Source organism: Apostichopus japonicus, chromosome 15 (genome assembly GCF_037975245.1).
Source record: "Apostichopus japonicus isolate 1M-3 chromosome 15, ASM3797524v1, whole genome shotgun sequence".
In the NCBI taxonomy this organism is placed as follows: domain Eukaryota; kingdom Metazoa; phylum Echinodermata; class Holothuroidea; order Aspidochirotida; family Stichopodidae; genus Apostichopus; species Apostichopus japonicus.
Genome location: NC_092575.1, coordinates 13,640,299 through 13,712,387, shown reverse-complemented (window position 1 = coordinate 13,712,387; position 72,089 = coordinate 13,640,299). Strand labels below are relative to the sequence as shown.

Genomic DNA, 72,089 nt, shown 5'->3' with positions numbered 1-72,089 from the left:
TATATAATATAAGATATGGATGAGGACAGTTGTGATATGGGTACTGACCAAGGAAGACACGGAATAAATGGTTAATGTATACATTCGTTTCTTGTGTACTTTATTCAGGTTTATTACATTCTCCTACTTACAATATACGCGTGCGACATAACATTTGGCGACGAGGATAAAGATTTTATTCCTGTTCTGCCTTGGATTACTTTACTGTCTGTGGTTATTACTTCCCATTTGAGTGTGTCTGCCAAGATATTTACTTTCTACTGTACACTGCTGTTAACTTTACTTTGTCCTTACTAGTGCTACTGAGATATTTTACGTATTATTACAGTACTGTTATAGGCTACTTCAAGTTCAAGATGCAGGCTATTCCTCCTCCAATTCAATTTTTACCTACACCCGGTACACCATCCACGCCATGGGCGCAGTGGAAGCAACTGTTTATGAATTATTTACTGGCGTCGGATTTATTAACGGCTACACCTGAACGGAAGCAGGCTCTACTTTTGCATTCTTTGGGCGCAGAGGGTCAGAGAATTTTTTACACGTTACCACAGCCTGTTCCTCCACCTACCACTACCCCTGCTACCCCTACTTCATCTGCTCCAGATACAGCCGATATTTTCGAACAAACCCTACAAATTCTACAAAGCCATTTCCAGCCAATGGTGAACGTTGTCGCAGAACGTTTTCGATTCAGAAAAAGAGCACAACTGCCAGGGGAGTCGGTCGATAATTATATTGCTTCGTTACGCCAGCTGACCAAATACTGTGAATTTAACGTCTTCACGGATGAGATGATCCGTGATCAGCTGGTGGAAAAGACGACGTCTAGTCGCATACAGGAAAGGTTATTACTAGAAAAAGACCTGACCCTGGGGAAAGCGATCGACATTGCCCGCCACGTCGAGAGAGCTGTACGTGAGGCCAGAGAGCTCAACACTACAACGCACCAGGCAGCCGCTGTTCGCGCTGATTTCCGTCGAGCCAACCCCATTCGTGATTCGCAACCTAGGACTCCCCCGCGCCAACCGCCGTCCGCCCAACCAGGACTGTCCAATACCACAAGGACTACACGACATTGCTACCGATGCGGTTCTACGAGCCATATTGCTAATTTTTCTTCATGTCCTGCTGTTGGGAAATCCTGCAAGAAATGCGGTAAAACGGGACATTTTGCCAAGGTATGTCGACAAAGGCAAAATGTTAGTGAAATTCAAACCTACGACAACGAGTACGAGGAGTCGTCACATACTAGTACTATTGCTGATCGAGACACGCCCTCTACAACTACTACTACCTATGCTGAGATTCAAGTCCTGTCCACCGAGGGGACTACACAGACGACACCGAACACGGTAAAACCGAACATATTTTGCGAAGTTTCCGTTAACAATGTACCTGTCACATTACAAGTTGACACGGCTAGTGACATTACAATTTTTAATGCTGCATTATTTGATAAATACTTTGTACGTGATGCATTAACACCCAGTACAATTAAAGTACTTGCATACAATCAGTCTGAAATCAAGGTTTTGGGTTGTTTCAATGCAAAATTCACTACTAAAGATGCTAAATGTGTTACAGATGTGTATGTTGTCCAAGCAGGTAAATGTTTACTTGGAAAAGACCTTATCCAAGGTTTAGGCCTGATAATTGATGGTGCAAAGCTATCATGTTACTCTACTGAGAACACGCCTTCTGCTACTTCGACTTCTACTACTAACACTCCTACTAACACCCCTAATCCAATTATTGGTAATCCAATTGCATCTAAATTTCAGGATTTGTTTACAGATGATCTTGGGGTTATTAAGGGTTTCCAACATAAGATTAAGCTTAGCGCTGATGCGAAACCAGTGCAGCAATCTTTGCGCCGCATTCCATTTGCCGTTCGTGACATGGTCACACAGGAGTTAGCAAATTTAGAAGCGCAAGGGGTCATCGAGAAAGTTCATGGCGCCACGGATTGGGTGTCCCCTATCGTGGTTGCGTGGAAGAAAAACGGCAAAATTCGCATTTGCGTAGATCTGCGAAAACTTAATGAGAATATGGTATTGGAAAAACACCCATTACCACATATTGAGGAATTACTTACTGAATTACAAGGAGCTAGCTACTTTTCAAAGCTCGATCTTAAATCAGCATACCACCAGTTACAATTACACGAGGAAAGTCGAGACCTCACTACATTTATTACGCATGCAGGTATTTACAGGTACAAGCGTGTTTGTTTTGGCCTTGCTTCGGCACCATCATGTTTTCAAAAGGTCATGCATTCAATTCTTACTGGCTTACAAGGTGTTCAGTGCTATTTAGATGATGTTGTTGTTTACGGCAAGACGCAAGCCGAGCATGATCAAAATTTGCAACGCGTTCTCACTAAAATACGAGATTCAGGCATGAAACTAAATTCAAAGTGTGAATTTAATGCCACTACAATCCAATTACTGGGGCATGTTGTTTCAAAGGAAGGCATTCGCCCTGCGCCTGACCTTGTGAAAGCAATCACAGATGCGCCAGCGCCGCAGTCCGTTGACGAAATTCGGTCATTTTTGGGCTTAGCGGGCTACTATGCTAAGTTCGTCCCTAACTTTGCAATGAAAGTGCAGCCCATTCGGGATATACAGATTTCAAAGAAGCCTTTCGTATGGACGAAAGAGGCAAATGATGCGTTTGAACAAATCAAAGCGTCAATTACTACTGACGGGGACGCACTTGCATTATTTGACCCAACTAGAGAAGTATTTATTACCACGGATGCTTCGAATCGGGGCATTGCCGCAATCATGACTCAGCTTCACACTGGTGAAGAGCGCCTAGTCATGTGCGCGTCACGCAAATTAACAGAGTGTGAACAAAAATATTCGACCGGGGAAAAAGAGGCTCTTGCTTGCCTATGGGCCGTTGAAAAGTGGCACACGTATCTGTGGGGCCGTCGTTTCACACTCCGTACGGACCACAAAGCACTTACTACTCTATTGTGTACATCTGGTACAGGTCATAAACCTCTGCGTATTTCTAGATGGGCAACTAGACTTATGAATTATAATTACTCCGTTGAATACAAACCGGGTAGATTAAACATTGTTGCAGACGCCCTTTCCCGATTGCCCCTCCCTACAACTTCAGATGTTTATCCTAATTACGAAGAGGATACTGAGTCTATCTGCCAACTTACTGTTGCTTGTCAGAGTGTTAGCGAAGTCAAGTTACGTAATGCTATAATGCATGATGATGTTTATACTAAAGTGTCTAAGTATGTTGTGCATGGATGGCCACATGACAAGAGCAAAATTTCGAAAGATTTACTGCCTTACTTTCAAATTCAAACTGAGCTATCATGTATGGAGATTTCCTATTCAGAGGGGAACGGATGGTTGTACCATCATCCCTTACAAGTGTGTTAATCGACAATGCACACGAGGGGCACCAAGGTGTGGTCCGCACCAAACAAAGAACTAGGCAGCTCTACTGGTGGCCACTGATGGACAAGCAAATTGAAATCATGATTAAGAACTGCACTGTTTGCCAATTACATGATAAGACTGCTCAGGTCAGATCCAGCCCTATGCAGCCTGTACAATTTCCGGCTAAACCCTGGTCAAAGCTGGCAATGGACATTGTTGGACCGAATTACACTATGCCCCAAAACGCCAGATTTGCCATTACCCTTATTGATTACCACAGTAAATGGCCAGAGGTTGGCTTTACTTCCAATGTTACTTCAGCTAGTGTTATTGATTTTCTTAAAACTATTTTCAGCAGAGAAGGGTTTCCTGAGGAAATTGTGACAGACAATGGATCACAATTTGTATCACATGAGTTTAAACAATTTTTGTGTGAACGTAACATAAAGCAAACTAATTCTGCATTATACCACCCTCAGGGAAACGGGGAGATTGAAAGATTTAACAAAGTATTAAATGATTTTGTAATGACTGCTTCACTTCAAGCTACCCCAATACTGAAAGCAATCAGGGAATTCCTGGGAGTTTACAGATCTACTCCACACGCTACTACCGGTGTGGAACCATCCCTTTTACTCCATAATAGACACCTTAAAACAAAATTGGACATCCAGGGAATTACTAAAGGTCCTCTGCCTGTGAAATCAGATTCCATTCGAGATCATGTGCGTGACCAACAAATGAAGAGTAAAGTTCATACAGACCATAGCCGCCATGCTGTCACTCGTACTTTTAAAGTGGGTGACTTTGTCCGTATTCGGAAGCCAGGTCATGTATTAAAGGGCCATAGTAAATATACACCCCCAATTAAAATAACTAAGGTTGTCGGTCCTAGTACTTATGTAACTTCAGATGGTAGGACATGGAATGTAGATCGTATGACACCTTTTTCAGGGAATGTACCTAGTACTACTGATGATGAAGTGTCTGATCTGTTACATGATGTACAAAGTCCTGCTAGACTAGGTCTACCCTTTAACCAGCCACATGCTCCTCAGTCTGTCATTCCTGAGAGACCTTCCCGGGTTAGACAACCACCTGTGTGGGCAAGGGATTATATGTTTTACAAATAGATATTTTCCTGTCATACTTGTTAATACTTTTCATATACTTTTCATTTTAAAACCAGGGGGAAAATGTGATATATTAGTTATTATCTAATCGACCATCCATTATTACCAATGTGATATATTAGCTATTATCTAATCGACCATTATTACTCACTGTATAATATCACCTGCCATATGCCTGCAACCTACATACCAATAGGGTCAGTTTGTGACCCTACCGGACTCCTGCTGAGTCTGCCTTATTTATATTATTATATAATATAAGATATGGATGAGGACAGTTGTGATATGGGTACTGACCAAGGAAGACACGGAATAAATGGTTAATGTATACATTCGTTTCCTGTGTACTTATTTATTCAGGTTTATTACATTCTCCTACTTACAATATACGCGTGCGACATAACAGTGTGTCCCATACATCTACTTTGAGATTTGTCTCCAGACTATTTCATTCTTACTCCCTTAGTGTAATGTTCATACTAACAAATGGTGTACTGTAAGGCCTAGACTAGTAAAGAAGTAGTATAGACTAGTTATCCAATGTAGCCTAAGCAATAGTATGGCTAGGCTAGAGCTCTGCCAGTGACGGCAAACTTACAGATTTGTGTAACTTCTCATCTTGCGAATACGAGCGCCTTGACGTAAACATATTTCGCCTGCAAATGAAGCAAGCTAAAGTGGTCGAGACCCTCTGACACTGCATTACATAATCCTAGAGCTTAACTGCAAGTTGTGCATGGGCAAGCAAATCTTCTGCTAAGTCGATTTCGTTTCATCCTAACTGTATGTAGACTCAAAGAGACGCTGTCATAGACGAAAGATTTATCTGGTATTTTTTCAAGGATAGTTTTTAAATTTTTGGCAGTAATTCAGATACAAAGCAATGGAAAATATTTAATAAATGATTTAAGTTTCTTTCTCTGTGTCAGTTTGTTTATTACAGAATATTAATCAAGAGCTGATTTTACTGACGACTGTTTATATTCCAAACAAGTTATTGTATTGCGCAATTGTTTTTATGTCATATCCCACATTATAACCTGCAGCATGTTCTAGTCATATCTAGGCTTCAGCATTACGTAAGCGAGTTGTAATCTTCTTCCGGACACTCAAGTTCACCAACACTTTAAGCAAACTACAATTAGAAGCTTTAAACTTGCGGTTACTATAAAAAATTTCCAAAAAATGAATAGTTTGTCGGAGGAATGTACACCCTTGAAACAAGAGTATGACGCATGTTTCAACTCTTGGTTCAGTGATAAGTATTTGAAAGGAGTTACAACAGATCACTGTGGACCTCTGTTTCAGAAGTACCAGGAATGTGTAAAGGTGACACTTTGTATTGAGGATTTGCAAACCATTTAAACTAAGAATCATTGTGAAGTATGTTTTTGTATTTTTATTGTTTTTAGCCTGACAAGGCTACCAGTGCCACTATCAACAGATCAACAAGAACAAATAACATGTAGGCCAACTGTATCATGTTTGTTTAGTATTGACATTTTATTTAGCCTACATGCAGGTAGGCTATTTCACAATTGTGTGATATGGATCAAATGCATGTGGTGTGTTTTTATAGATGAAAGTTGGGTATTTGAGGAACTCCAGGTCACCTTTGAAAGTGTCCTTTGGTTGGACCCATATTTCAATTATATTTTGTTTCATTTGAAACTCCTTTTCAAGATTATGTTAAATACTATTGTCATTTGGGGACTATATTTATATGCTCATGTGCTGGCACTGCAAATGACTCTTTTCAATATGTTCTTTCAAGAACCATACAAGACATGTACACAAGAACAGCTTGCCTTGAAAATTTAGCGAAGTGAACATTGGTAGCAAACTCGAACTCAAATGTTAATCATATATTATCATCACTTTATAGTACACCTCTTACTGTATGTGTTTCTAATTCATTTGTTGTCACAGAGTTCGCTAGTCACAGAGATCGACACTTCTGTTCACATAATTTATGATCCTATTTTTAATTGAATCTCTTTCCTCAGAAAGCAATCAAGGACAAGGCCATTGACTTGGAACAATTGGAGAAGCGAATTCTAGGCACCGCAAATGAAAAGCAAATACCAGAGTCATGACAAGTACGGCAAGGGATGGCGCACATGATTCATAACTATAGCACTATCTTCACTGACGTGACTGGCTATGGCTGGACCATCATTATTCAACATCTGCAGATATCCTAGGCATGCCATGATACTTTGAATTACAAACTTCTGTTTTGCCATGCAGCTGGCTGTGCAGGATAACTCACAAAGTATTTGAGTCAGAAGTTAGATTTTGTTATCGCAGCTTGTCTGGGAATTTCAAGTCGGTGAACAAACTGATCTGTATACCCAAAATTTAAGTAACTTACGTATTGTTAGCGTTATAGGTAGCCAAGCAAATGTAGTAGTCTATTTGATGTCATTCAGCTCTATACTTCTAGCTAATTCATGGTTTTGCAGGGTATACATCAAATATAAACATATGGAGCCTTTGAGGCGAGATATCTTTTCTTTTACTGTAATCCAAGTTAGAAGTAAGCTGAATTAAGTAACCACACAATACATTGCCATCCTAACTAGTAAAGATCTAGTAACGATTAATATCAAGGATCTAGTGCAGGATTTAGTTTCATCTAACTTGTACACTGTATGACCATCTGTATTTTCAAATATTTTCAGTCCTTCAGAATTGAGTATTTCCAAGAATCCAAAAGTTGTACAGTTGTTTAGTTGTAAGAGAGACATATATCTTTAGAAGCCAGTAAAATGTTATTTCATTGCACAAGGTTTCTTTGGTTCAATAGCATTTCTTCTTTGAAAATTGACAAATTTTTATTATTGTTCATAGAAGCTATAACAGTTGTAAGTTTGGTGCTCAATTAAACAACGTTACCAAATTTAATATTTCACTTCTGCTTGTTTCAAGAAAACATTTTATGTTCTCAAAGGTATACTGCACCTACAGTAATCCTGCTGAAGTTGATTGATATTGGCTCCAAATTTAAAATGCAAATGATTTGTTAAAAAGTTCCTTGCTGTAGGTTATGACCCGTCAAATTATTCTCTGTCTAAAGAGTTTTCAAAGAGAGGACGTAAATGTTAACATGTAGAAATGTGTTTTGATGATAGCAGTTAACTTTTTGTGGAAATGTGGGTATGAGTGACCATTAATTACATCACATTCTAGCATATTTAGGGGTCAGTATTGATGACCCTTACAAGGTCATGTGTGTTAACCAAATGCTAAATTATAACACATTTAAAGCAAAACGTCACTACGGTGAAGGAGCTTATGGAAGTGACTTTGATAAATTTGTCATTGTAGTTTGATACTGAAATCCCATAAGAAGTAGAAGTTTAATATGAATAAAAAGTCAAGCATTGTGAAACTTTCAATTAAATTGCTTGTAAACCTGGTTTTTCTACTGTTTTGAGGTGACTCAAGGTGAGGAATTGTTAAAGATAGTATCTTAGTTTAGCATGTTGGAAAAATTTAGCAATGGTAGTACCAGTCTGTACCGTTCCCTCATGTCACATTTCAAAGGAATCCTACTGACATTATGAACAATTGCGGTGCCTTTATAACAGAAAAGGAACAATCATACTGCTCATACTATCAGTGAAAAGTGCTTCAAAGTGTGGCATGAAAGTCCACTTCGTAAGAAAATGTCCCCCAACTCTGTGTTTAGATTGGTCTACAGAAAATTTAGTTTAAGTACTGTTAAAACTTACAGTAGGCTACCAGCTAAAGACAATATGCTTGAAATGAGACACAAACCCACCCTACCAACATTATGGGTCTATGTGATAAAGATAACTGACATATAACAATTTTCAAAACAGCTATGAAAAATTGTTTTCCTTTTTGGAGGATATTACAGATTTAATGCTTCTTGACACAGAAGGCTGAAGACTTGATCAAGTCTAAATATGACATCGAAACCACAGGTGCTGCAAGTCCCAGACACAAGTTTTAGAACTAGGATATGTATGTATGTATGTATTTTAGATCCTCCTGCAAGCATGAACTCGCGAAGAAGCCATTATTGGCTTATCAAAGCCGCAAGCTGACCAAAGTCAGTCTCTAAGATTCATAACATCCATTATTATGAATTGTCAACCACTCTGTAACTGGACGACATACATTGATCTTGGAGTGACTCGAACTCGGGACCTTATTATTGAAAGGCACCGGTGTTAACCACAGAGCTAACACCCCTATATATCTCCCAAAATATCTCCCAAACAGAAAAAGATTTTACATAGAAATTTGCAGCATTTGTTTTGCACAAAGATCTCTGTCATACAAGCGGAAGATGATGTTTGAGTTTGTGTCCCTGTTAAGATGGCGCAGAGTTAAGGACAGTTTTGTGGAATAGAATCGTAGAGCAGAATCCTTTCAGCAGGACCAAAGTTGTATACATCAGTGCATATGTAGATAATCTATTCTGGAACATTGGATAATAAGGCAGGATCGAGAGCTAATGTCATAATTACATAAACATGACTTAATGAAAGAGAAGGAATAAACATGGAATTGATATTTGTAAATTTATTTTTCTTTTTACACTGATGGTCAAATAAAATGGACGTCAATCAAGTTATCATTTAGAAAATACTTCCATTTCTGGTCACTGATAAAATATGCTATTACATTTTAAGATAACTTTATTAAAATGAGATATCCTCATACAGAGACTTGGTCAATCATTGATTTTCACAAGGCAATACTAAATCAATTCATCGACCGTGCCTTGCCAACTTGGTTTTTGTTACTGTTCATGCGATTCCTCGCATAAACAGGAAATAATAAGGTACAGGGAATAATGGAGGTCTGGTGTGGCAAATAAAATCGTACTCGCACTGTTCAAATACAATGATTTCTACAAAACCAATCAGTATTTTTGATACATTTAAAGGCATTGAAGACTCGCCCCAAACCGTGTGTGGCCATCTTAAAAGGTAACTTTCTGTTGCTTGCAAGTGACGTTTTGTTTGTGTCGCTACAAAATGCAGACAGTAATGAAACGTGATACCTTAATTGTTATCTTAAGCTGGACCTGAGATGTCCATCGCTGTATCGTTTGTATACTGTGCTGTGGGTATTGACTGCAGCTGTATGTACTGACTGTACACTAGTGTCTAATTACCGACGGTAGCAAGCTGTGTGTGTATTTTCTGGGCTCGATGGTGGTGTTTAACACTGCTGCTACACCTCATTCGAAACTAGGTCAAGTTACCGGTATTAGACGTATCTTTTTGCGCGAGTCTTCACACCCTTTAAGATAAAAACAAAATTCTTGAACTTTGACATTTTCTTGTTGGCCCATCTCAGGGTACATGTGGAAGGGTCTTTTTTCTACCATTATAAAGTACACAGTTGCTACTTTTAATACACAGAGTAATTTACGATATGAAATAAATATTGTCAGTAAAATTGGTAAGAATTAAGTGATAATAAATAGGAAGAAGCCAAAGGCCTTTGTGCCTTTTCAAAAGTGGATCAGAATGTGCCAGATCCCACCAATTTCAGGGATAAATCTGCTCATTCTAAGGATAACTGAGCCAAAACACTACCTAGTATGTCAGAAAACAAGTAGTAATTTAAAGATTCCTACATCTAAACATATCTGACTTTATCAATCATGACAAAGTCATAAATATATCCTCTTAACCTCACTTCTACAAAACAAAAAGGGAATATTTGTTTTTGCTTTGAAAATGCCTGAAAATCATCAACATGCAAATGTCACTGAGATAACTGTAAGCTACTGTAACACAGCACCAACAACTTTTTTTTAAGAAGAAACATTTTATCACGCAACTCATTTGCTCTCAAATACATTTTTTATTAAATAAAATTGCACCTGATTTGTTAATAGTTTGTTTCGGGGTTATTTCACAGTAGTTTTGGAACATGTTTATCATGTTATACTATTTAAAGCTGAGTTTTGGTTTTAAAGTGAATGCCAAAATATAATTCCCCCCCCCCCCCCCTTATTGTTTGACTTACAAGATCAATGGCTGAATATCAAATTTAGGGTGACCGTAAAGTAACCCTTAAGACTGTCAGATATGCTAAAATGGCCACACAGCTTTAGACAATTGATAGTTATTTTGTAACTTCATGATATTAACGGCAAAATGACCAAAGATATCTTTCGATGACTTGACATTCAATCAGTGACAGTTTGCCCCACTGTGTGTTCCATTTTAAGCACCTTTGTTATAGTACAAAACCATTTGCTAACAATGCTAAATGAACAGTGCCACATAATCATATTTTTGAAAGTAATGACACACATGACAGTTAACTAAGATTGAAATTCTGTATGCATGGCCATATCGTATTCACAATTTGAGCTATTTAAATGACAGTGTTTGACTCTTGACATAAAGAAGGTCCAACTTGATATATGTATATTCTCACTGAAACAGTTAACAACATGATCTGCACACAAAGTAAGTTGGTAATTTTCTTCTTGGTTAAAGGGATAAACCAATACATTAATGTTTGGTAAATATAGTTAAATAATTAAGATAGGATAAGATGGAAGGAAAATGAAAGCAATATGAAAACCAACACGAGAATGTAAGAGGACTATTGTGTTTAAAAAATAAAATGTTTAATGTTATGATGTCATGTATTATTCAGGATACAGTTTATGATATGATAAATTGAGACAGAATGGAAGACCTGGTTGAGATCAGGCGCGTAGCCAGGAATTTGCCAAGGGAGGGGCGAAACTGTAGATTCGGCATTGCAAACTATCTAAGCGTAGCGCCACCATGGGTGGCGCGAAGCGTACAAGAAAATTTTGGCTGTAAATGCCTCCCAGATCGCCGGAAATGGCACTTCCCATGCCTTGTTAGTTGCATCTTAGCATTTCCTCTTTTGAAAATAATAGCCATATCATAAAAACCTTAAAAAAATTTGTAAAAAATATGCTCAAGGGGGGGGGCGGCTGCCCCCTTCGCCCCCCCCTTGGCTACGTGCCTGGTTGAGATTAGGGGATGGGTGCAGAGAATGGGGGTGGGGAGGATCCCAGACCAGTGGGAAGGGAGAAATGAGTGCTTCCTGCTTTACCAAAAAATATTCTATGTCACAATGAATGAAATACCAATTATTTTACACCCCAAACAACTGCCCCAATGACAAAACAGAACCTTGAAACATTCATTTTTCAGAAAAAGGGCAGTTTCTTAGACATCAAATCCATATTGCCTATTGCTGGCAATTATTTCCTGAGATTTTTCCAGTGTTACCAGAAAGAGCACCTATCAAATCATAACTTAAAAAACAGAAGCCATCAATACCATTACATTTGTATCATGTGATAGTGATGCTTCTAATAAATAACTCCCCAAAAACAAATTAGAAACATCCCACTGTCTGTGAGATATCTAGCTTTCAAACTCTTTTCAGTGAACGGACAATTTGTCTACATTTGACGTCATTGTGTCACCAAGAGGTCAAAACTTTTCATAGCCTGCCTTTGTTTTTGTCTTCACTTTATCTTCATGACGGAAGAAAGCAGTGAATTACCATTGGTATCAATGCTAACTTTACTATTTTAACTTTGTCATTTGCAAATATGCTAGTTGTATTCAAAAAGAGACTAGTGAGTCATGACTCGAGTAACAAACTTCAAACAATAAGAGGGATGGGGGGGGGGGTGACACTAAGGCAGTTATCCGTTTCAAAACTTCTCATTAATGAGAACCCATACTTGTATTACCCCAGAAAATTTGTGGAGAGGAAGGGTGGGGTGTGTGGAATCTGAGATTGTTTACAATTGCTATGCCGAAAGGGATTAAGATTAGGTCACAGACATAAAAATTACGTTTTGTATAACATCTAGATAACTGGATGATTCAGATGCAGATTGGCCTGCTGGTTTAACAGCTCAGAATGGGTTTGCTGCCGTCAGTTCTGACGCACCACCAACTCAAGCAGACAAAGTTGCAAATTTTATCTTGGTCCTGAAAGTGGTGTCACTTTTGTGCAAGGCACCAAATGCAGTCGGTGCGCCAAGGACGTAGTGCCAACAGTTGGATCACTGAGCAAGTAGTAGCAATTTACGCCCCAGTCTGCCCCCCCCCCCCCACCGGGTGGATCTACACCAGACAATAAAATAACTTGAAACTTCTATATATTCTTAAATTCTTAAATGATTTATATTGCTTTATCTTCTCCTTTTGGCATTGTGAACATTTCATTCAACTCTAGAATTTCAATGTGATATGGAAGATTGCAACTTTTCGAACCTTTTCTTTCGGGATCGGCTTACGAACTATCATAGCTACGATCACAAAATTACAATAAAATGCAATTGTAAGACGAAGAACACACATGATGGCTGATAAGATAGATATTTCAATATGCATTGATTTGAAGAAAATTCCTGAGAATGTTTAATGTTAGTATATTGAAGGCTGTGTTGGTATATCTAGGGTGCTGATGAAATGAGTGCAGTTTGTATCCTTTCCCGTATCAAAGCTACATTTAAAAAAAAAAAATGGAACATATAGAAATATTCTCATTATTAGAGCTTTAGCATCCACATAGTTGATTAGCTTAACAGCATCCAATAAACTGATTTTATATGCACAATAGGTATGCAGTTGAATTTTACTGCAAATGAAGTATATTGCACCTCATAACATTTCAAAGCAAAGTATAGCTGATAAAAATGCAAAAAAAACACTTGTCAGAGGTTGTATTTTTTATGTTTACTTTAAGAGCAGAAAGCATATTTAGCCAATATCTTTCTAGTTAGAAAAGGCTTAAAGCAGTTTATCACATTATTTTCACTTTCTAATAGGTTCAATCAATATTCTGAGGTATTCATCCTCTAATCAGAGGACAGTGTTATTAGCTTAATTAGTTACCTAACTACTTAAAGGATGACCCTAGGCACAACATATATATTTTGATATGTTGTAGACCATTAAAAATCATTGCTAAGTAAAAATCTAAACTTCTGCCCAAATGCCATCTTTTAATGACAAGGGACACACAGGCTGAAGCCAAAATCTTACATGTATGTAAAGTAGATGATGGTCGATCTGCTATGCAAATGTAGGAGGTCTTAGGCTGCGGATGAAGTTTGCTTTGAAAGTCGTAGATAGAAGACATTTCCATATCTCATCTGATCATAATGGAACGAACTACTAAAGCAACATAGCTTCTGTGCTACAGTACTTGATTTTTTCTGCCTTTTAGATCGGAAACAATATAGCAGTTGAAAGTAGTTGGTTTTGTTTTAAGTGTAACATTTTGGGGCATGTTACACTTCAAACACAACCAAGTTCTACTTTCTATTGCTAATATTGTTTTCCATCCATGAGGGAGAAAAAATAAATCATTTCCCTTGACGTCAAGAATTATATTGTGCCAACTGTTCACAGCTATTCAAAAAAAGTTTTCGTCAAGCGTGAAATAATGGAACGACCCTGACGATCCGCTGCCTGCATATAGGACAGTGCGGTGGTTGAATGGCAGCGATACAGCTCGAACACCCACACACATGACCACAATCCAGTAATACACAATCTCTATTCCTGGTTAAACAAACTACACAAGGGTCCATCTCTCGCCGGACGACCGACCCGTCATCCACATCCGTCCCTTCCGACGCCCTGGACTCCACCACCCGTTGTAAGTAGTCGTCGTACGCTGCCGTTTGGCGGTGGCGCTTGTACCATTTCCTCAGTCCCCAGATAATGAAAATGATCGTCACAGAGCCGAATATGATTGCTAATATTTTCCATCTCCTTATCTTCGATTGGAAGTCCCTGATTATTGCCGACGGACTGGCAGTGGTCAAGATGTACTCGGCACCCGAATGCGGTGGTCGTATCAGGACTCTGTCGTCCTTCAAACTGAGTTCTCCGATGCCCGTCAGACATACGCCTTCCGGCAGCATGAGTTCCACCCTTTGGAAACCTTTGGTCTTTTCTCCACTCGCCCAACTGAGTATATTCTCGCTGACGGACGACTCTGTGGGCTCAAACTTGTCGTAGATGAGTTCAAGTTCCAAGCAACTGGCTTGTAAAGGATCTTCTACGTGGACTAAAGTCGAATCCGATGTTATTGCAAAAGGCACAGTCTTGGTGTGATCTGTTATGGAGCGAGTTTTGTCGTACCTTTGGGAGGAGGGAGGGGGGGGGGGAGAAAAGAAGACAGGTCAAACATAATATTCCAAAAATTACATTTGATTTTCTAATTGAAGAAAATTACTGATTTAGTGAATTGTCAAATTCTAAGAGACAATTTGCAGGCATATTTTGACATTCATTAATGCATGAAATGTATCTGTCCCACTGTAAAGGATTCCCAAAGGAACTAATGTGACACAAAAACACAGAGCATAACTTACACAGCCACAACAGTGTAAAACAAAAATAAAAACAGACTATTCAGCATTTCTGTTTACAATTTTAAGTTTGAAATGGTGACACAAACTGAACATTGCAGTCTTTACTGAATTTACATTACCACATTAAAGGGATGCCCTCTTCGCATGCCATGTATTGTTCCACCCAACAGGCTGTATAATTAACAGTATTCAGCACTTAGAGGTGTTCCTTTAACTTTGAAAGTTTAGAATACGTAGTATAAAGCATATCATGTGGTTACTAAAATAGCACGTTGAGAGAAAATAGTGCTGCCAGGCTTGTGAGACTACTTCATGGCACATAATTGCTGCATTAACTGCATTTTATAACAGGTTACAATTTTTCTTCATGATGGAAATACTGTATGTATACAAAACTTCTAATTTGCACATTTGTTCAACTGTGGTGTAAACAAGTTTATATTCAACAAAGTGCATATTTTCCCTTCTAATATGTTTATAACATTACAGTAATTAAGAACTGTGGTTTTACTCAAAATCCCAAACAGTACAATACTATAGATGTAACACAAACCATAATCTGGTTGAGGTACTCCACTCCGTCTTGTGTTCTTTGCATATCAAAGTCTGAATGACACCAAACGCATCTGCCACATATTGGCTAACTATTGGTCGATTGTTGGCAGCGACGTATCCTTGAATGACAGCATAAGGAATAGCCTTATCCGGGCTGTCCCCGATCACTTTGTAGAGTTCATTGTTCAAATCCAAGATGGGAGCATCCTATGAATAAAATTTAAAAAACCACATCAGTTCAAAAGTGATTGCAAAGACATTTCAATATTGTGCCACGTCAATCTAAAACAGTGAAGTTGCAGCACATATAGATGGAAATTAATCTTAAAATTAACTTTTGATCTTGTTCTTAGTAAACTGAACATAAAGGGGCATCTGCTCAGAGGCTATATATATATACTTGTAACTGTCTGACTGTCATACCCATCATTCACCTGTCCAGTTAACAATCAATTTTAAGGGGAAACACAAATTATTGCTTTGTCTAAAATGGCTCAAACATGCTTCACAGAGAACAGAGTGGTCACCATTAATATCAAAGACTAGGCTTCTAAGACACTATTACCACTATGCTCAGTGATTTCTCACTTAGACAGACTAAGCATCACAAAATCAATCTTTTTTGCAACGCTAGGATTTCAAATACATTCTTAAGGATATTTCTCAATATTTTCTTCAATATTTTTTTCTTCATTGCCTTAAAACCGTCATATGCCAAATGGTCGATGTAGCCTGAGACAGGTATCATTTTGATTGCTTTCATGATAGGATGCATTGCAGAAATTTAAGTATACCCTGCAAGACTATTTAACCTTAGCACCTCTATAGGATGGATATTGTGAAGCTATTAAAAGTGTTTTCATTGAACAATATTAATAGAAGATACTGTGCTTTTAAACAGAAAACAAGGCAATAAAATAAAATAAATTATAAACAATTAAACATCACAAATCTTAACTCCAATCAATCTACGCCTCTGCTTGTTCTAACATTTGTTCTAAATCAGAGCATAGGAAGTGACCAAACAGCTCAGTGAAATTTCCGTCAACCCCCAGCATGTGCCCCCTCCCAAAAGGGGGGGTTGCTCTTTTCATTGATCAGCATAAATTTATTGGATTCATAACAAATAAAAAGAATGAAAGTATTCAAAACATCACCTCAATTGCTGCCAGGGTCTTTGATTTCTTAAGCCAGAGGTAGGTGAACACACCAGTGACTGTTGCACTACCAGCAACCAAGAGTAAATCCATCCTGGTTACCTTGTTCCTTCCTCTCTGTATGTGAATTGGTCACAACATTGGGCAATACAAACCTTTAATGATGGGGAAAAACAAATGTTAACATGATTAGTAAAGTATGGTGCATAATGAATATCCTGTAGTTTAATACAATAAGTAATTTGCTTTACTGAGAGAGCCTAGCCCTTATTCTAGTTAAAGGAGTGGAGACAATTGTTACTAGCCTACTCAGGCTAACTTAAAATCGGGGACGGTCCTCAAATTTCATGGATTAAAATTGTCTCTGGATTTTATGCACTATCCCAAAGAATATGTTTAAAAGTCCTAAACATTTTCCAACTTAACCTGTTGGCCTCCCATACTCAAGGTCAGCTTGAACCTAAGTTGTGATTTCTCTTGTCGAAAACTACTGTACATTGGTTAAGTTCATTTATGGCTCACACTGTCACAACTTAAAACAACCCGGATCATCAATTTATTTCATAGCCTGTAATTCACATGTTGCATGTAATCATCAGAAATACTGTAACACTTCTAATCACCTTCAAGTTTCATATTGGACAAATACCTGTTTCTCCTAAACTTGAGCATATTCAGATCATCATTCATCACAAACATAAAACAGCCAAAACACTAACAGACTGTCCAGTACAAGGCTTAACATACTGTAAGCCTCAAATAGGGCACAGCAAAAATGCCATTAGTAGGTTCCAATGGTGAAATACATCATGGGGAATGGGAAGGGCATGACAGCAAAAATGAATCTGTGGATGGGGCCCAGGGCACTGACAGCATTTTTTTGTCTTTGCAGCACTACTGTAAGTAATTTGAGGAGCAGTAAAATTGTCTAATCAGACCATTTCATTATGGATACAGTAAAAATACAAGACAACAAATTTTTTTCCAAAACAAAGTTTTATTTTACAGTTTTATTTAGTGTTATTTGCAGTGGAGTGAAAAACTTATGACAACAAACTTTCTCAAAACTCATTAAATTTTTATGCAAATTGTGACTGATGGCATGTAGAAAATGCCTCATGAAATAAATGAAGAGTGGTTTGGCCACCTTATATTGGTATTCTGATACAAAATTTTTTCTCTCTACATTTTTGTGTTAAGGAACCTAATACTATATCCTATCTTTTTTAGGGTATGGCACACTGAAACCGAACCAACTCGGCAGTTCCATGGTTTGTCTGCGAAAATGTTTTTATCAAAATGACAGACAATCGTGTATTGTGAATTTGATTTTCTGCATAGCTCTATTAGGGGTTTGTGTCCTCATGGAATTTAATAGACGAACTCAGAATAAAGTGGTTACAACTAATAAGTTCCATATATTGTATTAATTTAGGGCTCTTATATTTTAAGTTCAGATGGATATTATCACATGTTTATTATTAGGCCAAGTTGTCTACTTGGGCCACTGCCCACCAGTAGATATTAGACTGTTTAGAGGTTTCTTGCAAAGGCCGAAATCAAAATCTCCCCAAGATTGTTGGGTTACTCTGTTGTGTAACTTAGTGCACTACTAGGAAATGACAGCACTAAAAGATAGGACAAACTAAAACGAATGACCGTTGACTTTGTACAGGGTTAATTATCATTTGCGAATGACAGTGAATGACACCGAATGACAACAAAGGTCAGTGGTGAGAAGAGATAGAATGATTAACGGAGTGGAGTAAATGCGGTTATTGGTTTTCTGCGCAAAAATGATTTGAGGAAAATCGCATGTTACGTGGTTGCAGGGTTTTGGTGTAATTTACGGATAGAAACCATAGGGAAAGTTTTTGTGTGAGAATGCGCTTGAGTGCCGTGCTTTTGTCAACTACCTCTGTAGATTTATATAGAAAGATAACTGCAGTAATTGTTAGGTGCTGGCTAATTGGTTTGAAACTGATATATTGACGATTAATTTGGGTGGAAAATGCTATGATATCGTACTATTAAAGTATAAAAATTGTAGTAGCGACGACTGTTTTCTCGAAAATCCCACAGGGCAAGTCAAACATCTTGCTCAAGAATTTCCGAAAACACCGGTCACAGTTGCAAAATGTCAACTCAGATTTTTGCGATTTTAACCCCGAGTTTCCGTTTTTGAGGGGAAATTTCCGCCAGGGGGCACCCCCTTGTCCCCCTCCCTACGCCACTGTTACAGAGTAGCTCCATAACTGGTGCAAATTTTCTCCTTTTCCAGTCCCTTTTAGCACCCCCCCCTAAAAAAAAAAAAACATTTTTTTTTCATAGAAATGTCCAATATAAGGACTCTTCCTGAAATTTGTAGCCGTTTCAAGATTATAGATATTGTTAGTTTCTAACAATTAATATCGGAAAAATGACGTTAAAATTACCTTTTAAAATCAGACTTACAATTTCGCTTACTATAAGGTGCGTTTGAATCTTGTCCGTACTTTACTAGATCTGTAAGCCACACACTTCGCGTCCACTCGGTTTGCGTGGCTTATATACCCACAAAGTCTAAACTGTGATATCCGGTTGAAGCAAATTTCTGTGCTGTCATTCACTGTCATTCGTTTAGTCAACGCAAATTTTTAGTGTGTACAACATATTGTCATTCGTTATGTGTAACGCAATTGTCACTCGTTTTCATAACACCTCTAAAAGATTGCTGTGGCACCGAAGGCAACCAAAAGGGCATGACAATAACTTTTGTCCTCAGCTGTGTTCATTTTCCTGGGTCATCACGGCAAACATCGAGGGCACAAAGGCTTTATGCAATTGGTTATGTCAAGCACTGCATGTACCCCACCCTTAAAATGTACATGTACTAGTACTATACTAGCTGATACAAATTGGGACAGGGTTGGAGGAGTCAGCATCAATATCATGTCCTCGGAATTCCTGGAAAATATATGGTCATCTTAGTATTAGGCCATAGCTAACCTGCAGTACAGTGTACCTCATCTACCAAGTACCATATCCTAGGCCCTGTAGTTATAACAGTAACAGTAACAGTGAGTCAGTTGAAACTAGTAACAAAAACCCAATGTTTCACAAGATGTATCCTACAGTACCAACGGTTACGCCTAACGTTAGTTGTCCTTATTGAACTAACTAGTCTAGGCCTATTCTGCAGCCTAAGTTAGGCTAACACTAACAGTAAAACTGAAGAAACGCAGTAGCCTACACCACGTTTCTCATGATTCACACCCAAACGAGTAACATTCGTTGTTTGATATACCTGGATTAAATACTTCAGCACTTACGCCGCTGCAAACTGTTGTAAATATATTGCCAACTACTCTCACGCTTAGTGTGTGAACTGCCTGCAGCGTACACCGTAACGTCTCAACCTTCGTCTAGATTTGCATAGGCTGTGTTTACCGGTAATCCAAATAGCACTTGAACAAGCAACTCGACGAGCCCAATCATTTTATGTATTGAACTACCGAAGGAAAATTAGCACGTCGGGCGCAAGCCTTGAAACATCCACAGGGAAGGACAGGGCCAAGGTGAAACTATAAGAGTTGCCTACGTGTATATCTGCTCCCACATTTTCTATCTATGGCAGTGCTGGCTCAATGCTGCTATATAGACCAGGGGCGGGCAACCTGCGGCCCGTATCCGGCCCGCGAGCAGCTTAATTTTTACTGGCCACGCGGACCTTCTGGAATTTTGCAATAAAATAAAGGGAAAAACTATGGAAACAAAGATATGAAAATCTCAACAAAAAAAATCATCTCGTTTTTAGAGCTTCCTGGTTTTCAAAGGATGTTTTGAATACTCGTAAATGTTTTACGAAGTTATAAATTGCATTTTTATTGTCAAAATAACTTGTCAGCAATCAGAAACATTTACTAATTTGCATTTCTGATGAGTTTGTATATAATTTTGTTTTCATTCACAAATTTGGTGACTTAAATTTTACGGTTACAAAGCAGGGGTGGGGGGCGGACCAGTTGCGTCGAAAGACATTTCAATCTTGGGGGCACAGCACTTAAAGGGTCTGAAAACTCGCGCAAAAAGAAACGTATAATGTCGGTAATCTGACCTAGTTTCGAATGAGGAGTAACAGAAGTGTTAGACACCACCATCGATCCCAGAAAATACACACACAGCTTGCTACCGTCGGTAATTAGACACGCGTGCTGCAGTCAGTATACATATACAGCTGCGGCCAGTACCAACAGCACAGTATACAAACGATACAGCGATGGACAACTCAGGTCCAGCTAAAGATAACAATTAAGGTATCACGTTTCATTACTGTCTGCATTTTGTAGCGACACAAACAAACCGTCACTTGCAAGCAACAGAAAGTTAACTTTTTCAGATGGCTGTTCGCGGTTTGGGGCGAGTCAGGGCCGTCTTAAGAGATCAACGGGCCCTGGGCCCGGCAATGGAGCGGGGCCCCTCAATCAAGTGAGTTCGAAAAAAGTTGCGTGAAAAATTGACATCCTTGACAATCGCTCAAGAATACACATGCCTGCATTTACCACCCCTCCCCATAGGCGTAGGAGCCTCATTTGATTTTGGGGGGGGGGGGGGGCTGCAACGACTTGCCCGAAAAATATAACCAAAATTTTTCACGCGCTCAGCGCGCGTTCCACGTGTCAATGTGCATATCATCACATGCCAATATCATAAAATCATTTTCCGTGTTATTACCCTTCCATATTGGTTAGAATTATTGGGAAGTCGTTACAACAATAATGATAATAATTATATAAGTTTAACCATTGGAAACACAAATTATTCTTCTTTCAGTAGGTGCCAGTGGCGGAGCTAGGGGTATTGGTCAGGGGGAGAGAATGGTCTGTAGGGGCGCTTTCGACACTATCTAAGGAGAGCGCCACTACAGGTTGGCGCGGAGCGTACAGAAATTTTTTGAGTAAAGATACTCCCTAGATCGCCGGAATTGACCCTTTCCATGCCTTGCTAATTTGCAAATAAACAAAGAATAAATATGTGTTATCGCCATTTGTCAGAAAATTGCACCAACAAAATGTGACAAATGTCAATAGGTATTTGAGAGTACAATAAAAAAGTCAATAATCGCGAATAAGTAAAAAGTGGTAAAAAGCTGAAAAGGGCGCCAGCAGTCCATTTGAGTCCGTCAGAGGGAGGGGGGGCATCCCCCTGACTGTATGGAGGCTCCGCCACTGGTAGGTGTCCGAAAAATTCTCAGCATATTGCCCAAATTTTCACCAAAAAAATTGAAAAACACACTGCAAATTATTATTCTTTCAGTAGGTGCCCGAAAAAATTCTCAGCATATTGCCCGAATTTTCACCCAAAAATTTGAAAAACGCATTGCAGATTATTCTTCTTTCAGTAGGTGCTCGAAAAAATCTCAGCATATTGCCCGAATTTTCACCAAAAAAAATGAAAAACATATTGCAAATTATTCTTCTTTCAGTAGATGCCCGAAAAATTCTCAGCATATTGCCGAATTTTCACCAAAAAAAAAATGAAAAACACACTGCAAATTATTCTTCTTCCAGTAGGTGCCCGAAAAATTCTCAGCATATTGCCCGAATTTTCACCCAAAAAAAATTGCTTGGGGGCTGCAGCCCCCCCCCCCCGCCTCCTACGCCTATGCCCCTCCCTATGTCGCGCATAAAGCATAAAACTTTAGCTGAATAACATACGTGATATATCTAAAAGCTGAAATACATTATAGAAGAGTAATCTTCCAGTTGCCCTCCATCCCTTCCCTAACAATACTGGACTCACCATTGTAACACCCTTGTGTTGAGTCTTTTAACTGGGGGAACTAACGGAACTTGCGGCATTTCTTGATCGTAAACTGTTGTATGATTGACTGAAAATCACTCTTTTTGAGGTGTTTTGAGGTGTTGTAAGCCTTCGGGCATTATATATTCCAGGGTGTCCAACTCAGGTTCGAATATTTAATGTCAAACTCTCAAGTGTTTCACCAACTCTCGTCACAAGTTGTCAAGTATCGAATTCAATCAGGCATAATGGCCTATTCAATAAGTTTTCCTCCCAGATTAAGACATGGGGTTACTACGATTGCGGGGCCCCTGACATCGCGGGGCCCTGGGCCAGGGCCCAGTGGGCCCATGCCTTAAGACGGCCCTGGGGCGAGTTGGGGCACAATTTTTACTTGGGAAGGCCGTTTTTACTTGTGAATGCCGTCTTGGGGAGGGGTCTAAGGGGAGGGGGAGCTTTTTGATTATAATTAAGGGTCCTAAGATGCAATCTGGTGCTATATTTTGCAACTTGAAGTGACTTAATGCTCAAGAATTTTCGGGCTTTTAGTCTGTCCATTATTTTTGTTTTTAATTGAGGCAGATACAGTTTTTGTTTGAGTACCTTTTTTTAACACTACAAATCGCATCTGGGGGGACGATTTTTGAGGAGGGCACGTACCCCACTAGGCCACCCCTTGGCGACGCCACTGGGGGACCCATGTAAAAGGTTGCCCGCCTCTGAGCTAGACCCTCCATTGGCAAAACGAGAAGGCAAACCAGGCAATCAAATTACGCAGGCTACCACACTGAGCCCGTCGAATTTTCGACTCGTCTCTACATTCCAATAAACAAGCGAAAATTTTAAACATAAACGGTCGAAATTTCGAGTAACATTTCGAGAAAACATTTGAACCTCAAATCTTAAGTAAATTAGTCGCAGTTTTGATTATAAAAAAAGGTAACCATTTCGAGGATCATGTCGAAAATTTTGACTGGTTGAGTTAAAGAAATGAGCTGGAGAAAAGAAGTCAAATTTACAGTACTTAACGTCGACCTCGAAATAAATATAGGCCTATATAGGGCTAAATAAGAAGTAAAATGTTGCAAATTTGTCGCAATTTTGAGGAAAAGATTCAAGTTTCGAGACGCGGGTAGTTCAGAAATACCGAGGATATGTTAATTGTGTATTCGAATTGATAAAATATTTGAGAGTAACAAATTCGATTTATTAAAGTGGAACTTTCACTTCTTTCTCAAAATTTCGAGCAAATTTCGAGATCATTAAATAGTGGACATGTTGAGACTGTTCATATTTCAGTGTCCACAAGATTGTGCCACTACATCTGCAGCATTAAAATGCTTCTTGGAAAGACTTTCATATCCTGTTGGTTTCAGCCTCTCCAAAACGTAAGGATTGAATGCTTTGAAGTGATGGAAGGGGGATTCTAGCCAATGGCGGTGCTACGTACGAAGGAGGTACAGTACGTGTTATCCCCCAGATTCCCCTTTCCCCAAGTTACTCTCCCACCAGATCGATCTGGTACAGTATCCAAAACATATAGAGCTAGGCTATTCGTTTGTATTAGACAATTTTTCCAATGCAATGCATTGATGTGATAAAATGTCACATGATATATTGCGCCATCACCTATTGCATAAATGGGAATGAGCGGAGCCGTAGCCGCGGCCCCGGGATCGAGGGGAATCGTTCAATGATCAGCCACTGTATGGCAAGGTACCTGCAACCTTTACCTGATTGGCGTTCAATATCCAGTGCAACACGCATTAGCCAAATGTGCGAGTGTACATTGTCATTGATCATCACTAGCTATCGTAGCTTGCTATAAATAAAGTTTACCGGCAGTCTGCACGATTGCAATGAAAGTAATGTAATTGTTGGGGCAATTACCACAAAAAAGACTGTGTCATCAACACAATCAAACATGACAGTCAAACTCAAAAGTTGGGACGATAAAAGTAAAGGCCATTCAACCAGAGCAAAGCCTTCTGCAGATCTCTACTTCAGATTGAGACGACAGCAACTCACATCCCCATTCGCGACGAGTTTGCGGAAGATATGTAGCCTAGGCTAGGCCTATAGCATCTGGCCTATTGTAGCCTGTGTTCGTTAGTGTAAGGATAAGCGTAATGTTTAGGCCTAAGCATACAGGACTGTTTTGTAATTAGGAGCATGCATATCCATTCCTTACTCTTTAATACAAACTAACTTAGGCCATGTGTAACACCTGAACTGCTTGAAACATAATCATCTAAGTTCTAACTAGTTAAAGCTATATCATGACGATGCATTTACCATGACTCATGAGGTACTGTACATCATGTTTCCACTTTGATATTTCAGTGGTTTTTGACAACCAAATTGTTTGCTCTAGTTTTTAGGCTACTACTCAAAGACCATAAAACTTCTTATCACAATTTGACTTGGAAGGGGGTGGGAAGGGGATTTGATAATCTCGTCCAGTTTAAAACAACAATCATATATAGGTCTAGGACCTATAATATGAATGAGGATTACAGTAATTGTGTCATTTCGGTCATTGTCTTGTTCATTTGACACACTGAAAAACACCATTCTTCAGTGAACACTGACCTTTTTTTATCACATGTGGCTAGGAAGCATATAAGCACCTAAGTCTTGTTTTGCAAATTAGCAAATAGTAGACAAATTTACATTGATTCTTATCATGTCCACTTGAGTCTTTGCATTGCCTATGTCACTAGTTCATGGATTTTAACTACATTTTTATTAGTGAACTATATCAGCTGTAAATTTCAGAATTTGTGATGAAAGGGAAACTTGCATGATGACTATTTTACATGACCGTTGTTGTTGTTTGGACTCTTATATGGAAACCAGTGTTAATCTTTCAGGTGATTTTCAACATGTCGATAATTAACCCATTAATCCACTATATATTCCTCAACACATGTAGAATGTTCAAAATAAATAGGATAGAGTGCATTACTATGATGATTTTATAGTAAAGTAGTCTTGCATTATGAGTAAACATTTTAATCATAACAGATTGGTTTGTAAATTCTGTATTCTTTCTTGCTTTTTTTCAGATGAACAGCTCCTTCTTAATCCTAATATTGGTGCAGTTCCATTCAGCAGTTCAGTACCATGGTTTCTCAGGAAATACTACATCAACAGCATGAGGGGGTAACCATTCACCTCCTCATTCATTCAGTGTAATAATGATGAAGACCCCATAAGCATTCAGTACCATGGATTCTCAGGAAATGCCACATCCACAGCACCAGGGGTACCTATTAAAGTTAGCATGTTCCAATAAAATGTGCATTTCCTAATCGCTCTCATGCTTCTTAGATAAATCCCTTTTAACTTTTCAATTTAAAAAAAAAATAATAATAAAAAACCTGCTGTTTTTATGCTCTCATATCTAAGTCAAACCGTTTCCTCCTAATCATTATATATCACTTAGTCCATTTACAGGTCCTCTTTATTTCTCTCAGGAGTTAAAAGAGGCCTCACTGAGTGGAATCAAAAGGGGGTCATTACAAGATGTATTACTGCATGACTTTTCCCCTTGTGCTGCAATTATTATGATTCAACACTTTGTGACGTTGAATGGATGTCGCACCTCCCCTTCTGTCATAGGAAAAGAGTCATTACCATCTAGACGTCCCTTTCCTCTGCATGAAGAATTCCCTAGGCAGGAATTGCTCATTAGTCAGTTTCCTTTTTCGCTGTATGCCCGTCCAAAGTGCGCAATAGCTTCGCACTAGAACCATAGGTAAAACTGCACGGTTGTTACATCTACTCTGTTTCTCCGGGACGCATTGACAAATGTTTTTGTTTTGTTCAGAGAAATATTTCGGTGGAATGAAAATATTTTAATATCTTACGAGCCACAGCCTGCTCTGCATTATCTATGTTTAAAAAGTTATGACATTGTCATAGAAACTTTCACTCACTATGGCATTGTGACACCGCCTAGCTGCAGGAATATTTTTCCAGCCGTTTGTGTGGATGCCAAATAACTTCAATATTTTGCATTTGATCTTTCAATAGTTGTGGATCGATTGTGTCTTCTGTATGGAAGTTTGTGATAAATGTATTGAATACAACAGTTTGCAAATCTTTGTAGGTCTGTACAAGGTAAGTTCATTCTAAGTAAGCAATATCAAACTATTTACATACAGTTCCATTTTGCTGGCTTCCTTTTCTTTCCTTTTCTATAATTATGCTGCAATAAATATTACTGAAAGTTATTGGAAATTTTATGCTTTTAGGTAGGTTGGTTTCATACATTGAGTATTTTTCATCCTCTCTACATTGTTTCCAGTGTTGTTCAATTATTATTTTGTGCTTTTGTAGTTGTCCAGAACACTAATATGGCATCTTACAGTGATTGATATTTTGCTCATCAAAAGAATTAGCCAAGCTCTCAAGTTTTTATAATTTTTGTGATCAGGAAGTACTAATTGCAATATCAGAGTTTCAATTCAAGTTTTACATGGATATCCTGCTTCCTTAATAAGCCAATCCTCCAATTTTTCAGAATTGCTGCTCTAATTAAATCATGATTTAGTTGTCTTTAAAGATATCTGAGCAATTTTGTCAGTGCACCATGCATGCACAATACAACTAAAATGCATTCAGCTGTAAAAGTAGCATTAATTACTTCAGCAAATCTCCATTAGACTTTTTATTCTGCTTTTGTTTCAGAGATATCATTTGGACTTCCACAGGTGTACTGTTTACATTTAAATCTACGTAGTTAATAGTAATGGCTTGCACTTTACCTTTGTACATTGAGCAAGCTTGCATAAAGTGGGCTCAAACAACTACCAAAAAACTCTGATTTCACCCTTCCATGCACTAAATAGCTTGCTAGCATGAAGCAGAACGGAATCGACTCTCAATTAATTATTTAATGTTTATGATATTAATCTTTTAGAACCAGCTTTTGGATGAATTTGGAATATCTCTTTCAATCTTGAAGATAGCTGGGCCTTGACCTGCCTACATCATGATAACTGCAGCTGTTGCAAGTATGCAAGGTAAGTTAGTGGATCAGGTTTACAATTTTTATAGTATATATTATAAACTGGTACTACAGGGTATAACCTCGTATTTAATTTATTTTGGGAAACGTTTTAATAGACGACTAGAGAACGTGGTAGTGTAATGTTTGTTATGATATAATTACTACATAATTATAAATAATTGATTATAATTTGCAGAGCTCGTACATTGTTTCTATTCTGGGATGCAAAACGGCTAGCAACTTTTCCACTATCCTGTTTTTGTTTATAGGTTGTATGATATGCTAACTACAGAAGTGTAAAATGTGAAAGAAATACATATTTCAGTTGGTTTTGATTACCCAAGTATGCCTGTATCTTTCCTAAACTTCACATCCAGAAATCTTCATTCACATGGAACTCTATTCTTGGAGTACTGTGTATTAAAAAATGGCATGTTAGGAAGAATGCAACCCATCTTGTCCATAGTGAAGGGGTCGATTAAAACAAAAACTCTGAAACGCTTTGTGTCATGTGAGCCTCCTCTTTTATTAATCATCAGCTATTATGAACCAATATCATTCAGCATCCGTTCGATGCCAATATACAGTATGCACCTCATGGTAAATGGTACATGTTGGTGCCAAAAACTTTAAAAATTACAGCCATGGTCCATCTTTATTCTCCTAAATTTGTTTCTGGCTCTTGATTGTTAAGGTTGGCAGTCCAATGAGCTATTCATATCATGCTGCCCGATGAAGATCTTTGGCAATACTGTCCTGGACTGAATGGCTGGACTCATGTAACATCATTATCCTTAATACTGAGTCTGTAAAATTTAATACTCTGTCAAATGACAAAGCCACACAAATCAATGCAATTGAAAAAGCAGATTATAATAATTTGTTGGATCACCTGCCAAAAATGAAAAAATAATCTAAAATACTTTGAGTAGCATTGTTGCACTATTTAGAGCATTGTTTTTTACAATGGAACAATAAGAGGGTCATCTTAGTGATAATTAATGGTGATTTCCATGTTAGTTGGCATGTTGGCATTTCCTTTTGATAATTCTAACGTGTTTGTCTTGAAACGTGAAAAGAAGAGAAGTTAAAGAAAAGTGAGGAGAACGTGTTTTATCCGGCTGTGGTGATTTCTTTATCATTTACTTCTATGAAGACAACATGATCATATTGCTATACTAGCATTATGCATAGTAGCTTAAAGGTCCTCAGTATGGACCCCAAATATGCTAGAAAGTCAAATAATGGTTAGCATTAATGCTGAAATTTCAACAGCAGTTTTCTGCCTCCGTAAAAGTAGTTATTCGTCCTGAGATATTGAATCATCTATTTTAGTAATCCTAAGTGCAGCTAGGAATAATTTGGAGGATCAGAGTTGCCAAGAAAGTTTGTTTGAAAATCTGTAGCAATTTTGAGTGTGTTTTAAATTTGGGGTCAGTACGAATGATCGAATGAGCTCTGAGTCAAAGGAGTTTACTAATGAATCTAAAAATAATTTCAGCTGTGTCTTTGAATGCAACTTTAAGAGGTATTTTTCTCTCCCTAATATATAGCAATCGCAAATTTTCTTGGAAAATTCAGGATTTTGCATGGTGGCCAAAATGAAAGAAAACTTAAGAACTGGGAAAGTGCTTTGCTGTGTAAGAAATGTGTAACTTAATAATTGGTGACTTTTATTTGTAGGGTATATGTGTCATGCAAAATATTTTCACACTGGTTATGATAAAAATAGACTTTACTATTTGCCTTCATTCACATTTTAATTGGGAAAAGGTGCTTTTCCTGAAATCTAACCGGACACATCAAAACAAGGATATTGGTGAGTGGTTGGAAATGAAGCACTGTTATACGTTTGGTAGGAAACCTGTGGGTGTACTTTTATAATTACTGGTGAAATGAGATTTTTGCCCCACAGATGATAGATGAGTATTAACTGAGATGTATAGAGAGCACAATCTGTCATTGAGAGTAGCATAGTAGGTAACACTGGATATTTAATGTACTTAAAAGCAAATTGGTTGTGTATTCATAATTATTCGCTGGTTTCGATCTGCATAAAAAAAAAACCCTGCAAAATAACAACCATAGTACATGGATTTAGCACAAAGTTAATGCTGTGACAAACATCACGGACCTCTGTGAAAGTTAAGTAAGCGCCAAATGCATGAATTGTTTGTTTTTAAAATTGTAAATAGTATACTCTTAATATATACAACACACATTTTATACTCTAATTTTGAGACAATACCTAACTTGTTTTCCACCTCAGGCTGCAGCCAAATTAGCGAATATTTCATGGTTTCCTTCAGTTGTTTAGGTTAAGTTTTGGCTAATGGTGTTGACAATGATATCCTCCTGAAGCAATTCCAAGCAGCAAAACTTTGGAACTTTTAATATACACTGTGAAGGAGTTTAAATGTTCAATGTAAACATTTTGGGAAATTTGACAAAGGATGAATTGATCAGTTGATCACATGTATTATTCGCAATAATTCTTCAACAGTTTTCTCAAAACAGCATTTGACAGCAATTTTATAGCAAGTTCTCTGGAATTGTTGAAATGATATATTTTACATATGAATGATGTATTACTTTAATCATTTTAATCAATGTTAAAATGATAAATGAAATGCTCATTTTATAATTGTGGTTTTGGCAAAATATCAAGTGTAGCTATCCACTTGAGAATTCTTAGACAGAAAAATGTAGAGTTACAGAGTTAAGTCATTTATTTTTCAAAACTTTAAATTGTGATTGTGTAACTGGAAAAAAATGATACTACTATTTATTTATCTATAATCTGAGACATTCCTTGAACATATTAACAATTTTTGTAGAAATTTGTAGAAGTTGTGTGTATCTTTTTCTTGACCATTTTGTAGTGGATTAACATTTTTATATCAAACAAATAAAGATTAAATAAATATTGATTAAGTTTGGTGTAATGCGCATGATATTTAGTCATTTTCTCTTAACACTGAGGTATTCTTTTGTTATTGCTGTGCCTTATTTAAGGCCTTGACATTGACTTGGAAAATCTTTGTGGTATAAACTATTCTTTCACTTAATATAAAATATAGAAATGAACCTAAATAGCCTGGTTTCTGAGCATTGTGTATTTGTTTGGTGGGCTTTCTTGTATGAAAACTAATTTATTTTTGCCCTATTGAGTTTCAGTCATTCTCTACTGTCCTGCATGTAATTTATAGTAGAGCCTGTTTTGACAAAACCAAAACTTTGGTTACTAATTGAACAAGTAAGGGAAAGCCAAAAAACTATCTTACAATGGAACAATGTTAGAATAGAAATGTTGGTGCCATATCCAACGATGTCAGATAACTCATATTATACATTAATTTTCATTTTCCTCCGCAGCTCGAAAATTAAACTACGTTGAAGTAGAAATTGTACCAAAGCCTTCCACAGGGTGAGCACATTCTCTTCAACACCATTGTTCTGTTTCTTACGGTGGCTTAATAGGGACATAGGAAAGAAAAATTATTTAGATAAAAGGATAAAATTTTGAGATAAGAATTTTGATAAATAAAAATTTGGAGATAAAAAGTCAAAATTTGGAGATAAAAAGTCAAAATTTTGAGATTTAGGCACACTTATTTTTTCCCTTTGTCCCTATTGAGCCATCATAGTTTCTGAATTGTCTCTAAATTGTCATTTGTTGTTGTTTCTCTGTCTGTGTATTTGGAAGTTGGCTTGGGCAAGCATCCTGGCCCAGCACATGTGTGAAACCATTTCTTTGCATATCAGTATTGGTTAGTTTTAATGACAGACTTTCTTTGCTGCTTGAATTATGAGGATAATATGCATTCTAACATTTTCCAGTAATGCTGGGTCTTTAAAACACATATACTTTGTCAGAACAATGTTAATTTGTATTGTGATTATATAATTTTTTAATTCTTATTTTAGACACTCACTAAAAAAATATGTTTTTACCCATTAGTGAAATACATGATGACCAGCTCTTTCTTAAAATTCTTTTTCAGCTTTCATACTCTGGGATATATTTAACTCTCAGATACAAAGTTTATAATCTTTATTAGATTTGTTTATTAAAGAATTTAAACATAGCAAGAATTCCACAGGACATTTCATGATGACGACAACAAAGTATTAAATAATAAGTTGAATAGTATTAAGTGCATTTACCTGCTTCCTGCAGGGTCATAGCAGCCCTCCATGATTCATTTCTGAGAATTTAATGAGTAAATTATTAAAAACTTGGCACGAACAAAGACTTAAATTGATTCAATAATGACAGCTCACAGTTTATATTTATTACATATCTAGAACATGGAAACCAATTACTGTATGTAGGGGTCATTCCATAGGTTAAAAGATCAAATTTGTGACAAGTTTGATGTCCATTTTAACCAAGGAAACTGTATATTATAGTAACTTTGTAATGAAGTTTTTGTCTGCATGGTCCAAGCCAGACTAGAAGAACAACAGCCAGGATTAGTTGTACTTAATTCATCGATTGAATTACGTTGTATAACACAGATGCACAGGGTAACAGTGACAAGAAAATTGTCAAATATTGGACTAGCCTGATTGACCCATACATATGAGACTAATCCTGAGGAACTGTTTGCTTAACCTTGTGGATAATAATATCAATATTAGTTATTGTACTTTGTTGTGTTTCAAGATAGCTAGGGACCTTCATCAAACTTTAGATTCAATAGTCTGCTTACTTTTACACATTCTTTTACACAGGCTGTAAGATAGTGGATAAGCAGTTTGCTAACAGTTTTATTAAGTTATTTTATTTTGCTTTCTTGTTTGGTAGCTTTCATAGCTAGTAGTAGCCTACTATTATCCGAGGAAGTGTAAGTACAAGAGCCTGTAATTAATTTGCCTACTATCAATTAACAATACAGCCAATGAGTTGTCAAAGAATGATAAAGGATTTCATTGACAAAAATTAATCTTTCTGAAGCATTTCTTTCAAAAGATTGCTTTAGACAACAAATTCTGACTAGGATGCACTATGGCATCAAAGAGACCTTCCAAAGTTACGGACAATTTAGCAGAAGTTTAAAATCGTTTTGACCATTAAGTCCAAGCATCGAATAACTAGGTCGATGGAGGTTGAGTATAGGTCAGTATGAACACTCACCTTCACTCAAAAATTAATTAACATTGCTATTGGTCATAGGTGAAATAGAGGCCAAGGTGATATGGAATTTATGTTAATAAGGTGAACTGGTGTATGAAGTATTGAATATTCATGATGTAATATCCAACATGACCAGAATTAACTAGAGTAGTAGAAGACCTAGTTTTAAAGGCACTGTAGAGTGGTACAATGTACTTTTGATCTGTATTGGTCATTTAATGCCGACTTGACCAAATTTGTGCTACTTAATTGACCGTCATAAGTATATCCAACTGTTATTCCAACACTGAGTATCTAAAAGTTGTGCTGGTATGCTGGGTTGTATAACTACGTCACACATTTAATTGTATGAACTTGTGCCTCTCCATTTAAGAGTGTGTCATAGCTAAGATATATATAGCTAACAAATTTTTTTTATTTTTTTTTATTTAATTTAATTTTGTCCTTCAATATTATTTTTACTATGTGACTCACATTTAGTGCATTATTAAACCAGCAAAGATTTGTACTGTATGTGATATGTTATTGTGTAAGTTATAGCTATGCCGATAACCAACAGGACGTGTATGTATTGCAGTTCTCACTCAGGCCAAGCCGTAGCAAGCAGATGCAAGCTTAAATTATATGGGTGTTTATATACTGTAAAATACAGCACTGTACACACAAAAAAAGCTCATGCAAGATTGACATCTGTGTATTCAGCGAGTGTTTTGCACGGCCCTATTTGAATTCAAATTATCTTTAATTTACAATATTTCATGAGTTTTGAGAGAATTAACTATTATAACTATCTCGACATAAGATGGAATGATGGTTTAATTGTGTCTCTGGTTGTTCTCATCTATTTTACATTGTAGTTGGAAAATTGAAAATGATTTATTTACATTTCGCTAAATCTATCAATTTTCTCTTTTTCCGTTACCCACAGAAAGAAGGGAGAAAAACCTTTCATTCATATCACAGATGTCAGCGTTCAATACAGTACCATCATATTTCCGGAGAGGGATGGAAAGTATGTCCGACTTTCACTTCAATGTTCTAAATATGTCGAAGAGAAAGTTTGAAAGTAATAATACAAAAGTACCAAGAAACTGCAATGGTTTTTGTAGTCTGTAATACCTTTAAAACTCAGTAAAACTTGTAATAGTATGTATGTATTTAGATCCTCCTGCAAGCAGGAACTCGCGAAGAAGCCTCATTGGCTTATCAAAGCCGCAAGCTGACCGAAGTCCGTCTCTTACATTCATATTTAACGTTCATGATTATGAATTGTCAATTGTCAACAACTCTGTAACTGGACGACATATATTAATCTTGGAGTGACTCAAACCGGGGACTGTATGATTGGAAGGCACCGGTGTTAACCACTGAGCTAACACTCCACACACTCCACACAACAAGTCACTAACACTCCAATAGTACGTGACTTGTAAAAGTTCAGCAAAGGATCACTTACAAAGTAGGTCCTGTGGATAACATAGTACTGTCGTTCCCCAAATGATCCATAAATAATTTCTTCCTCTCAAGTTTGCTAGAATGATCAATTTAAAACGGCAAAACATAACCTCAAACGTCTGAAAACTTTTAAAGACACCATCACTGTAAAAGGATGGTTGGTGGTTAGCTAGGATACGATGCATGTCCAATCATTTCAAGGGAACCTTTTTTGGGCAAAATGTGTGTCGTGTAAACCCACAGCGGGAGGAGTTCTCATTCCCCACCTCTTTCTCTTTCCAAAATTACTCTGCCCTTGAAGACTAGAAGTTATCTGGTTGGATGCTGCAGTAGATATAATAGTTGGATGAATTTGTAGAGTTGAAGCAAGTGAAATAATCTCAACAAGTGTTAAGGTTGAACATTCTTAGATGATGGTAGGTGGTGCAATAAGAGATTCCATTCGTTGCTGTTGGTTGCTTCTCCCTCCCCACTTAATTGCTCCTCCCCACTTGCCCCTCCCCACTTCCCCCTACCCTTGTTGAGGCCTTCCATCACATTACGTTTATATAACAGTGAGATATTTGTATGTGGCATTCTTTTTTCATGTTTTTTCCACCAACATACAAAACATATTGAGTAATACTATTGTAGTGGAAGCAGGATATCCAATGTCTGCAACTTTAAATTTTTGAGTTTAACAGCTGTACCAGCTGGAGGGCTCTATTTAACCTTTACCCATTGGTCTAAAAACCATTTAACCGTAAACAAACTGTAACCGTATTTAAACATGATTAACAATTTGATGAATTTTGAACTGAGTACTATTTTTTTTTTTATTTGCAGGGGAACTCCTCACAACTCTATTGTAGCTGACGATCCTCTACAAGTCTCCTGTGGCATTCAAGAATTTGAAGAAGGCGCCCAGGATGTTCCTCCTAATTTACCCATGAGAGATGACCAACGCAGTGAGTGCAAGGTAGGAGCTTGCAATGTCTTTTCTCTCCTCTATTAGGTTCATTTTTTTCAATAGGGAATTAGCTTCTTTAACTTTTAAATTCTGGGAACTTTTTTTTTTTTTAGAATGAATTATACAATTGTCCTGTTGATTTTGTACATAAGTACAAACCCTCAGTCAAGTAATTCAGTTTGAAGTAACATTTCAAGTTTACTGAAAATAAATATATATATATATATTTTCATCTTGTTGTATCTGACTTGTTCCTGAGAGTATCAATAGATCACATGTGACATTTCAGGAAATTTGTTTAACAAGTTGCATAAAATCAAAAACTTTATTATGATGAAAGATTTTGCAAGTAGTTCTGTCTGTTATGGTGTTTGACTGCTGTATGGGGCCATAAAGTCTATAAATTTTAATTGACAGTCTTCTGCTTACAATGTATCATTAACTATGAGACAAGTCTGATTTATATTACATGGAAGATATTGATATTGTAAGGCAGATTGGTGTAGATACAAATTAGTTTGATGAAAGACGTGAACAAAGTTTACATATGTACAACTGCCCAAGTGTCACCTATTTCCCCTTTAAACTAAGAGTTAATAAAAATGCCAAAGGAGATTTTTCGAAGGACCAAAACTTGTGACTTGCGGGTCTCATTCAGTGTCATATATCTGATCACCCAACTCACTCACCTAGGATAATTTATATTTAAGATTTCTTGACACAAAGTGACCTCTCCTAGATTGGACGGCGAGGTGCGACTGTGTCATTTACGTCGACCTATTAAGGTCACGCGCGGAGAGCCCGCAGTTGGTATAATTGGAACAGGATTTTACTATTGAGTTGAAAGGAAGTAACTAATTAGTGAAGCCTTGTAAGGAATGAATTGTTTTCTGTTGGATTTAATATGTTGAGTTTCAAGATGTCTTGCTCCCATGATCTTGAAGCATAACGTTATCGAACTAGTTACTTGATCAAATGCATCGTTCTAAAATAATGGAGCGAACCATTGATCTTCTTTCAGACGACTAATGGAGGGTTTGTGGTGTCGCATATGGAATAAAAATATGACTTGCATTTTTAGTTTATTTTAATTTTGAAGGGATAAATATACCTTGGAAAATAAAGAATTATATAAACTGTAACTTTGAGAAAAAAAATACTAAAATCGGAAAATATGGCAAATAACACTAATTTATAGAATTATTTTAAGGAACAAGAAAGGAAGAGAAGAAAAGGGAAAACAATAAAAGATGGAAAGAGTAATTTTCGACAAAATATCCTCTTATTTTTAATGCATGATTTTCATTTTGCAAATTTGCAAATTTTTCAAAACTAATTTAGATACTGATTGAACATTGAACATTCATTTGAACAAAATTGTTCTCTTCTTACCCCTCTCAAGAAACACTCTGGGACAGTTACCCCACCGAGAAGACGTAGATCTCATTCATCTCCCCACACACCGAGAGGCAAGAAAATCTCCTCCTCGGAGAGATGCGAGCAAATCGAAGAATGTAACAGTCAAGAGAACTATAAGACCAGAACCCTCCCTTCTGCCGAAGCACCATGGCACGACGACGTGTTTATGGTAGAAACCCCTAAGAACGAGGAAACCCATCAGGAGAAAATGGCCGCTGAAAGAGTCGAAAGAGGCAAGCAGGATACGCCGACGAGGAAAATGAAGAAGTTTTTCAGAACGGGCCGACATGCCTCGGATCTTGGCGCGACGCAGGACATCATGCAGGCGGTGCAGGCGATGCAGAAGAAAGTCCGCCGCAAGTCTTCTGGGGAGAGTGGGGACAGTAGCAGTGACCTGGGCTATTCTTCCAATAGTCATGAGGTTGGGTCGGTAGGTGCCTCTGGAAGTGTTCCTAGTCACCAAGAAACCGTTCCGACCTCCCTGAGGAACCCACCCCCTATCCCGGGTAGCATGAGAAACACCGAGTTGGAAAAGGCGATGACTAGACGTAAGCTCTCGAAGCAGAATTCGATAGACCTGAAGAAGATGAAGGTGGAAAAGAAAGATGTCTGTTCCCCGGTCGTGAGCGAGACGAAACAGAGGACAAAATTTCTGCAGATTTTTCCGACGATGAAATTTGGTAAATTTGGTGGCAGTTCATCAAAGTCAAAGGAAGCCAAACAGGAGGCCAAGAATCAGCAGATAAAGAAACCGGTGCCACTTCCAAGGTACAACAAGAACCACCCAAGCCCCTCGAATAGCTGTTCCGAGAGCCTGGACTCTACCGATCAAACCCCAGAGACCATCCTCTGCGAGTCACGAGTGCAGGAGGATACCAGAGGGTCAGAAGTCGAAGCCGAGACCTACGTGAACGTAGTCTTTCAACAACGGGAAGGCGGTCATAACTATGAAAACGTCAACCTAGAGGTTTGTACCAATTATAGGCAGTCAATGTAATAAGACAGATGAAAGTTATGTCACTGTAGTATGTCCAAGGGGGTGGGGCAGGGGACATGGGGCCCACAACTCCCCCATCAATCGGGGAGAAAATGGGCGAACTAGGGGATACCTTTGCATTCAACCAGGAAAGAATTAGGCCACAACTGCATGGTTACATTTAAGCCATTTTTTTTTTAACCTCACAGGTTCGCCCAAGGTATTTATTAGAATAAACTTGCGTTTAGAGCTATATGAATGAAGTTGTAATTTATAGTCTAAATATGACTAAGAATACACCATTTGACCTAAATTATTTCTGGGAAGTCAGTCTTTATGGTTTAGATATATTTAGAATGATCATAGATTCCCTTGTAATTCAGGCACTTTAAGTACGTTGGTGATCTGCTTGGTCATGTTAAACTTGCAAGATATATCTTGGACGGAATCACTAAGAAATGCCGTTTCCTTGGGTTTTGTCTAATTGAAGTCGGAAGAGTTCTTTTAATTAAAAATGACTACTATTATTAAAAAAAAATATTGGCAGGTTATTCCACTGAGCATACTTTTCAGTTGTATTTATGTAATCCATGGGCCAAATTTTACAGGAAATTTGAGAAAAGTTGATTCTTGATGACTCCGACCTAAATCATTTATGACAGTCTTTGATAGAAATAGGTAGATGACATTAACCCCTACATGCATGCAGTCGTTTAACAAAAATAGTAGCTAAATAGACAAAAAACTGGTCTCAAGGAGATTTTCATCCAGAGATAAATCATGTCTGTGAAATTTAGATCATGTCATTCAAAGAGAATGTCCAAATTTAACATAAATTTCTAAGAGAGCATATTGATATTTTAGCTCCTGTCTAACATTCCTTGCAAATATGTAGGTTTTAAAGGTCAAACTAACTCTTCCTTAGTGCGTACATTCCATTTGGTTGACAGCAAATGGCCTACTTTCATGTACTAATCGTTCACAGCGTGAAAATATAACAGCAGTTGTTCGACTTTGACATACGTTTTCTGTTGATCAGCTAGTAAACTGAATTACGGTCCCGAAACTAGAACATAATCATTCAGACCCTTGAAAACTTAGGTAAGCCACGATTTATCTGTTAAATAGTTGCACACAACTGAGTTTCGAATCTCCCAACAGTCATAGCCTGTCAGCAAATGAGTAACTTTCAGTCCCACGTTCCATGCGGTAATTTAAATATCTAACAGTGGATTGGATAAGATTGACCAGGTGACATTAAACAATGCAAAAGAACACAAAGAATCTGGAGCCTTGATTGATCACTTGTATGATTAGATGGACTATAGACACTGAGCAGATTGAAATGATGGATTGACCAGCGGCACTCCACGTGCCTGCCTGTCTCTCTACCCTGCACTCCACACACACCTCCTCCCCCACCACTGTTCCCATGGCACCCCTGGAAGCTCTTCTAACAAGTTCAAAAGATGAATGTTTTACCATTGCTTCCATTCTTAACCATATATACAAAGAGACATTTGTTAGCCCTCAGCAAGTACAGTATTAAATCTTTAAACATTGGTTATGCACCCTTTGCATGCTACTGTGAGTCCACCATTTCTACAAAATTCCTGACAATTATGCCACAGATCAATGAAGTTGATGATTCTGTTGTGATTTTCCAAGAGAGTAAATTGATGTCATCAGTGACCCTATGAGGTGGCCTTCCTGATCTTGTACCCGTGTCCTGTCGATGGCTTCCGTGCCAACATATAACTGACAGCACTTGGATGTGTTGCCAAAACAAAGATCTGAACTTTTTTGGCAACAGTTTTGTGCATGTGTTTCCCTTTTGGTTGCTAGGAGCCCAGGGTCACATCCGGCCACGGTGATCACCGAATCATATAGTACAACTGTCGAGTTTAATGACTGATTTCAAAAATTTGACAAGTTCTGCAAAAGAGTTTATCTGGGTCGATAATTCCCGTCTGTTGTTTGAACTTTACTTGCAAGTTATTATCCTACTACGTCACTGATATTTGAAAACAAACTTGATTGTAAGTTCCGTTTTTTTTTTTTTTTTCTTTTTACCTAGTTAGTTCTTGGGTTTAATCATTTTCAGTAATAACATTCTTCCGTTTTAATGTGTTTTTTGTTTTTTTATTAGGAGAAGAGTTCGTCGGATCATAATCTGCAACATTTCACGAGCGCAGAGTCTTACCATCACTCCCGACCTCTGCCTGCACCTCGCTTAAACACCCCACATCTACCCATCAAGGACCATAAGGCGACCCCTCCCGATCAGAAAGAGGACATACTATCTCCCAGTCCAAAGAAACGGGATCTGGATAGTCCTCGGCAAACTGGATACGAGACGGTCACCTATAAGCCTCCTTGCTTGCAGCTCTACAACGAGGGTTTCTTTCCCAAGCACGTTGGCTCCTCGTTCGAGGAAGACGAGACTACAGGGAGTAACGAAGAATACCAATCGTCCTGCGACGAAGAGGCCACGACAAGGAAGAGAGAAATTGAGTTTCTCAGTTTAGCCTTAAAACAGGATCTCTCTCTGTCCAAAGAGAAGAGGATCAAATGTGAACCGCCCCCCAAGCGTAACTCAGACGGAAGTGTCCGAAGCGTACCGGAGGGATGGGGTGGCAGCGAGTACGCCGTCTTCAAACAGCCGGAGAAGGAGGAGCATCGCAGCTTCCACCACAAGCACATCCGTTCCCACAGTAGCGGAGGTCAATTGGTCCTATTCAACAGCAACATCACGGTCCTACACACAGGAGAGAAAATCAACCAGAAGGGAGACAAAGGCGAGATCCATTCAGCAGATATGTTCCCGATCGCCAAAACTGATACTTTCAAACCAACCCAGAACAGTCCGCCACACCACCACCACGGGCGAGAGCCGAAGAGGGTCCCTAGGACGACACACGAACACGTCACTCTCGGTCAGCATGTGCATTCCAGCTTGCATTCCAGTCCGTTGGGAGGGAGTCCCAAGGAGAAAGAGCTGAAATATAAGTACCTGGATGATGTGCCATCGATACAAAGAAGTCCCCAAGCTGGGTCACCCAGTAGGCAGGGCCAAACTCCCGATGTACCATGTTTACAAAGAAGTCCCCAAGCTGGGTCACTTGGTACACAGGGCCAAAATCCTGATGTGCCATGTTTACAAAGAAGTCCCCAAGCTGGGTCACCCAGTACACAGGGCCAAACTCCCTGGTGGGATGATAACGGTGAAGAGGACCAACTGGAAGAGAAACCGATCCCTAGTTACAGTAAGCTTCCTTTCTGTTTAATTCATTCAAAAGATTTCATTTTTCAATGTGTTTGGGTAACTTGAATGTCCCATCAGTCTTCATAATTATAACCTGTTTTCTCTACTTTTAATTGTATTATCATTTAGTCTGCCCACTACAAAATGCAGGCATTTATAAAAATAAAAACAAGGCATTGTGCAGTAATTGATAAGCAGTCTGTTTTTTTTATATGTTTTTTTGTTGTAAAAACCAGTATTACTACTGATTGTTTGAAATTGCTTAGTTTCCATTCTAGCTAAATTTCTTCACATGCTGTCATTTGTTCATGTATATGCCTTAATTTAAATCCTCTTTTAATTAAACTTTTTCCTCAAATGCCTTTATAAATTCTTCTTTCAATAGGTTTTGAAATCATTTTCAGATGCTTGTACCTACTAATCTATTTCCTTTTTTTTAAAGTCTCTATTTTCTGTGTTTTAAATTAACTCCTATGTTTATTCCAAACACAGTTAATCAACCCTGGTACTACGGAAAGCTCTTGAGACAGGAATGTGACTACCTGATGATATCAAAAGGAAACCCATGCCAGTATCTAGTCAGAGATAGCTCTCATAGGGTATGTACAGTATAAGAACAACAAGTTACAACTCTGTAGGTCCTGGGGGGGGGGCAAGTAAAATGGTTATTGACAAAAAATATTTGAGCTTTTGATCATTTAGTAGGGTAAATGATCTAAACAAAAACATTATGTGCCGGGATTGTATATAAACAAAAACATGGGTGTATTTATTATGTACTTAAACAAACAGCTCGTTCATAAGCAAATTGAAATGAAATGCATTCTGTCAATGCACTCAAGCTTTGCAAAATTTCCACCAAGATGCCAAGAATATGTTTCTCTATTATTTAAAGTCATTCAATCCGCAATATCTGAACCTTTTCTAACAGATGTTTGTACAGAATGTGTTTAATGTCATTTATAATATACATAATATTAATTTATAAATAGAAAATAGGAAATTTGGAAGTACATTTCAGTGCAGTATAATTGGGCCCTGTTTCTGTATCACTTGCTCCACATACAGTACCCATGCACACCATTAAGTTTTAAAACTAATGTGTAGAACTTTTTCTGTATGTATATATGTTAAAATGCATCTTGTGGTTGTTTTACATTTGAAAGGATAAACTAGGCAAGGTTTCTTTAATAATCTGTAGGATTATTGACATATGAAGGACCTCCATGAATAACATGCAGAAAATTTCAAAAATCACCCATTTTGAAAACTTTTCTTCTCTATTCGATATAACCAAACACCACAGTTTCTTAACTAACCACTGTTAGATACATCCTTTGAGTGATTCTCAGCATCTTCATGGATATATACATGTTGTCACTTAATACATACGGTCAGGTTAGGTTAATATATTAAAATTGCCTTCATCCCCTATAAATGTTTTCTATTTTTAGAACGCTTTCGGTGTCAATTAGAATTTGGTTCCCATGTCGATGGGGTTGCTTGCAGGCACCTGTGATGATGATACCTGCAATGTGATATAATTAGAAAATCTGTCATTGGCTTTGTCCTTTCTAAATATAGTAGCATGACCAAGTTAATCAGGTGATAATGTAGAGTTGATGAATCAACTTATGTAACTTGGTTAATTATGCTCAAGTCTATATGTGATGACAGTGGCGGAGCTAGGGGTATTGGTCAGGAGGGGCGAGAATGGTCTGTAGGGGCCCTTTCGACACTATCTAAGCGGAGCGTCACCACAGGTTAGCGCGTAGTGTACAGACATTTTTTGAGTAAAGATACTCCCTAGATCGCCGGAAGTGACCCTTTCCGGGCCTGGCTAATTTGCAGATAAACGAAGAATAAATAGGTGTCATCGCCAAATTACACCAATAAAATGTGACAAATGTAAATAGGTAGATGAGAGCGCAAAAAAAAAGTCAATAATGGCGAATAAGTAAAAAGTGGTAAAGAGATGAAAAGGGCGCCAGCAGTCCATTTGAGTCCGTCGGGGGGGGGGGGGGGCATCTGCCCCCCTGACTGTATGGACGCTCCGCCACTGTGTGATGATATTAAGTGTGAGATCATTGTATTGTACATGAATCATGGGCAGAATTAATTCTAGGTAAAATTCATGAACTTGTCACTTATTATTTTTTCTGACCTTTGATGACTAGGCTAGGTAGATGGATAAGGAAAACAAATTCTTCTAACAATGGAGATCATTTGCTCAGCTAATAGTCAAGTTTTATTGTCTTAAAATTATGGAGAAACTGTTGGAAATTTGACATATTTTCTCTTTGCATGCCTTTGATAACAATATGAAAATATGTGTTGAAATGTTAAACTTTATTATATTTGATGATATTGATACTTCTGCCTGAAAGAAAAGAAAAAAATTAAATAAGTTACCTATAATTTGCATATAAGCCATCATGATAAGCAAAGGATATTTTTTCGTCAAATGGGAGTGGATACCCATTTCTGTAGACCCATCCTCAGAGTTTATGTATTTGACAACAAGACTATAAGTTTGTCTCTCTACTTCCCATCATTTCTGGCTAAAGTATGGTAAAATTAAGGCTTAAAAGTTCCTTCCCAAGTGTAATAATTCATTAAAAACAAAAGCATTATATTATTTCGTCATCTCTCTCTGCAGGCTGGGGGTCTGATGCTGTGCGTCTTGTATGGACAGAAGGTTCATCACTACATCATCCATGTAATCAACGACACCGAGTACCAAATGGCCGGGCACACCTTTGCGTCTGTTTCAGAGATCATCGAATTCTATCGTAAGCATGTCATTATGTACTCACCCAATCAGGAGCCAGTATTCCTCGGAGAGCCGTTTCTGTATCCCAGGTGAAATTTAAACCGGCTCTCTCACTGTCTGCAATGCGGTACGTCTGATGGTCGACAGTCGGGTGTCGATCAGTGCATGTTTTGTAGCTACTGTATATATATTTATATACATATATCAATGTGGAAAGGATATTTCACTTATTAATTAGTGAGATATCATCTTCAATTTAGCAATTATTGCTCAGTGATATTTTTCAATATAAACTATGCTTTGATCTTATAACATATCTGAAGGTAATCTTTAATAGGTTAAAAGGCAAAACTTAACAGTGAAATCCTGAGTGTATATTCTGGGTATGCGATGTGGTGGAGGGGGTAGGAAGTGGGACTGGGAGAGGTTGGAAGCTTAAACATCAAAATTTCACTTCCTGGAGAGAGCCATGGTCATTATATTTTTTAGAAAATTATAATCTCTGCCAAGTTGTAGGCCTAGATTGTAATGTATAGCTCTGCATATTGTAAAATCTCATTTTCGCTTTACAATTGATAATCTGAATCATAACATTATTACCTTCCATTTTTCGTTTTAGTTAATCAGAATATGTATACCATTGATACATCAAAGTCACTACTTGGTAGACAGCCAGTGGATCTATGATATTGTGACTATCTCATAGATTCTTAATTACTTAAGCCTGTAAAGTCATTACATTGTCAGCTAATGTTAGAAAGATACTTTAGAAATTAGGTCAAGGGATAAAAATAGCGGGGCAGAGCAGGTAGAGAGTAGAATAGGGTGATAGAGTCACAACGAATCACATGTGATTCACATGATTCACAACGAATCACACATCATATAAAAATTAAAGTTAAGCATCAGGGATAAACCTGTAACAGAAAAGTTGAATTGTCTTTTGGCAATGATTATCCTACCTGTAGAACAAAAATGAGGGCATAATTTTCCCCTTCCCCTTGACCCTTTTCGCCTTGGAGAAATTGCATGGGCAACATTACGGTCATTTTAGCATGTACCATCGATCTTCTATCGAAGCCAAATATTTGTTGATATTTATTGTTCTTGGATATTTCTGCCTGTCTGCTAAACTTGATTTGTTGAAAATAAAAGAATGATTTGCAAAGTTATTTTCTTTAATATATGGATTTTACTTTATATAGGGTTTACCGTTTTAATCATCAAAAGATCCAAAATTTGAGATTCTCTAGGAAAGGTTTTGGGGAGGGGGGAAATTGCTATGGATCAATTCAATTTTTTTTTTTTTAAATAAACTGAATTATATTTTGGCTCAGTGAATTGAGAGTTTGTTTGCATATTTTTCTGTTAGTTTGATGATCATATATAACTAGCTTCGATAGGATGTGTTTAGATATTGACACATTCACAAAATTATATATATGCGTTGAACTTACTAAGCAATTCCGTGCTGAATAGAATGCTAACTTTATAATGGCTTATTATGTGTAACAGAAGACTTGTAACAAAATTTTGAATAAAATTTGTAACTACATTTTATGACAGCAACAAATATATAGGAAAAATAATATTGAATCACCTGTTAGATAAAACACTTAATGTATGAAATTGAGTTTGTTAAATAAAATGTGATAAAAGACATCTTACATATCATTGTGTTTGTTGGGTTTTTTTTTTTTTGGGGGGGGGGGGTTGCTTCTCATGTTTTGACTTGTGGATGTCCATTTTAGTTCACTGTTTAAGGAATAAAGCATCTTATTGTCTTATCATGATGGAATTGTTCAACAAATACTTTTTACACTGTAAAAATGTCAAAACTAATGCAGTTATCTAATAGTCATTCCCAGGATCCAGAGGGCATCAGTCTAACCATTTGCTGGCTATTGTTCATACACATGGAAGATTTAATACTAAATTACAGGACATATTATTAAGAAGACACAACAGAGGTATGAACTGAAGTGATAGTACAAGCTGAGCATATTTTATAACCTGCTGCAGCCTGGGGGAGGGGTGGGGGAGGGGGTTGTGAGGAGGGATCTAAGTAGCGGGATTCCCCTCTCTTTTCTGGAAAGAGTGATTTTGAAAGGTAGCTACTTTGAATGGTACAGATTTGAAATTGACAAGCTCAAACTCAAAAGAACATGTCTCCAGTGTTTGTAGTGCTAGTAACTAACAACCTTGTCACAGTGGGGGGGGGGGAGGGGGTTGGGGGAGGGAAGAGGTGCTGTGTAGCCCTGGTGAGAGGGGTCGATATAGGGCCTCAGGAAAATAAGATGGGGAGCTGGAAATACAAGATATATTAAGAAAGGGGACTTGATGATGTAATTGTCCCTAGAGCCCTATCTGGCTCTCAACGCCGCCTCTGAATCTATCATATCTTCATCTGTCAGACTTCTGTAAGTGGATGATGTGGAGTTAAGTTTACTCTTCATTGCATTTGTCCACGAAGGAGAAAACGGACATTAAAAACAAAACAAAAGAGGAATTTATGATGGATGAATCAAAGTAATGATTTAATGTACACAGTACTGGCTTTTTATGAATATTTCAGTGCATAATATTTCAATACATGGTCTTAAATACTTTAGTTTTATATTCAATTTAAAATTCAATGCCAAATATTTGGCCTTGCGAAACAAATGATATATTTGACCCACCTACACAAATGATCTGATCAGTGAAAGACTATTAGCTCCAAACTTCAGAATAATAATAAAAACGGATATTTGAAAACCATAATTGTTGGTATCATCGGTCACTGATGATACCATTGTAATAAACAATGTATGTTTCCTTCAAACAGCATTATTAAAGAATTTCTTACATATCATCAAACATTTTAATTTTTTTTTTTTCCCTTTATGATTGGTTAAAGCATAGGTTCAAATAAAGGTTTGTAAAGCTTTCAAAGAGTATTTTTGAAAAATAAAGAGCTGTTTTAGAAATAAAGGTTTTGCTGGGAGGTCTGAATCAAGCATCCACATTTAATTACTGTTAACTGGATAACAGTTAACATAACTTATGAAGCATACTGTAATGCCGACACCCGTGCCATACTATAAAGTACTTGCAGCTACGTACACAAGCTGCACTAATAGACACTTTCAACAATCATGATTTGGTCTGATCTCATTAATGCCCTGTCAAGAATACTGACTTTAGCTACAAAAATTTACAATTTCTAAGGCAAACCCAACTTTGGAATAGGGCAAAATCACACTAGCAGTTATGGTTTACACTGTCTGGTATTGACTGAAAGACTCTGGGATGATATTTTTGTCTTTCCAGATAGAGTTTGAGGTAGTTCTACAAGGGTGTGACATAATTAGCCACTCTTCCAGCCTCAAATCTGTGAGTTGTTTACCCTTTAATGTCTGTAAATCCCAACCCATGTATAGAAACAACTTGGAACCGTAGCATAAATTTCAGTATTGTGAAGGAAAAGAAAGATAAAGTCTTTAGTTGACCAAAGACAAGTTAGAACAGTTTTTGGCTAAGGACATTTAACCGTGTATCCACAGTACAGTAGTTCACTCTTTACTCACCTCAGGCTGATGAGGTAATTCTGACTGTCACTGAGTACAACATTTACAGGATCATCTACGGTTCTGATTTCTTTTAATTTAGTGTTTCCTTTTCTTTTTTATTAGTGTTTCCAGTGTTAGATGCAATCTATTTTTTGCAGAAAGTTTGAACTAAATTTAGTATTTATAACAACTCGTTGTCGCAGAGGGTTGTGGATGAATGGAATGATTTTACGTTTAAAGTTATTTATGTGGTTGAGAAAGGTTTAAGAATGCTTCACAGACACTTATTTGAAGAATTGCAACAGGATTTGAGGTAAATTCTGCGCTAAGCTTTATTCTGTAGGGTCCTCTCTGGTGACTGACTATCCCTCCTACTTTATTTAGCTAGACTAGACTAATAAACTGTTCTTAAATTTATGTAGATCATCACCTTCACGTACATAACAACATATGTCAGTTTCATTGGGTAAAAACTTTGCTGCGATATGAGGAAAATTGTGGTCAGTGGTAAGGAAACTCTTGCCTCCACTTTCCAGTCTCCCAATCCCCCTATGACAGGGGTTCCCAAACTGGGGTGTATGAACCCCCAGGGGGTGCGTGAGTCTATCCCAGGGGTTTCGTGAGACGTTTCTGAAAGTCAAAACTAGAGTACTTTTGTTGAACTAAAATCTGATATATCATATAATTTAGTAATGTACAAAAGTCGTACCTATCGACAAACTCCTTTCGCGTTCCATATGCATATGTTGCTATAGTAGTACCGTACCGTGCATGTGATACTTGATCTTTTACAAAGCACTGTTATGCGTATTATAGTATAATAATGACTCTCGTGTCTCGAAAAGTAAGGGGTTCGTGGACAACTCTGACATCTACAGGGGGTTTGTGGGTGGGGGGGGGGTAAAGTTAGGAAAACCCTGCCCTATGGTAACAGTTTACACCCTGATAAGAGAAAGCCTCTCAGAAACAACCTTTTCCAGTGTTTCCATCTAACAGAATATGCAATGATTTACTCTAACATCTACTGTATAAACTAATATGACAAAGTTTGATAGTGTCACTGACATTACTTTGCAATTAAATGGTAAACTTTTCCATATGCTTCAAAACTGCATTCGTCTCCATCTCCGGAGCTTGGGTCCTTCGTGAGATGCTCGTTGATATCAGCATAATCATAAGTCTGGGCCAATTTGATGCTCGAGCACCAAGCTGTGTGATGGTAAAATAGAAAAATCCCAAATGAAGTCCAAGATACCAAGGAACTATGTATGCTCTTCTATGGGATATTCTAGGAGGAGAAACCTCTTAAAACTGTTCTCACTCAAGGGTGAAAGTAGGAGCTACTGTAGCTTTTCAGACAAATATTTTTATATCCTATTGAGAATATGGCAAGTGTCATTGTGTAATGCATAGAGAACAGCCCAACCAATTAACAATGACAAAATTTAATTATGATACAATATTATTTCTCAGACATGGTAAATGCTAAATAGAAATGAGTTTCACAACACTAGCTGTTGGAACATTGGCTGCTTTAGACTCTGAACACTGGGTGCCTCAGACTCTGAACACTGCCTGCTTTAGACTCTGAGCACTGGGTGCTTCAGACTCTGAACACTGGGTGCTTCAGACTCTGAACACTGGCTGCTCTTCAGACTCTGAACATTGGGTACTTAAGACTCTGAACACTGCCTGCTTCAGACTCTGAACACTGGCTGCTCTTCAGACTCTGAACATTGGGTACTTCAGACTCTGAACACTGGGTGCTTCAGAATCTGAACACTGGCTGCTCTTCAGACTCTGAACATTGGGTACTTCAGACTCTGAACACTGGGTGCTTCAGAATCTGAACACTGGCTGCTTCAGACTCAGAACACTGGCTGCTCTTCAGACTCTGAACACTGGGTGCTTCAGACTCTCGATTTAGTTATGAGTGAGTTCAAATTATTTTTGCTGAGGCACTCTCCTTACCTGAGTTACAAGCTCATCTAGTTAATGTAAAAATGATTCAGTGTTACTGAAGATAAAATTTAATTATGCTACCATCTTGCAATTGACATCTTGTTTTTTCCCCTATTTATCTGGTTCCAATTTTGCTAAAATCAACTTTAGTGACTTTCAGCTTGAATATTAATACTTTAAGCTACATAAAAGCAGTGATAACACCTAGCATCATAGGGATTATAAATTTGATAAATGAATTAAAATATAAAAACAATCCTTACCAAACATTCTCTTTACATCTGCTTCATACAATGATTCATCCCCTGTCATAAACAAAACCAAAACGAAAATTTTTCTAATCACTTCAGTTATTTGCTGGCTTATTACAATATGTTGTAATAGAGTTCAAAAGTGTACCCAGCCTGATTCCTCCTTTCGTTTGCCAAATCGGAGGGATGCACATTCAAGAATTCTACAAGAGACATAACATTTTTAACAGATTTACTATTCTGATACAGTGACAAATGCAATTTTAGACGGCACAGTAATTATCAAAATTAAGGTTGAATATGTCTAGTGTGCAGTTTCATCTTTGGTCGACCCTACGGCATTTATCAATGTTAATGTCATGATCACATCCCAACTTACATTCTGGTGCTGTTTCTCCTGGTTTCAGTTTTGGTTCAGCTAAGTCCAGCAGGATTCTACCCCCACTCTTAAGCAAAGGTTTCAAGTGATCAACATATCTGAGGAGAAGAAAACAAAACAGATTGTAATACACAATACTTAGTTTTTGTCAGGATAATGCATGAACAGATTCTCAGATGCCCTTTCTCTTGCCTCTTTCTCCCGGATCCCCCCTACCCCCATCCCCTCCACATTCCTTGCCAACAACAGTTTCAACAGTCTAATTCCACTCTTAGACTTCAAGCATGGGATGTATGAATTTCCACCAATGAACGGGCAAGAAAGGTAAAAAAACAAGAAAGGCAAAACCATTATGAAAAAGTTACATAAATTCTTTGGAATATCTGACAGGCATTAGCAATGATGGAAAACTGTAAAACAAATGTTTACTCAACAGGAAAATAGCGATGAAATCAAGTGCCATTATACATATATGTCACATTAGAATGCTTAAACCCATTGACAAAGTAGCATCACTTATGGCAAAGAACAAAATCTATATTTAAAACACTTTCATATCAAATTACATACCATTGACCAATTATCCATGGTTAATAGGATTCTGTTTGAGTGATCTTGTGTCTAAAAAGATCTTTCGGCACAAGATATATTTACCTTGAAATTTAAACCTGATGTTGATTGTTGTGATCTACCTTGCCATTTTGATAGAAATTGTTGGCATTAAGGTTTGCCAGCCTTCTAATTGTAGCGACACATGCACAATGTCGTCAAAATACTTACTTATCTTTCTGGTCGTATCCTGTTATGGCAAAGAGACCTCCGATATCCCAAATAGCATCACACTGACCCATAATATCACTGTTGAGAAATCATGAACATTTACAGTATCTTTGTCAACCAATTTATATCAATTTTTAAGGATAAATGCTGTATTAAAGCTAAGAAAATCAGCCAAAGTTTCTGGACTAGCAGCAATGTATCAGAACTTTATGATTTGTAAAGGAGCTTCCACTTTGAGATGATAATTAGTAAGCCATAATTAACAAAGGTTGTCTACTGATTTTGTTACTATGTGTAAATTTTAAAATTTTGACAACTTTATCTAACTCTGATCAGAGCATGATGGCCATGCATTGAGGTCAACAACATCAACCTAGATTTTCTTCCTCCAAATATTCAGTAAACGTCTATAGTATGTACAATATACCAAACTTATAAAAACTGCTCAAAAGTTTCAAAAAGTACTATCTGGATTGGTTCTAACTCTCTAACTTCTTTCCAGACAACGAGCACTGTTTGTAATGAGGGGGCTGAAGTTTGATCAGTGACTGTTATTTGAATTTCTAGTTTATTCAGTAAAAGTCTATAGTATGTACTGTACATGTACCAAACTTATAAAAACTGCTCAAAAGTTTCAAAAAGTACTATCTGGATTGGTTCTAACTCTCTAACTTCTTTCCAGACAACGAGCACTGTTTGTAATGAGGGGGCTGAAGTTTGATCAGTGACTGTTATTTGAATTTCTAGTTTATTCAGTAAAAGTCTATAGTATGTACTGTACATGTACCAAACTTATAAAAACTGCTCAAAAGTTTCAAAAAGTACTATCTGGATTGGTTCTAACTCTCTAACTTCTTTCCAGACAACGAGCACTGTTTGTGATGAGTGGGCTGAAGTTTGATCAGTGACTGTTATTTGAGTTTCTAGTATATTCAGTAAAAGTCTATAGTATGTACATGTACCAAACTTATAAAAACTGCTCAAAAGTTTCAAAAAGTACTTTCTTGATTGTTCTAACTCTCTGACTTATTTCCAGACTACGAGCACTGTTTGTAATGAGGGGGCTGAAGTTTGATCAGTGACTGTTATTTGAATTTCTAGTATATTCAGTAAAAGTCTATAGTATGTACATGTACCAAACTTATAAAAACTGCTCACAAGTTTCAAAAAGTATTTTTTGGATGGTTCTAACTCTCTAACTTATTTCCAGACAACGAGCACTCTTTGTGATGAGGGGGCTGAAGTTTGAACAGTGACTGTTATTTGAATTTCTAGTTTATTCAGTAAAAGTCTATAGTATGTACATGTACCAAACTTATAAAAACTGCTCACAAGTTTCAAAAAGTACTTTTTTGATGGTTCTAACTCTCTGACTTATTTCCAGACAACAAGCACTGTTTGTGATGAGGGGGCTGAAGTTTGATCAGTGACTGTTATTTGAATTTGAGAGTCATACCGATGACGGTAATGATTTGGTGGGTCTGCTATATTGTATAGTAACTTGTTATGATCACTTTAATAAGTTTTGTTTTTTACTGGAAAGCCAAACATTAGAAAAATAAAATTCAAAAACCAGAAAAGCCACCAGTCTCTGTGATTCATTGCTACAATTTATACGTTATCATCCATGAAATAAAAGACTGCAAACAAGATTTTAAAGTGTTGATCATTGGCTGAAAGCAAAGTTTTGCACTTATGTGGACTTCCATGTCAAATATGAACTTTATACAAACTTTGAAGTTATTATGTTTACAAGGTTTTCAATATATGTTAAAATCTGTGTACTTCCCACTGTATGAAAATTGATCAGTTGGACTTAGCTTTGTAAAGGAGCCTTTTGCATTAAACTGAGGCTCACAAATAAGAGTAAATTATGATAATGGCCTCAAAATTGTGTGGCTACACATTGATTTAAAAACACATAGCATTTACTTCCAACTCCACACTGAAAATCGTTTTATGATAACACTGGTTATTTCAACTTCACACCGTAGTGTTAAGTGCATTTCTGTTTTGTTTCTAAAGTTTGGTATTTAAGTTCAAACTTGTAATGTTAAAGTGGCTATCTTAATACGGGAAAAGAAGAAAAGAAAATGGCGGATTTCATGGAACAAGGTCGATCTAGCCTCAATTAATATTTGAATGCTTTTCTAGTGTCCTGTACAAATGTGTGTACTTTTGTATGCATTTACCTACCTAAGTACATATGAATGTATGTATGTAATTATATGCATGTATATATGTGTATTATGTCTAGATATACAACATAAATTAATGCATGTGATCATACAATATTGAACATCAAGCAATCAACAAAGAAACAAACTTTACCTGGAAATTTTGAAAAAGTCGCAAACGTAAAATTCAATCTTTCCATCGGCACTCTGTAAGAAGATATCAGAGAGTGATATTTAAAATCCAATTTTACATTATGGCCACATCTACCCCCCCCCCACACCCCCCAATTAAATTAAGAAAAAATTTCATTACCAGATTCTTTTCAGATACACATTTCACTTCTTCTATTTTAACTTTCCTTTACTTCTTTCTTCAACTTTAGTCAATGTAAACTTTTCATCCTCAGAATTCTTTATTGTCGCTGCTGAATCGTTACTAGAGGGAAACTAAGTCAATCTCCAATAATCAGGAACTTGTTCACTTGAATTGTAAAAGTTTGTTTGAAAAGAATGATATAACTCACAAACCTTAAAGAGCTTTCCACCTTCTATTCCTTGTATGTCATTAACGGTGTATTGAATCTTGTTTTCTTCAAAAAATTCCTTGGCAGCTTGGTCGACGCAATCCAAACCGACGACCTGGTGACCCTGTTCAGCTAACCTGCAGAGAAATTAGTTCTAAATGAAATAAGAGATATTCCAGAAGGGTAACCTGACCTGGCCAAAAGAATTGAAAAGAAAACAAGAAGGTCATTGTACCCCTTTACAACCCTTCCCCCCTCCCTCCCCATACAGTACCTCCTGGTACTGCTCTCAGGTACCACACATTTGCCCGATGGATTACTTAGATCTGCCATTGTTCCTGTTCCTCTTGGAAGAACACCCTATGGAAAGTCTAGTTCAAGGACTTCTTATGGACAGGACTAGAATACTATTTGCAGGAAATCCTATGGATAGGACCAGAATATCCTTTAAAGGACAGCCTAAGGACAGGACTAGAATACCATTGAAAGACATATTATGTACAGGACCAGAATACCCTTGAAAGACCGCCTATGAACAGGGCCAGAATACCCTTTGAAAGACAGCCTATGGACAGGGCTACAAGTACAATACCCTTTGAAGGACAGCCTATGGACAGGGCTAAAATACCCTTTGAAGACATCCAATGGATAGGACTAGGATACCCTTTGAAAGACATCCTATGGACAGGGCTAGAATACCCTTTGAAGAACATCCTATGGATAGGACTAGAATACCCTTTGAAAGAAATCCTATGGACAGGGCTACAATACCCTTTGAAGGACATCCTATGGATAGGACTAGCATACCCTTTGAAAGACATTCTATGGACAGGGCTAGAATACCCTTTGAAGGACATCCTATGAATAGGACTAGAATACCATTTGAAGGAAATCCTATGGACAGGACTAGAATACTCTGTGAGATAAATCCTATGGACAGGACTAGAAAACCCTTTGAAGGACATCCTATGGATAGTGCTATGACACCCTTAGTTAGCATTTAATTCAGTATTGAGGAATAATATTAAAAGAAGATACATTTTTACACTTTCATCATCTTACCACATCATATCTAGAGATTTCCCACACAATGGTAAGAAGATCCTCTGGTTAGTTTTACCATCACAAAGCCAAGAATGGAACTCCTTGATCACTCTGAGGAGATAAAAAGCAAAAACCACATTCATGTGGTATATAACATATAAGGAGAAATTGCAACACAGTAAGTGTTCTCTATCAGCTTTGTGTAGTGTACGAAAGGTTGCTTTGATTATTTTTCTCATCACTGATGCAAAGATGGGACTCTTGACTCATGACTCTGAATGAAAACCAGGATTGGGGGACATGTGAGTCACTTATCATCAAATCTTACCTACACCAGCCAAACTGTATGTTCTTTTTTTGTTCCTATGTTTTTAGGACTGGAGGACGTTTGTGTCACTTATTATCAAATCTTACCTACATCAGCCAAACTGTGTGTTCTTTTTTGTTCCTATGTGTATAGGACTGGAGGACATTTGGGTCACTTATTATCAAATCTTACCTACATCAGCCAAACTGTGTGTTCTTTTTTGTTCCTATGTGTATAGGACTGGAGGACATTTGCGTCACTTATTATCAAATCTTACCTACATCAGCCAAACTGTGTGTTCATTTTTGTTCCTATGTGTATAGGACTGGAGGACATTTGGGTCACTTATTATCAAATCTTACCTATATACATCAGCCAAACTGTGTGTTCTTTTTTGTTCCTATGTGTATAGGACTGGAGGACATGTGGGTCACTTATTATCAAATCTTACCTACACCAGCCAAACATTAAGTTCTTTTTTGGTCCTATGTGTATAGGATTGGGGGTCCTTTGGGTCACTTATTATCAAATCTTACCTACATCAGCCAAACATTAAGTTCTTTTTTGGTCCTATGTGTACAGGATTGGGGGTCCTTTGGGTCACTTATTATTAAATCTTACCTACATCAGCCAAACATTAAGTTCTTTTTTTTGTTCCTATGTGTACAAGATTGGGGGACATTTGTGTCACTTATTATCAAATCCTACCTACACCAGCCAAACATTAAGTTCTTTTATTGTTCCTATGTGAACAGGATTGGGGGTCATGTGGGTCACTTATCATCAAATCTTACCTACATTAGCCAAACATTAAGTTCTTTTTTTGTTCCTATGTGTATAGGACTGGAGGACATTTGTGTCACTTATTATCAAATCTTACCTACATCAGCCAAACTGTGTGTTCTTTTTTGTTCCTATTTGTACAGGATTGGGGGTCATGTGGGTCACTTATCATCAAATCTTACCTACATTAGCCAAACATTAAGTTCTTTTTTGTTCCTATGTGTATAGGATTGGGGGACATGTGGGTCACGTATTATCAAATCTTACCTACATCAGCCAAACTGTGTGTTCTTTTTTGTTCCTATGTGTATAGGATTGGGGGACATGTGGGTCACTTATTATCAAATCAATCAATTAGAAGTGATTGGCATTTCCAGAGAGATATGGATTCTGCAAGAACACTACAAATTTACAAAAGATCTTTATAGACAGCACACCCTGTTATTCAATACCTTCAGTGGAAAGCAAATATTGCATTGCTCAGTCACTGAACACAGTAAACAAAACCAACGAGCGACATTATTAACTATAAAAGAGTGATTGGAGATTAATGTAGTACAGTACTGTTACTCAGTTCAAATCCAACAATATGTCTTTCTGTCGCTCGGCAAAGCTCATTTCTGTGATGGGGTTTTCATAACATATTGTATTGCATACAAAAAAATATTATATGATCAATGTATATTGTCCACCATAGAGGACAAGAAAGGCTCTTTATATACCTAGAATTGGGCCGATAAAAAGGTCATACAGGGCTAACTATTACAGTTGTGACCAAGTTTATCTATGTTCTTGCATTAAAATTAGTTTGCAATGCTTTACTGAAGCACAGTATCTGCTATGATCTGTTTAAGAACACTCTGTAAGAAAATGTTTACAGATTTTATATCATGTACTAGTGATGCACACAGATACTTGCTTTTGGTGTAACCCCCAAAAACTATGGAATGATCCATATCTGAAACATCATCACAGTCCTTGAAATTTGGGCTATTTTACCGGCTCAATGACAATGGACAAAGGTAGTTGTCATTTTTCTGCCAGTAAACATTAAGAACATGAACCGATGATAAGTCGGTTTTAATAACAACTGTCTGTTTATGAGTTGTCATGGTTTCTGTACCTAGCGTTTAAGGCCCTGTATTACTGCTACAGTAGGTCTCAACAAATATCATTGGGGTTGCTCTCAAATGCCTGCAGAGTAACTGATTCAAGAAAATGCCAGATTTTAATTAATCCAGTAGATTTTATAAGGACTTAGCAATTAGCTAACATTGTGAAATTCTACGCCCGCACCAGCTGGGTCATGATTTGGGAGAGGCTGAGGATAGACTACAGTGGACACCAATAAAATAAAAAAATAGCTTACAAGTGCAATCAATCGATTGCTAATATCATATAATAACTTACCAAAAAACTCATAATCAGATTACAATCAATCATACTGATAAATCTTGACACTTTCCCAGACTTTTCACTAAATGTAGGTTCACGTTAGCAACGAAAAAGAGAAAGAGAATTTGTCTGACTCTAACATTTCGTCGTCTAAACATGTTTTCATATTATCAACAGTTACTGAACATGCCCAAATCGTGATTTCAATGTTGTGTAAATCAATGTGAAAATCTTCTTTAAGCTTTGATACCAAAGGAGTCACTTCTGCTGTAGTTCAGAAATCAAACGTCTCTACGTTCGTTGGTATGAAATTATTTGTCAATTTGTTTCCAACCACATGGTGTTCATTCACAAATATATACGAGCTCGGGTTCTCGACGAGATATGCCATCAAAAGTTGTGTTGATATTGATTATTCGTACTTACGGATGGACTATCTTGAAATGAAAACCAATAAAGCCTTTTGCCCACATTTTTACCCAGCCATCTGGTGTGAATGTAAACTCTTCTTCAGACATCTTATTTGGCTGCTTTTGTATAAAGGGAGATGTGATTCCACTGGGTTTTCCTGCAAACGCTTGACAATCTGTGGAAAGAAAATATGGCAGACTATGATCCTGTGTTTTGCCATTTCTGAAGGAACAGGAACTCAAGTACATACATTCAAATCAAGAGAGAAACAAATCCAGAGCCTTTGAAAATGCTACACAATATATTGATAAATAAATGCTACACAATATATGCTACACAAATGCTACACAATAAATGCTACACAATAAATGCTACACAATATATGCTACACAAAATATATGAACACTAAATTATTCCATATATACTGTATTATGCTAGAAAAATTCATTTCAGATTATAGTGACTGTTTCATATATATTCAATTTTATTGTGGATTGAGTTACAATAAGGAGCTACAGATTAGACTTTGAAGGGAACTAACATAAGACACATCAGAGGAAAGAAATTCAGCACTGAGCAGTGCTCAATGAATGTTAGGATTTTTAGTTAAGTGATATATGCTCCATGCTGTTTGACCTATTTACAATCTGGAGGTAAATGATGGGTAACTGTTTCATCAGCATAGAATAAAGCCTATTTAAGACTTAGACATAATTAATTTGAAACACTCAGAAAACTCCAAAATCTGTTAACAAGGTTTCCAAGCAGTGCATTAACATTGGCCGAGAACTAACATTTTCTTCTCACTACAGAAATTACTTCAAACGCCATTGTGTTGCAGCCACAATACTTGTTTTTATTACGCAGTATGACTGCAACAAAGAATTTTGAAGTCAAATAAATCCTGTCAAATTATGACTAAAAGAAATATGGGAAGCTTTTAATACCAAAGATAAAGTTTGCAGTTTGCAACAATGATTATAATAACAGTAGAGCTGAGAAATTCTTTATCATTCATTTTCATTCCTGAAAAGATTTACATCAAATCACTCATTATTATTTTGCGACTGGCCTTGTATTGTTTTGTATTGCTTCAGAGATGAAGTGACCATGAACCTGGAAATAGGCCGGTGTTGGTTTGAATGTATTAGGCTACTGACTTCTTCAATAACTATACTCTAACATAATAAAATACATTGTTCACTGCTATTTTTTTATGGCCAAAATTCCCACAGTGAAAATAAGAAACATCAATTTAGATTCCGAGACATTTTTGTGGATTATTTCACCCATTTAGCAGAATTACACAATAAACTTTTAGCACATGTTTCTGCTTCTGCTTCTGTTAGGTACTCGTTGAAAACTCCTCTCGTGTATCACAACGAGGATGTTGGTGCAAAGCGCAGCAGTGCTAATAACAATGCGTGGGCAATCTAGTCTTAAACACCTCAAGACTAGGTTTCTCTTCAACGCCCAAGGATTCCAGTCTTTTATAGTCCTAGGATAGAAACTATACTGAAAAGCACGACGGTCACACTAATTAGCGTCAACTCACGACAACTCACGACAACTCAAGACAACAGGTTTAAAATAACATCAAATACCATCAAATACAATTGATGTTATCAGAGTATATCTGGAAACACGTTTAAAAGTGACTGGAACCAGCGTGCATACAGATCTTTCACGGGAAAAAATGTTTTTGTCGTAAAAATCGCCAACTTTTTCCTAACGTTGAATTAGACGACGTGATGCTATTGCGCTTGCGCAATGCCATCGGACCGAACCATTATAATATGGGTGGGTTTGTGCTAGGTTTGGAAAGTACCTTGTGTACAGTGTCGGTAAGGTGGGTTGTCGTAGTAATAAAGCACCAAAGTATGGTGAATGAACTCCAAATCAAATTATTTAATGTTTTAAAATAATGAATATTGCTTATTGTTTTTCCATTGTAATTTACATATGTTATTATTAACTTTACAGAGTCTTGCTTACTATCAATTTGACTGGTTTTATTATTCTCTCCGTCAAATCATTGAAAAATTACACTTACCTGTAGTGTAATGGTTCGGTCCAATGTCATTGCGCAAGCGCAATGGCATCACGTCGTCCAATTCAACGTTAGAAAAAAGTTGGCGATTTTTACCCCAAAAACATTTTTTCCCGTGAAAGATCTGTATGCACGCTGGTTCCAGTCAGTTTTAAACGTGTTTCCGGATATACTCTGATAACATCAATTGTATTTGATGGTATTTTAAACCTGTTGTCTTGAGTTGTCTTGAGTTGTTGTGAGTTGTCGTGAGTTGACGCTAATTAGTGTGACCCAAGCACGATGATTATGTGGAATTTGTGTACATAGAAGCCACGCCTCCCTGGTTTCAAGAACGGATTAGTCTCATTTGGGACTGCAACTAGGCCATTAATAATTTGGTAAAAGAGCATAAGTCTGGCCCTTTTCCTTCTTTCTGTGCAGAGTTCTGGACATTTTTCATTGCTTCTGGGGAAGTTCTGGCAGTTTGACTCCCAATCTGTACAAGTATAATTCTCTCTATTTACAGCAGAATTTGATTAACCATCAATGAAATGACATTGTTAAAGGATGAACTAACCAGCTGAGCAAAATCAGTTAGATTGTCATCAGTGTTATCCTTTTAAAAAACATGAATTCCCTTTCTATTACGAATTTACCGTAGGCCTACTGTACGACCATAGTCCATAAGCCTAGGCCCTAACTATTAATACTAGCACTGTAGCAGTACACTGTCTTTTTTAACCAACAGTGTTTCAAATAGCCACAGCCAACTAAGTAAGATAAAGGTACCTTAGGCCTAACTTAAAATCGACAAAAATCAAATGATAGCCCTAAAGTAGCCTAGTTAGACCTATACCGTATACGTACAGTAGGCCTTGATTTCCATTATTAATTAATACTACTTAGCCTAACCTACCTTAACTTACTGAATTATTACTAGGCTAAGGTGAGGCCTTCATAAATAACATGCTAAGGTGTACGAGGTTCAGTTTAACAATTTGTTACGAAAACTACACTTGAATGTAATTTAGGCTTTCCCAACCTGATTAGCCAGTTCTCAATCTAATAGTTCTTATTCGATGCCTTCAACCCTCTTGATTTAGAGTGGTGACGGTGATCTTCGTGTACTGCAACAGATGGTGTGTCTGAAGCTAATCAATTTAATGTGTTCTGAAGCTAACAAACATTACATATGAGAAGAATAGCACAACACATGACAACAGGTGATCTCCGTGTCTTATGAAAGGTAGCATACGCCCATTAAAAGCCCCATTGACTTTCACACTAAATCACAAAAGTAACGTGTTCTCTAAGTCTAGATAAAAGTTTTCACTGGATCACCCATCACTGGATAGCTGATAAGTTGGCACCATCAATCTTCCGTACCATGACCATACAGATTTTTTTGCTACGTGAGCCGGAACTTTTCGTCACTTGTAAACAAACCTCTTTACTCAGTCGTAAACAATCTTCGTACGCTGCTCCTGGGAGGGCTAAACTTGCCTCAATTTACCCAATTTTTGCACCACATGTGCTTCCATTCATGTTCTTTAACATTAAGCCACAAAAAATCACATCCTAATTGATATCATATCAAAAAAGTTGTTCTCCTGCTCCTAATTGGCACAATTCCTGAAATAGGAGAACATCTGCGGCGGATTGATATAGACGCTAATAGGAGTATGTGCCACATAAAGTGCTGCTTCCAACGATTGCTGTAAATTCTTATCCACTGGCCCAGGTGGGCCAGATCCACGACATTCGTGAAAAGTAGTTCTTGCTATGTAGGCCTAGGCAAAGATGGGGAAATGTACCGTGATGTACTTTAAGCCTTTTCTGTCGGTAGCCTTGTCGTGAATTTTTTTTTACAAACACATAAAACATTTATAAAAATTGCCATATGCATGTAGATATTCCTCTCTTCAAATTAACACCAACAGTTCGTATATCTATTAAAGGAATCTAGCTTATAAAAATCACAATGGCAAGGCAAAACTTTTTACATATTAAACAAACTTTATTTGACGACACAAAGACAAACAGTTTTTTTTCTTAATTTTAATTGAGAAGTATGGAACATCGTTCTTTGTCAAATTGCAGTTTATAAAAGTCTGTAGATATAATAAGCTGGTCTCAATGTTTTCGTCCAATCATCGCACCACGGGATACCGGACTTTTCGCATCTGATAGTCTTTCGTCTCCGATGAAAACCAAATGTATAAAAGTACTATAAAAAATTATTGCAAATCTTCGTCTCCGACGTAAAAGATAAATGAATAAAGAATACAAACGATGGCGACAAACAAACTCAGACTTGTGACGTTGCAAACTGTTGCGTGTCCATTGGCAGACGTCATTCTATAACTAACAGAGGGCGACATACTCTCTTGTGTTGCCAATCCAGTATTATGATTGTTTTGATCAAACTGACTGAAGTCGCGTATTCTGTTCCTACGACGTGGTTTTTGATTCCAGTAATCGGCGAGATCGTTAAACTTTCCTACATCACTTTCTTTTCAAGAGTTTTTACTTCCCGGTTACTATGGCTACGACAATGACGTCTTCGGATCACATTAGATTTAGGGCATTTCCTTTGGTTCATTTTGTTGCAAGTTTCATCAACATTTTGACATTCTTGGCGTTCCGTTCTCTCCCGTAACTGGAACTTTTTAGACTTTTTGTTTATAGGATATGACGTAATTGAGTGGGTCCAGTTTGTGGTTGATGGCGCTGTTCAGTAGCTGTGACTGATTTGTGGCAGTCGCTGCTTTGAGCTTCCAGTTGGTGTTTGGATGGACACAGTGGAACATCATTATCACCACCCAAAGTCTCATCTCGGGGAGGAGAGGTTGGGTCAGAAACTGGTGACAGGTGCTCATCCAATATGTTGCTACACAGCAGGGTTTTCATGTGGTTAGCGCCCTCTTTAATTTGATTGACATGTACCATTCTGTCTTTGCTTTCATTCTCCACATTATTGCTTGCTGTATATTTTAGTTCACTACACAACATTTTACTGCTGTCTTTATTCTTTGGATACGAATCTTTTAAAGGCATAGGATAGTTATTGCTCATAGCCGCAGCGTTCTTATATACCTCTTTCTTCCTTGTTGTAACATTTTGATTATTTTTTGGCGTGATACGTTTTGCTACAAACATTTTCTGCTGAGCATCATAGTATGACTTCTCACTTTGTCCTTTCGATTGGTCTACGGCAATACACAACCGGCCGATGACAGAGTCATTCAGTTATAATATCAGAGGCGGATGTCAGTCTTTTATCCCAATCAGTGGGAGCCACCTGATACTTTATCCGGACAGTACCCTCTTTACTCTCATTCATGCGCAACATTTTGCAATTTCTGTCTTTCACGGCAGTCTGGTATGTCGTGCACTTTGTTTCAATTACTCAGAGCCGTATATGGCTCTGCAATTACTGACGTTATGCTGCCCTCTTCATTCTCTGCGCATGCGTCAATGAGATGTGCTGAACAGAGATCGTGCGTGGTTGCAACTTTTTCAATTATGTACTACTCACTGCTCTGTACACTCTGATTCTTCTCTTGCTGTTTACATTTTGCTAAAAACTCTTTCTTCCGAGATAGGAAATATAATTCATTGCTGTTTGCTTTCGATTGGTCTTTGCTGGAACTCAAATCGACAACGAAAGAGCTGTTCAAATTCACTGCTCCTTTGGTGATGTTGGCTGCCGAATTATCGATACCAATCTGACAGTTCATCTGGGCATCTTTCTCGTTTCTGTTTTTCTCTACATTTTGGTTTGTTGCACAATTTGCGTGACTGCGTGGTGTTACACTGCTATCTCTGTTATTTTCACATGAAGCATTGTAATGATTTGGATTACAGTCCTGCGCAGTTGTATCATTCTTAACTACGTCTGTCTCACTGTTTTTAGCAGCACCATGATTCTTAATCTGCTTCCTACACTTTGCCAAATGCTTTTTCTTCTGAGCAAGCAAATAGGCTTCGTGGCTATTAGCCTTCGATTGGTCTTCGCTTGAACTCAAATCGCTCTTCGGATCCACTGCTCCGCTGATGACTTTGTCAGACCCTGGTTTTAGTCTGTCAGTCAGTTTACTGGCACCCTCATGACACTTTATCTGGACAGTGTTCTCTGTCTGCTCATGAACGTGAAAAACTTGTTCATTTCTGCCTTTCTCTGCGTTCTGCTTTGTTGTACATTTTGCGTCACAGCGTGTTGTTACACTGCTCTCTATATCCTTTGCACAAGAAGCAGGATGGTTTGAGCAGCCACTTTGTGTTCTTTTATCATTCTCAGCCGCATCCTTCTCACTGCTTATTATAACAGCCTGATTCTTTTTCTGCTTCCTACACTTTGCCAAATACTTTTCCTTCTGAGCAAGCAAATAGGCTTTGTGGCTATTAGCCTTCGATTTGTCTTTGCTTGAACTCAAATCGCTCTTCGGATTCACTGCTTTACTGGTGACGTTGTCAGACCCTGCTTTAAGTCTGTCATTCAGTTTACTGGCACCCTCATGACACTTTATCTGGACAGTGTTCTCATGATCGTGAAACACTTGGCAATTTCCCTCTTTCTCTGCGTTCTGCTTTGTTGTACATTTTGCGTCACAGAATGTTGTTACACTGCTCTCTATATCCTTTGCACAAGAAGCAAGATGGTTGTCTTGTGTATTTGTATCATTCTTAACCGCGTCATTCTCACTGTTTCTAATAACAGCCTGGTGCTTTTTCTGCTTCCTACACCTTGCCAAAAACTTTTTCTCCTTAGCAAGCAAATATCCTTTCGAATATATTGGCATATTATCTGGAATTTTAGAAGCAAATGACGTCATTTCCTGTTTGGCTTTTTCCAGGTCATGTTTGATCAACCGTTCACCTTCTCTTATCGGCTCAGCTGGTAAGCTATTATTTTGTACCTATATATAGATATTGCACACTTTCCACCAATCAGGTATCGACTAAGAGTCTGTACTTGATTTCTGCTCAAGACAAATCGAACCCGTTTTCTCGCTTTCTCTCCGACAACTGATTTATTTGTTATCTGTTTAAAAACCTCAGTTTCCTCGCTTAGATATTTTTGATGTGTCTGTCATTGGAGGATGGTAATTTGGAGGCATATATACAGGTGATTGATACAATCCGCCATTAAACGAAGTATTGTATTCTGGGTAAAATCCTCTGTAGCCCGTTGGCTGTATTTGTCTCAGGATTCACGGGAGGCCGATATGGACATAGTACTTCATTAGATAATCTTTGATGCATCCTCAATGCTTGAAGTCTCCCCTGGATCCAGATCCTTCATAATCGTCTATCTTCAAGATATTTTTCAAAGATGAACCTCCTTCGGTGGTCGTAGGTTTTTTTTGGTTCAACTTCACACTCTACCTTAACCGTTGCCCGTGCGAGGTTCTTTGGGTGGGCATCCTCGTACGATTCGGCAGTATACCCTCTTCGGCTAGACTGAAAAAAATCATATCACATGATTGTTCGATGTTGTTATATTCTATCGCAAGGGGACTTGCCGTGGTCATCAATTTGTTATCATTATCAGCAAATGTGCCCTTTGGTGTCTCTTCCTTTTGGTTATTTTCAGGAAGACTTCGCTGGCGATGCTTGTTTGCCAAAAAATCATTCGTAGCTGTGAATGTTATCATTTTGCCGGTGCTTCTGGCTGCAACTCCGAGGTTGTCATGATTTTCTGACAAATCTATTACGGAGTCGGTGTCGCTTTCGTCATCAGACACTTCATCGATGTCGTCATAGTGATAATCGTCGATGCCGTCAAGCGTAAAAAGTGCTGGAACAACGAGCTGTTGCTGGGGGTAGTTGTGGTGGTTACAACCCTTGTTCCAGTAGGAGACATGGTGGTTTGAAGCCTCCGTAGGTCGAGGTAACTGTTTTTCTTGTTGTTCGTCCTCGATGGTGTCGGTGCCGTTTGTCGTCAATGGGTGACGTATGGCCGCCGAGATGTGATCCTGCAGATGTTTGGGACCACCAGTGGGGTCATCCAATTCAAAAGGACGGGATCTGAAAAGGCAAGAAAACATTTTCCACGTTATTGTTATTTGCGAATATAACACTCTAAATTTTTTCCACCGCCCCGGCTCTATTTTTATATTTACACTGATATTTGTATTTATAGGCTATTTACTGTGTAAAGAACAGTTTAGCTTGGAAATTAACTTCGTTGCTACTAATTTACTTCACTGATATCTGAACACATCCTATAATTGAGATACTTCACCCTAACACGATACCCACACAATTCACTGCAAATGTATACAACCGCCTACTGTGCATATAATAATCTGGGCTGATGACATTCTTGTTAATTGTTGAAGCTTATTACATGTATCTTTAAACAATGAGAATACATATCCCATAATGAGGGCGGCGGAGCCAGGAGGCACAGGGAGCACGTACCCCCCCCCCCCCCCCCTTGCTTCCCACAGATTTGTGAACAACTCAAAATTACTTCTTTTCATGAATTAAAAGTTTCCTTCTTCGATAACAACAAAACACAGTTTTTTCACCTTTTCTAAGCTTAGTGTAGAATTTTGTTACTAAGAAGTCCGCTTTCGTTGAAAACTTGATAAAATATAATCAAATTATGCCCTTTTGTTTGAATAAAAATTCAAATTCAAACAATATGCTACGGACTGCACTGAAAATGAATTTTGTCGGAGTGTTTTGAAGAAACTAAGTGGTTTGCCCTCAAATCAAAATCACATGTCCCACTTCCCACTTATGCTTGTGCCCATCATCAACCCTTTTGTTCATTAGGGTTTCGCACCAAACATTGCTGTACCTTAATAAACTTTGAAGCCAAATCAGGCAAAAAATGACACGAAGCAGCTACTTAAACTGTACAACATTTGCATTCTCTGATATTATATATGAAAGTAAATAATAGTTAACGTTGACCTCCTGACCTAGACAACTAACTTTATGTTTGATTAAGCTAAAAACTGAAATCATTTCAGTTTCATTTAAATGCAGTCGAATACAATCTGGGTTATAATAAACCTTGTAGTTGGCATGCATAATCAATATGTACACACTCTGAATGCCAGCTTGCTTAACCACTGCGCATCGGCAAACGAAAGTACAATTCGTTAATCTTTCAGAAGTACCATATTTATACTTCCTATGTGTTCAGATTCAAAGCAAAGGATTAGAAAACAACTCACCTTCCGTTCAGATTAGATTCAGTGTTCATTTCGTGAACTAACTTTCGATAACTTTGGAAAAACTTTCCGAAAACTTTGCGTAAACTCTATAGAGATCTGCTAAGTAGTGCTTGTTGATACAAACTAAGGTGCGTCGCCACGAAAATATATTTACTTGATGTTTTCATTGTGACGTTATGTCCTGCTGATATTGCGTTTACTTTTTCCTAATAACCGATTGGCTCGTTACCTGTTACGTAACGAATATGTCAATACAACGCGCGCACGGTGTATCCATTTCAATGTGCGTGGTGTCGTTATGATACGCAATTTTCTACGCCGATGATTAGCCTACAATGATGTAATTACGCACAAGGGCTATATTCTTAAGATAATATAATACGTCATCGTGTACCAACTGCTACGCGCGCATTACAGAGAAGAAAAGAGGGCGGGCTGTAACGATCTACATAATGTAAAAGATAACTCAGAAACTTCTGATAGGCAACCGCAATTTGAATCAATAATGCAAGAGGTAGAAATGTAAATTGCTATTTTTGAATAGCGTATATTCACTGACATGCTCGCGTTCAGATTTGTGTTTTTTAGGTTGAAAATCCTTCTATATCAGTAGTTTTTCCAAGCAGATGCCGATCAATGTTTGTGTAGAACTGCTAACAATCGCTAAACATATCGACAGGACCCAACATTTACTAACAGTAATGCCCATATTTGTCAATTCAGTAGCGACGGATGGGGAGGGAAGTTGGTGGGGGGGGGGTACGGAGGGGGGGGGGGGGTAATGCCGGGACCCACTAAATTTCTCGAAGTTCCATCCATCTTCACCTGTATGAAATCTAGCAAATATCACGAGTTTGCATGTGGCCATATGGACCTTAGTGTACACTTGACCAGTTTCTATTTTAGCTTCCCATTTCTTTGGGATGTTAGAGGGTGGGGAAGCACGTTTCCCCATGTAAGGCGCTGGTTACAAAAATGGATTAAATCACTCATTTTTCATTGCTGTTAGCAAATCAAAAACAAAGGACAAAATGAGGAAAACACGCACAACAAGAAATGTCTACTCGGTATAATTGTTAGTTGGCCTGGGTGTACAAAACTTATACGAAATTCAGTAACATATCAGCATGCATATTTGTAGTATATTAATAAAGTTTGTGAGTGTTCTGATGAAGTCTTCCTAGGGTTCTTCGAAACCACCCGTTGGTCTGCCCGCTGACCTTATGACCTACATATCATTTATCATATTGTATATACACCAATATGTATCAACTTATAGATCAGGGAGTTGGTTGAACTCACTTAATTAAACAAACGAAACACGCAAAACAAAACACATGAGAACGGGTTTATATTTATACTTCTAAACGAGTAACTGCCGAACTGATCTAAGCAGGGAGTTGTATATGGAACAACTCCCTGGTTAGGGTTACGTGCATTCATGTCAGCGTCTGTGCTTTACTTAGGTCATATAATGATTTCAAACCTTATTTTCAACGTCGTAATGAATTAAGTGTTGAAGACGGATGTTTGTATATATGGGGTAACAGAGTAATCGTCCTAAAACAAGACAGAACGCAAATTCTGAATGAGTTTCATGGAAGCCATCCAGGAATTGCGCGCATGAAAAGCTTAGCTAGAATGCTCGTTTGTTGGCCAAACTTAGATGCAGATATTGAATCTTGTGTTGTGTTAAGTCATGTCACATATGCCAAACAAATCGTCCAATGCCACCGCAGGACCATTAAATCCATGGGATTGGCCTGACAAGCCATGGGCTAAAGTGCACGCTGATTATACAGGACCGTTCATGGGTCATGTGTTTATGGTGTTGGTTGACGCACATTCCAAGTGGTTAGAAGTTCATAAAATGAATTCCTCGACTTCCTCTGCCATTATCCAGACTATGCGTACGACATTTGCACAATTTGGTCTTCCTGAAATGTTGGTGACCGACTACGGTCCGTGTTTTGTTAGTAAAGAATTTGAACAGTTTTGTACTTTGAACGGTATTAATCATGTAACATCGTCACCGTACCACCCAGCCTCTAATGACTTAGCAGAGAGAGCCGTCCAAATTCTCAAATCGGGTCTGAAAAAATGCAACATGGTAATTAAGATGATAAATTATCTAGATTCTTATTTACTTATCGTATTACTTCTCAGACTACTACAGGTGTATCTCCCGTCAGAACTGTTCATGAAACGAAAATTGAGGTCTCGTTTTGATCTTCTGCACCCATATCTAGCAAAAAAGGTCAGGTGGAAGCGGGAAAAGCAGAAAGATTCTCATGATAAGCACGTTGTGTGGAGATCATTTCAGGTGGGGGACGAAATTTACGCAAAGAACTTAATTAGGGGGTCTGTTCTCGAGGCCGAGAATGACATTAAAAATAGAGAGGAAATGTTCTCTTGCTCTCTGTCTTAGCTTTTATTAATTAATTTCTTCCTCTCTGAAGGTCTCTTTACCACTACTGATAGTCAAACAAGGGCGTAGGAACCGGGGGGCTGGGGGCCCCAGCCCCCCAGTGAAAAATGTGGAGGGGCGGAAGTATTATTCCGCCCCCCCCCCGCTTCGCAAGTCAGAAAACCCCTTTTTCATTTCCAAATGAGAAAAAAAATCTCATTTGGAGCACCAAATTGCATATAAGGCCAGGTGAAAATACAAAATTAAGTTTACAAAATGGAGTGGGTGTTGAAGTGTGCTATATTGCACCAAATTGCATCTGAGGCCACCTGGAAATGCAAAAATTTTCCAAAGAAATTTTCCCCTTAGACCCCTTGCACAGAACGGCCATCAGTCTTCAGCCCTCCCACTCAAAAGTAACTTCCTACGCCACTGTAGTCACATTCAAAAAAAAAAATCAAAATTATAAAAGATTGCCTTCTTCTAATGTACAGTACTTACTTCCCAAAAAGAGCTCATTAACATTCCAACCTCTAGTCTAACCCATAGCGGGACGAAACCCTCATCTCACTTGACCACTACGACCCCACCTGCCAGTCCCCAGTACACGCCTTTAGCACTATACTCCAGCTATACCCTCGACATAAGCCCCAAGAGGAATATATCTATACACCAATTCCTACACACAAAACTAGTTCACTTTTAAGGCTAAAACATTACTGTATACTGTATAAGAGTCCCTTGCCCGGAGGCCTGCAAATGGGTTACAAACCAGAATGCAAAATGCATTGAGGTTTCGATGACTGAGTCAATGCACTAGACTTCTGCTTGTTAGTATAACCAGAACTAGCTGTTACAATGACACTATGGCATGCTAACACAGGTCAGTCTACTGTACGTGGTTATACACACCTCCATCAAAAACAATAGGTTCTTGTACTCAATGTTATGAATCCACACACCAAGTATTACAAAACCAAACCAAATCTCTAATCACTTCGCAGACGAGTCCACTTATGGACAAGTCAGATTGGAATATACCCACGAAACTTCAAAGAATCAACTTGAAAGAAGCTAATACAGGTCACTGGAGGTCAACCTGAGGTCAGAGGTCACCCAAATGCAGTTCGACTAATGTATTACAATAGCGTAACTCCCAACCTTGACGGACATTTGGTTCTAGAGTTATTGCAAAATACTAGTTTTTGACCCTTAATTGACCTTTGTTGACTTCGGATCACATGACTGTTATGTTTTGAAACGATCCCTTACCCCATTCACAACTAGTCCACAAATATCAACGATGTCGGATCCTGTCAATGGTAGTTTCACAAGTTATTGCCAAAAAACACATTTTGACCTATAAATGACCTTTGGTGACCTTGGATCACATCACGGTTATTTTGGAAAATGTGCCACTACTTCATTTACAACTTGTCCTAATATACCAGCCATGTCAGACACCGTGACTAGAAGTTGTTGCAAAAATTAGCATAAGTTGGCATTTTTGTGCACATAATCAACCTTGAATGACCTTGGATGACCTGATAGTTTTTATCAAAACTGTTCCCCTTGATGATGTGCACTTTGTCCTAAAATCCCAACCTTGATGGACATTTGGTTCTCAAGTCATTGCAAAAATACTAGTTTTTGACCCCTAATTGACCTTTGTTGCCCTTGGATCATATAACCATTATGTTTGGAAAACGATCCCTTATCCCATTCACAACTAGTCCCAATAATATCAACCTAGTCGGACCCTGTCAGTGGTAGTTTCACATGTTATTGAGAAGAAAAAAACACATTTTGACCCATCAATTACCTTTGGTGACCTTGGATCACATCACGGTTATTTTGGAAAATGTGCCCCTACTTCATTCACAACTTGTCCTAATATACCAGCCATGTCAGACATCGTGACTAGAAATTAGCATAAGCTGGCATTTTTTTGTACATAATCAACCTTGAATGACCTTGGATGACCTGATAGTTTTTATCAAAAATGTTCCTCTTGATAAGGTGCATTTTTTCCTAAAATTTGTTTGGCCTACATTGTACACACTAAAATGTTATTGCTAGAAATGTATCAAAACCAACTTTTGGCCCCTCATAACTTGAGAACTGGGTGTCCGATTGAAGCGGGGGTTGGTTTCCTATATATAGCACAAAGAGCTCTATCACATATTAACATATTAACAAACTTTTCTTTGTTTTGTTTTGTTTTGCCCGTATCTCCTAAAATGAGAATATTTTCAAGATTTGACCTTTGACCTTTTGACCTTGCGGTCAGATGTGGTTTCACACGCTGATTTCAAAAAGCAACATGACAAGTCTGTGCGACCATCGTAACTATACTTATTAAAAAACAAAAACATTGACCTCTGATAACTTCGCACACGAAGGTCGCACAGGGGTCAACTATGGACCATTTTGATCGGAAGGTACCTTTGAGATCCGATTATGGCCACGAAAATTCAAATAACCCAAGAAACTGATAAAGGCAACCGGAGGTCAACCTGAGGTCAAAGGTCACCTAGTACGGGTCGACTCACTGATTACAATAGCGTAACTCCCAACCTAGACGGACATTTGGTTCTCAAGTTATTGCAAAATACTAGTTTTTGACCCCTGATTGACCTTTGTTGACCTTGGATCACATGACCGTTATGTTTTGAAATGATCCCTTACCCCATTCACAACTGGTCCGAAAATATCAACTATGTCGGATCCTGTCAATGGGAGTTATTGCTTGTTTGAATATTTTGGTTTTTGGCCTCTAACTGACCTTTGGTGACCTTCACAGGCACCAAAAAATAGGGCACATCTACTCAATGTGGTACTCATATGCACCAAATATTAGATTGGTCCAAGCTTCCCTTCTTGAGATACCGTGTTTACAAGCCAGGCGTCACACACACACACACGCACACACGCACATTATTTGTGTATAACGAATGTAATGGTTTTTTTTTACTGTTTGAATGGGTACAGCTTTGTTAATACCTACCGTCTCGTTTCAATCTGCCCGACGTTTCACTGAGTGAAGTCACTCATTCAATTGTTATCAGACCCTATTTTTCGGTAACCTATCAATGTGTTTCTGATAGGATGTTTAGAACTCAACGCAAAAATATGCAGTTTTCACATTACCCCGTGTGATCGAACAATCTGATATAAGTTTTACCAGATTATTTAACTTTCTGTCAAAACCGATATACTTGTAAATAAACAAACTTTAATGTTTAGAAAGTCAGTTTTCACAACTTGATTTATAATTGACATAATTTTGTTACTTAACTAACCAGGCTGTACTTTTCTAAGCGGTTATAAATATATCATCTATAAAGGAGGTCTAGCCATCTTCAAGATATTTGCTAAAAAGCATCTCTAACACCCCCCCCCCTCCCTCCATCATACACACTCATCTCCCTCCTCGTCTCCTCTCTCTGTACAACTATTCGTGTCAGTAAGCAAAA

General features: G+C 37.8%; 4 protein-coding genes across 8 annotated transcripts in view; 1 reads left to right on the top strand and 3 right to left on the bottom strand.

Moving 5' to 3' along the window:
• LOC139980637 (glutamyl-tRNA(Gln) amidotransferase subunit C, mitochondrial-like) overlaps positions 1-5,445 on the bottom strand; it is a 21,021-nt gene extending 15,576 nt beyond the window's left edge. Inside the window, exon 1 of the mRNA XM_071992431.1 lies at positions 5,142-5,445. Within this exon, the coding sequence (XP_071848532.1) occupies positions 5,142-5,246 (105 nt within the window). The 5' untranslated portion in view covers positions 5,247-5,445. The remainder of the gene's footprint in view (positions 1-5,141) is intronic.
• A 3,640-nt stretch (positions 5,446-9,085) lies between these two features.
• Positions 9,086-20,162, bottom strand: LOC139980633 (mitochondrial ubiquitin ligase activator of NFKB 1-like). 2 transcript variants are annotated; one of them, XM_071992425.1, is made up of 4 exons: positions 19,929-20,162; positions 16,643-16,797; positions 15,484-15,692; positions 9,086-14,697 (listed from the first exon to the last, which is right to left on the bottom strand). In XM_071992425.1, the coding sequence occupies exons 2-4, from the start codon at positions 16,733-16,735 to the stop codon at positions 13,980-13,982; spliced, it is 1,020 nt and encodes a 339-aa protein (XP_071848526.1). In that variant the 5' UTR covers positions 16,736-16,797; positions 19,929-20,162; the 3' UTR covers positions 9,086-13,979. The 2 variants fall into 2 exon arrangements, with proteins under 2 accessions (XP_071848526.1, XP_071848527.1); XM_071992426.1 differs by having other exon boundaries at positions 19,954-20,162.
• Positions 20,163-24,277: 4,115 nt separating this feature from the next.
• On the top strand, positions 24,278-44,723 carry LOC139981234 (uncharacterized). 4 transcript variants are annotated; one of them, XM_071993458.1, is made up of 11 exons: positions 24,278-24,537; positions 25,492-25,691; positions 26,462-26,548; positions 27,351-27,453; positions 30,816-30,867; positions 33,509-33,592; positions 34,861-34,993; positions 36,387-37,370; positions 39,529-40,645; positions 41,137-41,243; positions 43,304-44,723. In XM_071993458.1, the coding sequence occupies exons 4-11, from the start codon at positions 27,423-27,425 to the stop codon at positions 43,508-43,510; spliced, it is 2,715 nt and encodes a 904-aa protein (XP_071849559.1). In that variant the 5' UTR covers positions 24,278-24,537; positions 25,492-25,691; positions 26,462-26,548; positions 27,351-27,422; the 3' UTR covers positions 43,511-44,723. The 4 variants fall into 4 exon arrangements, with proteins under 4 accessions (XP_071849559.1, XP_071849561.1, XP_071849560.1 ...); XM_071993460.1 differs by lacking the exon at positions 26,462-26,548 and having other exon boundaries at positions 25,492-25,588; XM_071993459.1 differs by lacking the exon at positions 26,462-26,548.
• A 1,203-nt stretch (positions 44,724-45,926) lies between these two features.
• LOC139981112 (probable thiopurine S-methyltransferase) lies at positions 45,927-60,208 on the bottom strand. Its single transcript, XM_071993293.1, has 9 exons — positions 60,056-60,208; positions 56,997-57,156; positions 54,104-54,196; positions 53,046-53,178; positions 52,672-52,724; positions 50,341-50,418; positions 49,561-49,658; positions 49,194-49,235; positions 45,927-48,177 (listed from the first exon to the last, which is right to left on the bottom strand). The coding sequence occupies exons 2-9, from the start codon at positions 57,086-57,088 to the stop codon at positions 48,035-48,037; spliced, it is 732 nt and encodes a 243-aa protein (XP_071849394.1). The 5' UTR covers positions 57,089-57,156; positions 60,056-60,208; the 3' UTR covers positions 45,927-48,034.
• Between the last annotated feature and the right edge of the window lie 11,881 nt (positions 60,209-72,089).

What these genes read in the sequence shown, in the direction of transcription:
- LOC139980633 (XM_071992425.1), bottom strand. Translation starts at nt 16,735, where the DNA reads ATGGATTTACTCTTGGTTGCTGGTAGTGCAACAGTCACTGGTGTGTTC. An exon ending in AGACCCTGGCAGCAATTGAG is followed by an intron (nt 15,693 to 16,642) that starts GTGATGTTTTGA and finishes TTTTATTCATAG; the next exon opens with GATGCTCCCATCTTGGATTT. An exon ending in AGTACCTCAACCAGATTATG is followed by an intron (nt 14,698 to 15,483) that starts GTTTGTGTTACA and finishes CTCCTCCCAAAG; the next exon opens with GTACGACAAAACTCGCTCCA.
- LOC139981234 (XM_071993460.1), top strand. Translation starts at nt 27,423, where the DNA reads ATGATAACTGCAGCTGTTGCAAGTATGCAAG. An exon ending in AGCTGTTGCAAGTATGCAAG is followed by an intron (nt 27,454 to 30,815) that starts GTAAGTTAGTGG and finishes TTTCCTCCGCAG; the next exon opens with CTCGAAAATTAAACTACGTT. An exon ending in ACCAACGCAGTGAGTGCAAG is followed by an intron (nt 34,994 to 36,386) that starts GTAGGAGCTTGC and finishes ACCCCTCTCAAG; the next exon opens with AAACACTCTGGGACAGTTAC.
- LOC139981112 (XM_071993293.1), bottom strand. Translation starts at nt 57,088, where the DNA reads ATGTCTGAAGAAGAGTTTACATTCACACCAGATGGCTGGGTAAAAATG. An exon ending in GACTTTTTCAAAATTTCCAG is followed by an intron (nt 50,419 to 52,671) that starts GTAAAGTTTGTT and finishes ATTTCTCAACAG; the next exon opens with TGATATTATGGGTCAGTGTG. An exon ending in AGGAGAAACAGCACCAGAAT is followed by an intron (nt 49,236 to 49,560) that starts GTAAGTTGGGAT and finishes TGTTTATGACAG; the next exon opens with GGGATGAATCATTGTATGAA.